This window comes from Lactuca virosa, chromosome 2 (assembly GCF_052849685.1).
Source record: "Lactuca virosa cultivar CGN04683 chromosome 2, Lactuca_virosa_CGN04683_v6, whole genome shotgun sequence".
Classification (NCBI taxonomy): Eukaryota; Viridiplantae; Streptophyta; class Magnoliopsida; order Asterales; family Asteraceae; genus Lactuca; species Lactuca virosa.
This window is the reverse complement of record NC_136427.1, coordinates 2,556,904-2,628,992: the sequence shown is the minus strand read 5'-3', so window position 1 is coordinate 2,628,992 and position 72,089 is coordinate 2,556,904. Positions and strand designations below refer to the sequence as shown.

Sequence of the window (72,089 nt, the reverse complement as noted above, 5' to 3'; positions counted from 1 at the left end):
TGTTTCTTACTTAACCCCTTAAGGACTTAATCCATTAAGGACTTAATCCATTAAGTCCATTATTGTTTTAAGTTAGTTTGCCAATGATTATTAATTATTATTTTAGTTTAATAATTAATCCACGTGCGGGTCCCGATAAATCCCAAAATTAGGGTTTCATGGCATTAGGGTTTTCCAAACCCTAATTACTAGCCCATTAATCAAGTGAGTGGGCTTTTAGGTCCATTAGATCTTCATTGGCCCATTAGGGTTCCATTGGGCCCACTAGGGCTTCTTTGGGCCCATTAGGGTTTCCTTGATTCCACATTGTTCAAACATCCCCAAACAAGTCAAACACAACAAGACAAGCACACCGCCACCCGACATGGCGGCCGGTGGCGACAGCCACCACCATATGGTGGTGGTTTGGGTTCTTCTTTTCATTATTCCTTTTTTGTTACAATTACAATGCTAAACCCCAATTAACCAACACACACAAACACACTAATAAACACATACACACTCACTAATAGCACACACACAAACATAGCCACCTAATGGCGGCATGCGGTTGTTCATGGTGGCAGCCACCACCTCACGGTGGTGGTGGTGGCCCTTCATGTGACTCTGGCCAAGACCACTACACACACACGACACACACTCCTCCGCTGGCGAGATTAGCTCGGCCACCCACCTGGTGGCGCGTGATGATGGCAGCAACAGCCCAAATGGCCACAACCATGACTACCGACGGCGGCGGACGACCACAACGAAACCCAATAGCAGCATCAACGGTTAACGGAAATAGGAGAAGAAAGATGATGACAGGCGGTGTTTCGATGGCAGAATAACGGATGGCGGACGCGGGCTTCCACGGTCGACATAAGCAACCCCTCGCACCTCCGGTCTTCCCGGCTGACTCATGTCGGCAGTATAGCAACGGCAGCAAGCTCCATTGGCAACCATGGAAGGGGCGGCGGCGAAGGCTGAAAGGCAGTCAAACAAGCGAACGGTGGCAGCAACGCCTGCAACTTCATTTCCCCGGTGTGAGGATGGACACGGGGAGGTTGCTCCGGTGGTTTGGGGCTCCAACTGAGGTGGTGTGATTCGACGGAAGAGCAGCAGCGCCGAAAGTTTTGAAAGAGTGATGGTGGCGGCTGGATGCTAAGGTGACGGCCGCTCCTTAGGGTTAGGGTTGGAGAGGCAATGCAACAGTTTGTACCCGTTCCTTTCAAAACTATTATCCATATTGACAAAACTCGCCCCGCCCCCCCCCCCCCCCCCCCTTCTCCTCTTTTCTCAAATTAAGTCCTTAATTTACAATCTAAACCCTCCTTTCTGAAAATCATTACATAACAAGTCCGAATACTTACCATATGGCTCCTCCATCCAAGATCCTTTCAAATTAAGCCGGATATTTATCCTTTAACCCCCGAAACTAACATTCCGATAATTATTATTTGATTTTTTGGGCTACAATAATATAAAATAATAATAATAATATTACTCCTCGGGGTCCCGGGCTTATTATTTAATTATTATATTTAAATGGGATGTTACACTGGACCTATCACAAGGATATGGTTCCAGATCTGGACCTTCATAGGTCCCAATTATCATAAAGTTGCACCTTTTAGTGAGCTCATTCCCTTCCCATGCATGGAAACCTTGTTGAAGGTTAGTTTTGGTGATTATGGCCATGTGAGGCCTTGCATGCACGTAAAGTTTGCAAATTTATGTGTATTCCACACTAGTAGAGTATAGATCTGAAGTTTGGGACCTTGAGTCCCACTGGAAGAGGCCGTAAACATAATGGACTAATAGGGACTCGACGATTCGTGCAAGAGACTCGGCGAGTCGAAAGGGTTCACGACAAAGGGTTCACGGTCAGGGGTGTACGGTTGGCGGTTTACGGCCGTAAACACCAAGGAACTCAACGAGTCCCTCGGGTGACTTGGCGAGTCGATGAGTTAAGCAGGGAACCCGACGAGTGAACGATTGTACTCAACGAGTCAAGGTCAATATGGACTGTCGACCTTGACTATAGACTTTGACTTTGACTAGGGTTGACCCTGGGGGTATTTATGGGATTATGCTGAGTTATTTACTCAATGATTATAAACAGTTTGGGAAGAGCAGCATAGGACATACTTGAATTCAGTTACCGATTCAGCTTTGTGAGGTGAGTCTTCTCACCATACCCATGTGTCTAAGGCACCAAGGTCGGCCCATTATGTGATGTGATATGATCTGTGAGTTGTTATGATATGTGATTGTGTGTTTTGCATTGAAGTGTGACAACTCGAAATTTCTATCTTGTACAACCATTCACTCAATCTAAGTCAGACTTATTTCTGCTAACTTTAACACTGTTTAGATCCTGTTTGAGTGTTCTAAAGCCTAGTACCTTCAAGAGGTAAATATAGGAAGTATACTCTAGAGTTCAATGTGCAACATTTAAGTCCCAAAACTCCAAGAGTTTGGAGTTTACGGCCATAAAATGGAGTTTACGGCCGTAAACTCTAAAGGTATAAATATGACACTTAGTCATTTTAGTCATTTTTACCATTTTCAATCCTAGAAGTCATTCTCTCTCAAGTAGCATCCGATTTTCCTTCTTGATCTTCAACTTTGTAAGTGTTTCTTTCCTTGATTAGTTGATATACAACAACATCTAGTGATTGTACATGATTTCATCAATGAAATCTCTTCATTTTGATAGATCTTCAAGTGTTCTTCATTTCACCAAGAACACACACTAGTGTTCTTGGACTTTAAACACCCTTACAAGCTTCTATATTGTAAGTACCCTTACCTTAGCTTGTTGTGTGCTTGAATCACTTAGTTTACACCTAGAAAACATCAAGAAAACAAGATCATAAGGTGTTTACGGCCAAGGCAATCTCCTTGGGCCGTAAACCCTAATAAAGGGGGCAATATGAGCCCTAGTCCCTTCCAAAGCCTTGGAACCAAGTCTATAATACTTCCAAGAAGAGTATAGGACCATAAACATCATAAGAGCCAAGAACAAATGGTGTTTACGGCCAAGGCAATCACCTTGGGCCGTAAACACTAGTTAATGGTGCATATGTGCCACCATTCCTTCCTAAGGCTTATACTTGAACATAGAACACTTCATTGTGACTTATAAGACCTTATATCACAACTTGGTAGAAATTACCATGAGTTTACGGCCGTAAACGCATGGGGAAATTACCCTTGGCCGTAAACTCATGTGATACACCAATATTGGCCATAAACTCCAATGAGAGGCCATACTCCCCTTAGATGCAACCCTTTGGTACTTCTAGCACTTGATCTAAAGTGTATTCCATGTTCTAGGGTGTCTTTACTTGCTTAATTAGTTGTTAATTGACTAATTAGATACATATATGTGTCATTATATGTTAAATAGGATCCGTGTGTGTGCTCAAGTCTTCACTTGACACTTAGCATCCTATACCATCCGTTCATCCAAACCACTCACTACAGGTGAGTTCATACCACTTAGTCAACCTTTTAAATGATTTTAAATGCTTTTATGGGGGGGATACAAGTTGAACTATTATAGTTATTATATCAATCACATGTGATTAATAACTACCAAACAAGTGGATTTCTTACTTTTCAAACTGTGTTATCAAACAAACTACTTCAAATCGTTTTACAAACTCTTTTACATGCTAAATACTTTTATTAAACTCTTTTAAACTTATATTTTGTCAAAAGTGTATCTGTATAGATATAGTTATATAAGTAGGATTGAAAGGACTTAGGACTGATAGCTCCCCTTACTTCCTGTTCCTTGTTTGGTTGTGGACTTAGGGTATCGGTTGTTTGTCCGAAGGTCGTTTGAATCTTAGTTATATATTAAGTATATGTATATAGATATAAAAGTTCCTTCATTCAGTTCAATATCTTTGGGTAGCAAGGGTATTCAAACAAGATCATTCATACAAACAGCATTACTAGTAAACTATAATAGGTATAGTTTAGGAAGTTACTAATGCTATTACTAGAACAATGAAACATACAAAGAGTCAGTTCATACATGAGTCAATACATACATACATACTATTATGAGAAACTAAGAGAACATGCATACTAGACAGAGAGAACATACAATACAGCTAGTACATACATTACATATACAAGTATATAATAACATAAATGTGAACCATCGTTCGGGGCATGACATCACCTGTCATGGCTCGATTTGTAGCCAGAATCTCCTAGAGGGAGAGCGTGAATTTGTGTATAGATCTATACTGGATTGACTATCCTACACCTTGCTGTTCGCTACAGTGGGACTTGCAAGTCTACGGGTGCCAAATGGCATACCTTCCGACGTCTTTCATCGTCGTGTTATTAGTCGATAGTATGGTACAATCAGGTCACATCATACCTTAAATATCAATTGGTTTAAGGTAGAAAGTACAGCAGTAGTTACTATAATACAACACTACAGTACTTTATTATTTTCCTTTTGCATTCATATTGTGATCTTTTCATGTAAAAGATAATGTAAAACTATATTTTTGATTAATGATAGTCACACTTGGGAAAATATACACTCTTACAAGGAACAAACATACATTTCATTTGATGCCTTGGTAGAAGGCTACGTTTAGTAGAAAATATAGGATTTTCTAGGAGTTACAAACATTTACAAACATTTACAAACATTTACAAACATTCACAAACATTTACAAACTTATACATCAAGAACTTACTAACATTTTCATACAAACAATGACACTAAAATGCTTATGAACTCACCAGCTTTAAAGTTGATAAACTCTTTCAAAATAACTTGTATTCTTAGGTCATCAGTAGACAGGTACCGATGTCAGGATTTTGAGAAGATGGAGCTCGTTCAAGACTCATCTCTTATTTTGATTTACATTTTTGGTGTCTTATAAACTTTACAGAACACACTTGTATGAAATTATATTATTAATGCAATGGATGATGTTGTTGCTTGTTTACTACTATACTTTGTTGTGATACTGTACATGACGTCCTCCACCCCTGAATGTTTCCGTCGTTCCGGTTTTGGGGTGTGACATGAAGACCCCGGGGGAGCCCGTAGCATTGGATATAAGACCATGTGGGGTAGCCCATGACATTCCTAGGTAAAGACCATGTGGGGAGCCCATGACATTGGATGTAAGACCATGTGGGGTAGCCCATGGCAGTCCTAGGTAAAGACCATGTGGGGTAGCCCATGGCATTCTTACAGGTTTAATGTAGGTATGGATTATATGTTACATGCGTAGCTTTGATTAGCTAACAGGATATGTGTATGTGTGTGGTATGCTCTAAGGGAATCACTAAGCATTTGCTTACAGTTTGTGGATTTGTTTCAGGTTCATCTGAGTCCAAGGGCAAGGGCAAAGCTTGATGGCGCGACGTGCACTCTCTCTCAAGTGACCTTATGGGACACTCTGATATTTGAAAAGTAAAGTTGTAATGAATATGGATTTGAAACAATTGTTTTGGAATTTCTTGATTTATGGGAATGTGTTTGGTTAATAAAAAATGAAAATTTTATTTGAAAAAAAACTTAGGTCGTTACAAGTTGGTATCAGAGCCTTGGTTTGAGGGATTCAGGCACACTCTCGGGTGTGTTAGGACTCAAACTAAGGAAATGATAATTGGGTTTCAAAGTAAAAGTTAAAAACTTTGAAGGAATAAAAAGAAGAGAGTGCAACGCGCGCGATCGGCCGAGCCAAGTAAGTATTTCCCAATGTGTTAGCCATGTTATACTGATATTTGAACTTGATAATCGTATGAGACTTGCTATGTGTATGCTTTTAAAATTGTATACGGTTAGGAGCTTATAGCCTCAGAATGATTGATTTGGCCTTATTTCCTGTTCCTTGTTTGGTTGTGGTCCTAGGGTAGAATCTTTTATTCAAAAGACTATTTGATCATTTTCTGTATATAACTTGCATGCATAAGGGCAACCAGTTATGAGTGGTTTGATTGAGAAGGGTAGAGCAAATCTTAGGACAGCCTAGGATTTGGGTTATGCGGTGGTTTGTAGTATATGATTCATTTGGGATGGATTGGAGTGATCAGGTAGAGCCTTGGGGAAAGGTACATGTAGGTGTGGAAGGTAGTATTGGGCCCGTACTACTGGAAGCACAGGACCTGTACCCAAGCCAATGTTAGATCTGACGAATTCAAGGAGGACCGGTGTGGAGAGATCCGTTTTATGAAAATCCTGATCATTATGATTTATGACATTCCAGTTCAGCATGGTAGTGACACGTTTCGGGACGGGAGGATCAGGATCGGGATCTGGATCCGGGAATGGATCGGTGACACTACAGACGACATAGATGAGAGGCTGCATGAGCTTAGTGCAGCCGAGGTTACCAAGGGCATCCTTGAGCCTACCCCAGTCATTTTTAGGACGGTCAAGGAGGGGATAATGGAGATCATGGAGGAGAGACTCAGATCATTCAGGACTGAGATTGTTGCGGGCCAGTTAGGGGCCCGAACTCCCTCGTTTCGAGAATTCAAGGCGTGTGGGGCGCCAGAGTTTTTCGGGGTCAGGGACCCCATTGTCAGCCGACGCTGGGTGGCGGATATCGAAAACGCCCAGCGCACGAGTTCTTGCCCGGATGTGGCAAAGGTTGGGTTTGCTTCTTGCATGCTGAGAGACAGAGCTCGGGATTGGTGGGGCGAGGTTACTAAACAGGTGGGACCAGCCGGGGTGGCTGAGATAACATGGGCTGATTTTGTCTGGCGGTTTGATTTCGAGTTTGCACCACCCATTGAGGTGCAACGACTAGTGCGAGAGTTTCATGCTTTGCAGCAGACCACCGAGACTGTGGCGGAGATCACCGCCAAGTTTCGGGAACGAGATTTGTTGATCCCACAGTATGCTACCGATGAGTAGATGAGACGGACCCGATATCATTCCATATTGAGGGATGATATCCGGGAATTCGTGAGCTTTACGAGGTGCAAAACCCTGAACGAGATGGTTGAGAAGGCCCGTGAGAAGGAGATGGAGTTGGATTCCCGCACTAAGTGGAAGACTGAGCAGGTGCAGGCAGCATGGGCTCAGGCTAAGAAGCATAAGACCTCTGATTCTTCGGGTAGAGGCTAGCAGGGCCAGGGCCGATGTGCCAAGTGCGGGAGGTTTCATAGTGGGGAGTGTCGGACAGTTGGGATATCGGGATGTTACTCTTGTGGTCAGCAGTGCCACGTGAGCAGGGATTGCCCTAAGAAGGGCTTGATATGTTTCCACTGCAATTAGACTGGCCATAAAAAGGCCGATTGTCCGAGATTGCAGGGAGGAGGGGGAGCAGTGGCGGCACCCGCGCCCGCCACAATGAGGATTACCGACGGTCGCCCTACTAAGGCGGAAGCTCTAGCAATAAGGAGCCGTGCATTTCAGCTGACTACCGAGGAGGCACGGGCAGCGCCAGACGTAGTGGCTGGTACGTATTCATTCTTCCCTACTCGATGTAGTTGTCTCGCTTATGTGTACTATATGCTTGTATAGGGACCTTTTTGGTCAATGGTATGTCTGCTCTTGTCTTGTTTGATTCGGGTGCAACCCGATCATTCGTATCTCTTGCGCTTAGAAAGAAGTTCCGGGAAGCACCGGGAACTTTGGATTCCCCGCTCGAGGTGGAGATTGCGGATGACCGCACCGTTAGTGCTACGAGGGTGTATCGGGACTGTGTCCTGAATTTACTTGGTGAGAGATTTCGAGTTGACCTAGTCCCGATACCGTTGCGAGGGCTGAAGGTGATTATCGGAATGGATTGGTTGGGGGCCAATGGGGCCATAATTGACTGCGAGCATCAGTTGGTGAGGGTTCGAACCCCAAGTCGAGGAGAACTGGTGATACATGGTGATAGGTCATCGCAGGGACCAACCCTTTGTTCGGCTGCAAGAGCTAGGAGGTTCCTGCAGCAGGGTTGTACTGGATTTCTGGCATATATCTCGGATACAAGGGTAGAGATCGCGAAGGATGTAGGCAGTGTGCCCGTTGTTCAGGACTTTCAAGATGTTTTCTCCGAAGAGTTACCAGGGGTGCCTCCGGAGAGGCAGGTGAAATTTCGCATAGATTTGGTGCCGGGTGCTGCTCCTATAGCAAAGGCACCATATCTGTTGGCACCACCTGAGATGCAAGAGTTATCTACACAGCTTCAGGAGCTGTTAGACCGAGGGTTCATTCGTCCGAGTAGTTCTCCGTGGGGAGCACCAATTCTTTTCATGAAAAAGAAGGATGAATCCTACAGGACATGTATCGATTATAGAGAGCTAAAGAAGCTAACGATGAAGAACCGTTATCCGTTGCCAAGGATCGATGATTTGTTCGATCACCTGCAGGGTGCGTCTTGGTTTTCCAAGATTAATCTTCGGTCGGGATACCATCAGATGAGGATTCAGGATGAGGATATACCAAAGACGGCTTTCAGGACTCGGTATGGGCATTATGAGTTTGTAGTGATGCCGTTTGGGCTCACCAATGCCCCAACAACGTTCATGGACCTTATGAATAGGGTGTGTAGAATGATGCTGGATCGGTTCGTGATCATTTTCATTGATGATATTTTGGTCTATTCTAAGACCAGGGAGCAACACGAACAACACTTAAGGGAGGTGCTGGAGACCCTAAGGGCGGAGAAGTTGTATGCTAAGTTCTCCAAGTGTGATTTCTGGCTGCGAGAGGTACAATTCTTGGGGCATATCATCAATCAGGAGGGTATTTCGGTTGATCCATCCAAGGTTGAGGCTGTCCTGCGGTGGGAAGTACCGAAGAATGCATCATAGATTCATAGCTTCTTGGGTTTAGCGGGTTATTATCGAAGATTTATTCAGGACTTCTCCAAGATTGATGTGCCATTGACACGGCTAACCAAGAAGAATGTGACGTTCTGGTGGGGTACGGATCATCAGTTAGCCTTCGAGACCTTGAGGTGAAGACTGTGCGAGGCTCCGATCCTTGTTTTACCAGATGGATTAGATTATCTGGTGGTGTACTATGACGCATCGATTTCAGGGTTTGGTGCGGTACTGATGCAAAGAGGGCATGTGATAGCATATGCCTCGCGAAAATTGAAGTCTCATGAGGCAAATTACCCTATTCACGATCTGGAACTGGGGGCAGTGGTGTTTACCCTCAAGATTTGGAGGCATTACTTGTATGGAGTGTGGTGCACCATTTACACCGACCACAAGAGTCTGAAGTATTTAATGGACCAACATAACCTCAACATGCGACATAGAATGTGGTTGGACATGCTAAAGGACTATGATTGCGAGATTCTATACCACCCAGGGAAGGCCAACGTAGTGGCCGACGCTTTGAGCCGTAAGACGACAGGTTCCCCGATTAGGAATGTGTGTTTGAGGATGACGGTAATCTCTCCATTGATGGAGATGATCAAAGAGGCTCAAATTGAGGGAGTAAAGAAAGAGAATTGGAAGGTAGAAAGGATCCGAGGTCAGTATCCTTTATTTGTTAAGGATAGTCGAGGCCTATTGACACAGTGTGGTCGGGTGTGGGTACCGACGACTAGGGGAGTGAGACAAAGGATATTAGAGGAAGCGCATAAGCTGTAACGCCCGGGTTTCGGGGCTAAGCATTTTTAGACGATGTAATAGTCTAGGTCAACTATTTTAACTCTTTTGATGTAATAAAAATGAAATATTTGAGTATTTTGTGAATTTATGTGCTTATTATTTAATTATAAATGTATAATTAATAAAGAATAAAAATAAGCATCAAAATTAAAATATGAGATAAGCCCGATATCTTTACATAAAGTTGTAGTGGTTGAAACAAGGATTTCGGGAATATAAAGAACGTCGAAATCCGATTTATAACGAAGAAGTTATGACCCGCCGAAGTTTTACGGCAAAACCGGCACGACACCGGGAAGCGTAAATAGTGAATTTACGATGGAGCGACTTTTAGCCTTAGTGATCTAAACCAAAGTTGTAGTATATGTTAAACCAAGAAAATCCATAAAAAGAACGCCCAAATCTGACTTCGTATGAGGAAGTTATGATTTTTCAAAGTTTCGGCTTAGCAGTGTACAACCCGAAACTCGAATTTTAGTTCGAGCGATTTTTGGCTTACGCGACCTAAATGAGAGTTGAAGATATCATTAATAAGAACTCAACGGTAAAAAGACAGACGAAAACGAAGTCCGTATGAAGGAGTTACGAATTCTTCGCAGTCATTTAGCAGTCTAATCTCCTCCTAACTGTTAAATTTAAGATCGGCCGAGAATTAGCCGATAGAGTCTAAATGAAAGTAGTGGAGCAGGTAGTGGAGCACTAAGCAATTAGTGGAGCAGGTAGTGGAGCACTAAGCAATTAGTGGAGCAGGTAGTGGAGCACTAAGCAGGTAGTGGAGCACTAGTGGAGCACCCAGAGCACTATAAATTGAGGCTCGGGGCTGCCTCATTCTTCACACCTTCAACCCATACTTTCACTCTCTATACTCTCTCTATCCATTCAAGCTGAAGCTCTGCCCGCAAGAAGCCCGGTTTTAAGAAAAACTCGCTGTTTTATCAAGGGATAATTATTTTTGAGAAAAACCCGCTGTAAGTAAGGTACGCCTACAAAATTTTTAATATAACTTTTAAATAATTATAGTAATGTTATTAGGTCCTTAAAATAATTATTTGGGCTATTATTATTTATATATTGAGTGTTATTTAACGCTTATATAATAATAATAATAGCTAGACTATTAATTAGTCATGGTTAACGTTAAAACTAAACTCTAGTGGTATTAATACTAGGTTTTGGTCAAGGAAAAATTGTTTTGAGATAACGAAGTGCTGTTCAAATACCGAGTCACCACCTAATCAGGTGAGTGCATAGTTACTTTCATCTTACACATAGATATGAAGTATTTTATATTAATTACGTGCTATGTGTGCATATTATCTGAATACTTGCTGCCTATGCTGATGAAAGATTTTTATACATGTTTTAAATAATTTAAACTGTATATGTATTTTATATCTACAAAAATGTTGGGGTAAAACATGGGTAGATGTAATAAGACAATGTGTGATAAAATGATGAGAGGCCTCGATGTTGTTGTTGTTGATTCTGTCATCTAGCGGAGTATGGATGACGACCACAGACTCTTCTAGACAGTCCAGTGGAACGCTAGCAGGCTCGCAACCTGTAGGTGTTTGTGAACGATGTGTTCACCGGTGTACTCCATCCCCCTCATGGTTGCCTTTAGGACATTTATTGCTGAGGAGACCCCTTGGCAGTAGTGTCCATCCCGATATTGATCCTTAGTCTAGGTCCCTTATGATAGGTGTTTTAGGGACGTAATGTGAGGATAATGGGAACGGGTAATCGGGTTATTGTTGATTGATGAAATTAATAAACTTATTTATTGTGGGTTGAAAACCCTATGTGCTCACCAGGCTCCCAAGCCTGACCCACTCAGTTTCTTGTATTACAGGTAGTGGCGCACGAGCATAGATATGATGTTTGGGATGAGAGAATTACGGATATAGGCCTGTAGATATGAATAAATGTAGTAAGGCTTATATTGTACTGTTTATGCTTTTGATCTGTATTGAACATGACATCCCGAGGTTTTTAATGAAATACATTTCTACGGAAATGCTTTGATAAATCTTTATCATATTTTATTTTGGGAACAAATTCCGCAACACTTTTATTTAAAATGTTACTCTGATTTTTAAACAAAGCATAAACAAAATCGGTCTTTTCTGGCCGTGAAAATGGGGATGTCACAGTTGGTATCAGAGCATTAGGTTAAGCGAACTAGGAATTTGTAGGATTTCTAGACTTAAACTTAGAATGCTAAGCGATGATTGTGAGGTGTGAGCACTAGCTTATTTTAGGAATTGTGCCTAAAATGCTTTTATGTGCTAAATGATTTATGCCTTATATGCTGTTATTTGTTCGGATCTATGGTCTGTTGCCGACCGGATCTGGAAACCTTATGTGTTTAGGATTCTAAACGTACGACTACGATATTAGAACTAACATGTAAACGTTTCGGAGAGATAAGGATGATTTAAACGTCTATCCCGAATAAAGATCTAAATTCACCTTATTCGGTGTATAGATCAAAATGGCAAGAACCCGCAGTGGAGCTGGAAACGCAAACGAAAACAGGAATCGACCACCTGTAATTGAGCAAATACCTGTTGTAGCTGCAGCACCTGAGCCAGTAACGATGGCTGGTGTACAATTGATGATTCAGGCGATGTTGGATAATCATATGGAAGAAACTAGACGTCTGCTTCGACAAAATCGTGAAGAACTTTCAATCCAAATTGAAGAGCCCGAAGTGAATGGAGGGCCATCGGAAGGTGGAAACTTCAGTGATACCGTTGGTCAAGACAACCCACAAATTGTTAGACAAGGCAATCGTAATGGAGGAAATGATGGAAGAGGATGTAAATACAAGGATTTTATGGCGTCTAAGCCACCGTGTCTATCTGGAAGCCCGACGCCGGTGCAAATTATGGATTGGATCTCCGAAATGGAGACAATGTTTGAAAGTTGCGAATGCAGCAACATGCAGAAGACCGCTCTTGCGATCCCGTTGTTGAAATCCGGCATGTTGAGTTGGTGGAAGCTGTTAGCTGACTCTATGCCCAAGGGAGAAGCGAGTAAAATGTCTTGGGAAGATTTTGTGGAACAACTGAAACTGCAATACTGCTCAGAGCAGGACCTACTGGAAATCAATAACGAGTTTCAGAATTTGAAGAAGGGAAAGATGAGCGTTGCCGAATACGCTGCAAGTTTCACGGAGAAAATGAAGCTTATCCCATACCTAGTTCCAACAGAACTCTCAAAGGTCAATAAGTTTGCCCTTGGACTACCAGCGGACTATGGTCCAATGGTTAAGCAAGCAACCACGTTGAAAGCCGCCATCTGGGCTGCCAGAAATGTTGAGACCCAGATCAGGGAGAAAGGTCTGGAAAGGTCAGAGGTTGGTGAGAAGAGGAAGTTTGACGGACCCTCGGGGTCCAGCAAAAAGGGTAAATTCTCAAAGTCTAGTTCGAAAGGAGGTGGAGGAGGCGAAGTGAAGTGGTGTGACAAGTGCAAGAAGAAGCACTCTGGGAAGTGTGACGGAGGGGTCACTTGTTTCAAATGTGGGAAGCCTGGGCACTATGCCAATGAATGCACATTCACTAAGAAGGTCTGTTATGAGTGCAACGAGGAGGGGCACATTTCGAGGGACTGCCCGAAGAAGAAGGAAGCAGGAAGACCCAACATTCCACCAAAGCCGAAGGCTAGAGCCTTCCAGATGACACTGGAAGCTGCTAAGGAAGAAGCTGATGTCGCTTCAGGTACCTTTCTCGTAAACAAATTGCCTGCCCAAATTTTATTTGATTCTGGAGCCAACTACTCCTTTATTTCGCATGAATTTGGTAGAAAGCTAGCTTTGCCTGTCGATAGACTAGATAATGCCTTATTAGTCGAAGTTGCTAGTGGCAAGTTTTTACCTGTTAGCCATCGTATGAAAAACATCTTAATTGATTTGAACGGGAATAAGTTTCACGAGGAATTATTGCCTATCGAACTTAACGGTTTCGACATCGTGTTGGGAATGGATTGGCTTAGCACCAATGATGCGGAAATACTGTGCAAAAAGAAGATCGTAAAAGTAAACCCGCCTGGGAAAGAGTCGTTTATGGTGTATGGGGACAAACGCAGGGTAAATTCTGGAATCATTTCTCTAATGAAAGCCAGAAAATGTTTGACCAAGGGATGTACATCATATTTAACATTCGTGATCGATGCTAAGAAGGAAAAGAAGGTGATACAGAGCATTCCTGTCGTGTGTGATTATCCGGAAGTATTTCCCGAATATCTTCCCGGATTACCGCCTGATCGACAAGTAGAATTCCGTATTGACTTGTTACCAGGAACGACACCAATAGCAAAAGCACCTTACCGATTAGCACCGATGGAGATGAAGGAGCTGATGATGCAACTTCAGGAGTTATTGGACAAAGGTTTCATTAGACCTAGTTCATCACCCTGGGGAGCTCCGGTGTTATTCGTGAAAAAGAAAGATGGAAGTATGAGAATGTGTATTGATTACAGAGAGCTGAACAAGGCAACAATAAAGAATAAATATCCGTTGCCAAGGATTGATGACCTGTTCGATCAACTGCAAGGTTCAAGTTATTTCTCAAAGATCGATCTTAGGTCAGGATATCATCAACTGAAGGTGAGAGATCAGGATATTGAGAAGACTGCGTTCAGAACGAGATATGGACACTACGAGTTCTTGGTTATGTCGTTTGGACTAACTAATGCTCCAGCAGCATTCATGGATCAGATGAACAGGGTTTGTAAACCATTCCTCGATAAATCCGTGATAGTGTTCATAGATGACATTCTCATCTACTCGAAAAGCCAAGAAGAGCATGGTAGACACTTGCGGGAAGTGTTAGAAGTCTTGAAGAAGGAGAAGCTGTATGCTAAATTCTCCAAATGTGATTTTTGGATTCGAGAAGTCCAATTCTTGGGTCACGTGGTCAACCAAGAAGGGATAATGGTCGATCCAGCAAAGATTGAAGCGGTAATGAAGTGGGAACAACCAAAAAGTCCCACGGAGATCCGAAGCTTTTTGGGATTAGCCGGATATTACCGAAGGTTTATCCAAGGATTTTCTTCAATCGCTAGTCCATTAACAGCGTTAACCCACAACGGAGCTACCTATGCTTGGAGTGATAAGCATAAAGAAGCATTCGAGAAGCTAAAGAAGAAACTATGCGAGGCACCGATACTTTCTCTACCCAATGGAGTTGAAGACTTCGCCGTTTATAGCGATGCGTCTGGTGTTGGGTTGGGTTGTGTTTTGACCCAAAGAGAAAAGGTGATCGCATATGCGTCTCGACAGTTGAAGGAACATGAAAAGAACTACCCGACTCATGACTTGGAGTTGGCGGCGGTAGTTTTCGCTCTAAAAATATGGAGGCATTACCTCTATGGCACGAAGTGCAAACTTTTCATCGATCATAAGAGTCTCCAATATCTCTTTAATCAGAAAGAATTGAACATGAGGCAACGACGCTGGCTAGAATTACTCAAGGACTATGACTGTGAGATACTTTACCACCCCGGTAAAGCAAACGTTGTCGCTGATGCTCTCAGTCGAAAAGTCAACCTTGAAAGAAAAAGGCCAAGAGCGTTGAGAATAGAAATTGTCTCGACCATTGTGGAAAGTATCAGGGAAGCTCAAGAAGAAGCTTCAGAGAAGAGTGACCGAAAAGAAGAACATTTGGGAAAAACATCAGTGTTCGGTACAAACAGTCAAGGACTAAAGGTATTCCAAGATCGGATTTGGGTACCTAAGACTGGAGGAATAAGAGATCTTCTGATGGAAGAAGCTCACAAGACCATGTACTCGATTCATCCCGGTAGCACTAAAATGTATAGGGACCTAAAACCCTACTACTGGTGGCCGACGATGAAGCTTGACGTTGCGAAGTATGTGGCCGAGTGTGTAATTTGTGCAAGAGTTAAGGCACAACATCAGAAACCATATGGGAGTTTAGAACCCTTGCCTGTACCCATGGGTAAATGGGAAGACATCACCATGGATTTTGTGACTAAACTACCCAGGACGAAGAACGGTCACGACATGATTTGGGTGGTCGTGGATCGTTTCACAAAGAGTGCACACTTCATAGCTGCCAATGAAAGGTGGTCTATGGATAAGCTTGCAAATGCTTACGTGAAGGAAATTGTGAGACTTCACGGTGTTCCTCTAACAATTGTATCGGATCGTGATAGTCGTTTCACGTCAAGGTTTTGGAGAAGTCTACAAGAGGAATTGGGTACGAAGTTATGTCTGAGTACAGCTTACCATCCGCAGACTGATGGTCAGAGTGAAAGAACGATTCAAACGCTTGAAGATATGTTGAGAGCATGTACCCTCGAGTTCCAAGGTAACTGGGATGAGCACTTACCTTTGGTAGAATTTTCCTACAACAACAGTTTCCACTCGAGCATCAAGATGGCACCTTATCAAGCTTTGTATGGACAAAGGTGTCGTACGCCTTCTTGTTGGCTTGAGGCTGGCGAAAAGCAGTTTATGGGCCCCGAGATAGTCCATGAGACTGCTGAGAAGCTGAAGGTGATCAGGGAAAGGATGTTAGCAGCTCAGGATCGTCAGAAGAGCTATGCTGACAAGAAAAGACGACCGATGACCTTCGAAGTTGGGGATTCCGTTTTGCTTAAAGTCTCACCGTGGAAAGGACTTATACGATTCGGGAAACGAGGAAAGCTGAGTCCAAGGTTTATTGGACCGTTCAAAGTTCTTCAGAAGATTGGGAACCAAGCTTACAAGCTGGAATTGCCCGAAGAACTCGATGGTATTCATAACACCTTCCATGTATGTTATCTGAGGAAATTCACGGGAGAAGTTCCCGACATAATTCCGATCTCGGAGTTAAGAATGGATGAGAATAAGAGGCTAATCGAAGAGCCCGAGGCAATTGTTGACCGTAGGATTAAGAAGTTACGACGCAAGATGGTCGACTTAGTGCTAGTCCGATGGAAACATTCGAATGGGCCGAATCTCACTTGGGAAACAGAGGATGACATGATGAGTCGCTATCCGCATCTGTTTGCTGACGCATGATTCCGGGACGGAATCATCCTAAGGGGGAGAGAATTGTAACGCCCGGGTTTCGGGGCTAAGCATTTTAGACGATGTAATAGTCTAGGTCAACTATTGTAACTCTTTTGATGTAATAAAAATGAAATATTTGAGTATTTTGTGAATTTATGTGCTTATTATTTAATTATAAATGTATAATTAATAAAGAATAAAAATAAGCGTCAAAATTAAAATATGAGATAAGCCCGATATCTTTACATAAAGTTGTAGTGGTTGAAACAAGGATTTCGGGAATATAAAGAACGTCGAAATCCGATTTATAACGAAGAAGTTATGACCCGCCGAAGTTTTACGGCAAAACCGGCACGACACCGGGAAGCGTAAATAGTGAATTTACGATGGAGCGACTTTTAGCCTTAGTGATCTAAACCAAAGTTGTAGTATATGTTAAACCAAGAAAATCCATAAAAAGAACGCCCAAATCTGACTTCGTATGAGGAAGTTATGATTTTTCAAAGTTTCGGCTTAACAGTGTACAACCCGAAACTCGAATTTTAGTTCGAGCGATTTTTGGCTTACGCGACCTAAATGAGAGTTGAAGATATCATTAATAAGAACTCAACGGTAAAAAGACAGACGAAAACGGAGTCCGTATGAAGGAGTTACGAATTCTTCGCAGTCATTTAGCAGTCTAATCTCCTCCTAACTGTTAAATTTAAGATCGGCCGAGAATTAGCCGATAGAGTCTAAATGAAAGTAGTGGAGCAGGTAGTGGAGCACTAAGCAATTAGTGGAGCAGGTAGTGGAGCACTAAGCAGGTAGTGGAGCACTAGTGGAGCACCCAGAGCACTATAAATTGAGGCTCGGGGCTGCCTCATTCTTCACACCTTCAACCCATACTTTCACTCTCTATACTCTCTCTATCCATTCAAGCTGAAGCTCTGCCCGCAAGAAGCCCGGTTTTAAGAAAAACTCGCTGTTTTATCAAGGGATAATTTTTTTTGAGAAAAACCCGCTGTAAGTAAGGTACGCCTACAAAATTTTTAATATAACTTTTAAATAATTATAGTAATGTTATTAGGTCCTTAAAATAATTATTTGGGCTATTATTATTTATATATTGAGTGTTATTTAACGCTTATATAATAATAATAATAGCTAGACTATTAATTAGTCACGGTTAACGTTAAAACTAAACTCTAGTGGTATTAATACTAGGTTTTGGTCAAGGAAAAATTGTTTTGAGATAACGAAGTGCTGTTCAAATACCGAGTCACCACCTAATCAGGTGAGTGCATAGTTACTTTCATCTTACACATAGATATGAAGTATTTTATATTAATTACGTGCTATGTGTGCATATTATCTGAATACTTGCTGCCTATGCTGATGAAAGATTTTTATACATGTTTTAAATAATTTAAACTGTATATGTATTTTATATCTACAAAAATGTTGGGGTAAAACATGGGTAGATGTAATAAGACAATGTGTGATAAAATGATGAGAGGCCTCGATGTTGTTGTTGTTGATTCTGTCATCTAGCGGAGTATGGATGACGACCACAGACTCTTCTAGACAGTCCAGTGGAACGCTAGCAGGCTCGCAACCTGTAGGTGTTTGTGAACGATGTGTTCACCGGTGTACTCCATCCCCCTCATGGTTGCCTTTAGGACATTTATTGCTGAGGAGACCCCTTGGCAGTAGTGTCCATCCCGATATTGATCCTTAGTCTAGGTCCCTTATGATAGGTGTTTTAGGGACGTAATGTGAGGATAACGGGAACGGGTAATCGGGTTATTGTTGATTGATGAAATTAATAAACTTATTTATTGTGGGTTGAAAACCCTATGTGCTCACCAGGCTCCCAAGCCTGACCCACTCAGTTTCTTGTATTACAGGTAGTGGCGCACGAGCATAGATATGATGTTTGGGATGAGAGAATTACGGATATAGGCCTGTAGATATGAATAAATGTAGTAAGGCTTATATTGTACTGTTTATGCTTTTGATCTGTATTGAACATGACATCCCGAGGTTTTTAATGAAATACATTTCTACGGAAATGCTTTGATAAATCTTTATCATATTTTATTTTGGGAACAAATTCCGCAACACTTTTATTTAAAATGTTACTCTGATTTTTAAACAAAGCATAAACAAAATCGGTCTTTTCTGGCCGTGAAAATGGGGATGTCACATAAGCCCAGGTTCTCTATACATCCAGGATCTATTGGTGGCCATGCATGAAGCGGGAAATTGCTTGGTTTGTAGAGCGGTGCTTGACCTACAGGAAGGTCAAAGCCGAGCATCAGCGGCCTCATGGTAAGGTCCAACCGCTACCCATTCCCATGTGGAAGTGGGAGGAGATCACGATGGACTTCATTACGAAGTTGCCAAGGACGACGAGGGGTGTGGATGTCATATGGGTGATGGTGGATAGACTGACGAAGAGTGCCCATTTCATTCCGATATCAGAAAGTATATCCGCAGAGAAATTGGCGGATATTTACGTGCGTCAGGCAGTGGCTAGACATGGGGTTCCGGTGTCGATAGTCTCTGATCGTGATGTTTGGTTCACATCTAGGTTCTGGAAGAAATTCCACGAAGAGTTGGGCACTCAAATACATTTTAGCACGGCGTACCACCCCCAGACCGACGGTCAGAGTGAGAGAACGATCCAGACACTGGAGGATATGCTACGGGCATGCGTGTTGGATTTTGGAGGGAGTTGGGATACGTATCTCCCACTGGCAGAGTTTTCATACAATAACAGTTATCATGCCAGTATCGACCGGGCTCCATTCAAGATGTTATATGGTCGGAAGTGCCGGACCCCAGTTTGTTGGGATGAGGTTGGGTACTGGGTCATGGGAAGTACTGAAGTAGTGCTCAAGACTAATAGGTTGATTCAGCTGGTGTGCGACCGGTTGCGGGTCGCGCAGAGCCGTCAGAGAAGCTACGCCGACCGACGGCGATCAGATCTTGAGTTTTAGGTGGGGGATTTCGTGTTGCTGAAAGTGTCGCCCTGGAAATGGATCATCAGGTTTCGGAAGAGAGGCAAGCTGGGGCCTCGGTATATAGGCCATTCAGGATCACGCCCGAGTGGGCAAAGTGGCATATCGCTTGGATCTGCCAGAGGAGCTAAGCCAGATTCACAAAACGTTCCATGTGTCGCAACTTTGGAAGTGTGTCACCGACGAGGCTGCGGTTGTCTCGTTGGGTCATATCCAGGTGGATGAGAGCTTGAACTACATCGAGAAGACCGTTTCCATATTGGATAGGAAGATGAAGCTTCTTCGAAATAAGGAAGTAAGACTGGTGAATGTGCAATGGCATCATCGGAAGGGTTCCGAGTGGACTTAGGAACCGGAAGAGGAGATGCGAGAGCATTACCCCGATTTATTTGGGTCAGCAGACTTCGAGGACGAAGTCTAGTTCAAGTGGGGGAGACTTGTAACACCCGATTCAGGTATTGGCTAGAAGTTGACAATTTGGAGAGGTTCATGCATGGACTCGGCGATTTGGAGGACCAACTCGTCGAGTAGAGTCGGGTATCTGGAACGCGGGACGGAGGTGACTCGGCGATTCGGAAGGGTCGACTCGGCGAGTCCGAGCTGTTAAAATAAAACCCTAATTTTGGGGTTTTCCCCTATATAAACATCATTATCTGCCCCCAGTAGCCTCCCTTAGCACCTTAGAAGAACGTTTACGACCGCACACCCTCTTGTGAGTGAAGTAAGATCAATTGGGAGCTTATCCTTGAGATTTTGGGGGAGGATTCCAAGCTTGAAGAAGAAGTATCAAGGGGAAAACACTAGATCTAGCATCTAGTTCGTCTTGGGCATTGATTTGAGGTATGAATTTGTTACCTTAAGCATAAATTCTATTTGAGAGTTGTGACCAACTTTGAGGAAATGGAAGAAAGCCTAGATCTGGACCTATCATAAGGATATGGTTCCAGATCTGGACCTTCATAGGTCCCAATTATCATAAAGTTGCACCTTTTAGTGAGCTCATTCCCTTCCCATGCATGGAAACCTTGTTGAAGGTTAGTTTTGGTGTTTATGGCGATGTGAGGCCTTGCATGCACGTAAAGTTTTCAAATGTATATGTATTCCACACTAGTAGAGTATATATCTGAAGTTTGGGACCTTGAGTCCCACTGGAAGAGGCCGTAAACATAATGGACTAATAGGGACTCGACGATTCGTGCAAAAGACTTGGCGAGTCGAAAGGGTTCACGACGAAGGGTTCACAGTCAGGGGTGTACGGTTGGCGGTTTACGGCCGTAAACACCAAGGAACTCGACGAGTCCCTCGGGTGACTCGAGGAGTAGATGAGTTAAGCAGGGAACCCGACGAGTGAACGATCTCAACGAGTCAAGGTCAATATGGACTGTCGACCTTGACTATAGACTTTGACTTTGACCAGGGTTGACCCTGGGGGTATTTATGGGATTATGCTGAGTTATTTACTCATTGATTATAAACAGTTTGGGAAAAGCAGCATAGGACATACCTGAATTCAGTTACTGATTTAGCTTTATGAGGTGAGTCGTCTCACCATACCCATGGGTCTAAGGCACCAAGGCCGGCCCATTATGTGATTTGATATGATATATGATTTGTTATGATATGTGATTGTGTGTTTTGCATGGAAGACCCCGGGGGGAGCCCGTGACATTGAATATAAGACCATGTGGGGTAGCCCATGACATTCCTAGGTAAAGACCATGTGGGGGAGCCCATGACATTGGATGTAAGACCATGTGGGGTAGCCCATGGCAGTCCTAGGTAAAGACCATGTAGGGTAGCCCATGGCATTCTTACATATTTTATGTAGGCATGACTTATGTGCTACATGCGTAGCTTTGATTAGCTAACAGGATATATATATGTGTGTGTGTGGTATGCTCTGGGGGACACACTAAGCATTCGCTTATAGTTTGTGGATTTGTTTCGGGTTCTTCTGAGTCCAAGGGCAAGGGCAAAGCTTTATTGCGCGGCGTGCACTCTCTCTCAGGCGACCTTATGGGACATTCTGACATTTGAAAAATAAAGTTGTAATGAATATGGATTTGAAACAATTGTTTTGGAATTTCTTGATTTATGGGAATGTGTTTGGTTAATTAAAAATGAAAAATTTCTTTGAAAAAAAATTGGGTCGTTACACATGGAGTGTTTAAATTCATAAACTTAGGATTTTTATAGCTAATCTTAGCATGATTAAGCCTTTTGAAAAGTCTAAGCAATTGTCTTAAAGGAATAAGGACTTAATAAGTAGTTGGCCACGATGTGGCAGACACGAGGATTGCAACTGATCTATTTTAGACCATGACAAGGCAAGGGTCTTGCTACTATGTGGTGGTCTTCTAAGTTGACTACTAACCGTTGACTTTTAACTACGTTGACCTTATGTCGAATTTTAGGGTTTTACGTCACAAGCTGAGAATTCACCTTAGAATATGTGTTTAGGTTGACGTTGTACCTTCCTTTTTATGTTGTAACATGTAGAGGTTTATGCTTGTTTTTGAGGTGACTTTTCTTAAAATATCTTTGTAAAAATTGGGTCGTTACATTTGATGTGGAATTGTATTTGACATTATGACTTTTCTTGGGATGATTTTTATGAAAACTGTTTTTCTATGGATTTAAAAATGAAAAATTTGGTTTGAAAATTTGGATGTTACACAAGTCGATTTCCATATTAGACCACTAGGTAAAGGAGTGGGAGGATTTTCGTAATTTAATCTAAAAAACTAAAGGGCAGATGCAATAAAAAGCCTTACGTTTGTAAGTTTTTGTCGGTTTTACCAAAATCGTATCTTAGGTCCACTAATGTCACAAATTTGCATTTTTTTTTTCAATTTTACCCTTTTTTACAAATTTATATGGCAAAATTGAAAATTTCTATCAAACCTTTAGTGAACCAAAAAAACAAATTTAAGGGTTTTTATAAAAAAAAAAATAATAATAAAACCAAACATTTCTATTAAACGAAAAGACTTTAATAAACTAAAAAGAAATTATAAATTTAAAACATAAATAAACAAAGTAAAATATAATTTTAGGTAAAAACGGACAAAAAGTTAATGTCATGGCAAAACTTAATGGAAAATATGCGATGTTGAAGTTAAAAAGATTTGGAGGTACGAAAGTCTCGTGTACGATATCAGACCACTAGGGTTGACCAAGAGTCGAGGGGTGGTAAATGAAACTTTTGACTATCAAAATTAAAATGGTATTGCTCCTCATTCTGATATGACCGCCTCCTTTTAGTACTTTTCAATACCTTTCCAACGTTTCTTCCTTCTCTCTACTCTTCGTCGTCTCCCTTTCAACTCATACACTCTAGAAGCCTCTTCTCATTTGTCTCGTCATTCCTCAGTCTCAAAGGTATTTGCCTTTCTTTTCTTTCTTACACATGCTAAGGTTATCGATTCTTGGGTTTCATTGTCTTTTTCTTACTCATATCCTTCAACCGCCTCTGTTTTTGCTGTTCATAAGATATATATGTATATATGTTGTTCCGAATTTAGATTCATCGAATGTCGGTTTTTCTTTATCATAGGAAGAAATCGATTAATTGGGTATGTCGAATCTTTTTTGTTCTGTTTTTCTTTTTTTTTCTTTCTGATTTGGGTTTTTGAAGAAAGGCAGTCTATAGATTGAAACCCCAGCCTCCAAAAACTAGTGGTCCCTTTCTTTCTTTTTCTTTGATGCTAGTACAGTGCATTCGCAGAAAGCACATTCATTATTATTTTTAATTTTTTAATTTTTTTTCTTTCGATCTACTTTGTGACTCCCCCTTTGTTATGAGATCTGATATGATAAGTTATTGGGGTGATTAGGTGGAAAGAATGGAGATTAAAGAATTTGGACCTTCATGGTTGATGCCAATGCTAAGAGCTGACTACTTTGCAACCTGTCGTTTCCATGGAGATTCTAATAAAAGCGAATGCAATCTGTTCTGTTTGGATTGCTGTGGGAATGCCATCTGTCCCTACTGTTTGATTCATCATAAAAATCATCATACTGTTCAGGTAACTAATCAACTTTCAAACATCATTTAAAAATTCAAATCCATGGCATACTCTGAACATAGTGTAACAAATTCTAGGATGTTAAAATTTTGAATAGATAAGGCGTTCTTCTTATAATAACGTGGTGAGGGTGAATGAGATTCAAAGATATTTAGACATATCATGCGTTCAAACATACATTATCAACAGTGCCAAGATCGTGTTCTTGAACGAGCGTCCTCAGGCTAGGCCAGGAAAAGGCGTCACCCACCACTGTGAGATTTGTGGGCGGAGCCTTGTTGATGCTTTCCGATTCTGTTCTATTGGTTGTAAGGTATGATTCTTGACTTATGGTTTCATTTCATTCCACCTTGATTTGGTTCCATGTTGGCTTGATTTTGTTATTTCTTTTTAGCTTGGTGGCTTGAACCGTGGGGATAGCAAGCTGAGCTTCACGTTGAAGATGAACCACATGATCCATGGGTATGAATTTCATGGTGAACTGTTGAGAGGTTCTGTCAGCTCTGGTGAGGAGGAAGGAACCAACAATATGTCTCCGGGGACACCACCGATATTTAATAACCGGAATTCAAGCAGGAGGAAGGGGGTACCGCATCGGGCGCCGTTCTGATGACCACCATGACTGCTAGAGTAAGAGGTAAATATAGATAGGAAAGAAGATAAATGGGTGAAAAGTGGATGATGTGATATATACTTGGTTTTCTTTTATTTCTTTTACTGACATGTTTTGATTAAAATTAAAGGGAAATTTGTACAAGAGGACATATTTTTGATGTATGTATATATATAGACCTAAACATCAGGGAATATTTGTGAAAGTTAGGGTGTATTTCTATCGTTTTGATACGGATTTGGAAGCTATGAAGTAGATCCATGCTAAAACCTAGGTAACATAAACTCAACCAATCCAATATAGAGAAAATTCGAACAATGACAAAAAATAGGAGGTGGTTCCAAGAAAATAACTAAGAAAAAATAGATTTTGGAAAATGACCAAAGGATCCGCAGAGCACCCTATGCGGATCCATTGAAGGCTCTGTGGATCCTCTACAGCTCTGCGGAATATTTGTTTTTTGATTTTTTTATTTTTTTTTTCGTTTTTTCGTTTTTTTCGTTCATTTTCGTTTATTAATATTAATTTATTTTTTTAAATACACTAATACCTTATGTGATTATTATGTAAAAAATTTGACAAAAAAAATTAAATAATGAAATCTTTTATGTAATACGTTTGCTATTGATGTATGTTTTCCATGTATTGTTACTGTTTTGTATTTTATGTTCTATGGAATAAAGGAGAAGCTAACTCACCTGGTTTCAGAAATAACCTACTACAAACCAAATACATATAAATAATGTAATACAAACCGGTGCATATAAATAATCTAATTAAAACTATACAAATATTCCATGTTTTTTATAGGTTACAAAACATACTTGAGAAAACATAAACATACAACATTCATAATAAACATACTATGAAATAAACTTCATTCATTCAAATCGAACCACGGAAACTTTGATTTGTTTTCGTATTCCGTCCATAGGTTTTCTGTTGCTTGTGTCCCTAGGTTTACTGTCGCTTGCGTCCATTGGTTATCTGACTGTTGCTGCCATTGGTACTCGGTGTAACCCTGCCATTGGTTATGTGGCTCTTCCTGTGGTCGGTATTCGTTCTCTTGCGTCCATTGGTTATGTGGCTCCTGCTGCCATTGATGTTCGGTCTGTTGTGTCCATTGGTTGTCTGGCTGCTGCTGCCATTGATGTTCAGTCTGTTGTGCCCATTGGTTGTCTCGCTGCTGTTACCATTGTTGTTCGGTATGTTGCGTCTATTGGTTCTCTGGCTCATGTTGCCATTGGTTTTCGGTCGCTTGCATCGGTTCCTCTTCTTTCGCTTTTGTCCGACTCCCTGACGCCCCAGTACGTTTTTTACTTTTACTTTGGTTATTTGGAACGATTTCCTTACACGTCCTTGCATTATGAGTTGTGTTATGGCATCTACTACACCTTCTTATTTTTGGTTCCTCACCTTGAGAGAGAATACGATTGGTGTTTTTTGGTCTACCGGCTTGACGTATTTCCATCACAGGAGGGTTAACAACCATAAGGTTATCCGGAACCTCCCAATCACTAAGTTCTGAAAGAGGGTATACCGCCTGCTCATACGTTCTTCGATATGTTTCAATTTTATAAGTATCTATAGCCATATGCCTACAGTGATCAATTTTCAAGTGCGCTAAAACCATTATCACATGATCACATGGCAAACCAGTTAGTTGCCAATATCTGCAAGAACAAGTCTTTTCCCTCAAATTCACCATGCCACCACTTTTGCATTCATGCACTTGATATGTTGTATTGTCAACACCGGATACCGACCATCCTTGAATCCCCTCTTTATTTTTTTAACCATATCTTTAGCCCACTTCGTAAGTATTGTTGTATTTTTGTCTGTTAAAACGAACATATATTATTATATATGACATTTATCATATAATTTAAAAATAAACATAATCATACCTGCAGCCATCCGCCGTTTGTAAAACCATTTCTGCATAAGTGCGCGTAAGAACTCAAGAAGTGGTAATATAGGCAACTTCCTTGCTTTATTTGTTACAACATTCATGGACTCCACACTATTTGAGGTCATATAATCATACCTCGTGGTAGGGAAATACGCTCTGGTCCATTTCTCGCGTGGAATTTGACTGAGATATGTCGCTACATTATCTCTTATATTACGAAGTCTCCCTCAATAGAATTCAAACTCAGTGGTTTTGTAAGCTCTTACCAGCTTCCAAAACAAAATTGTTGTTTTTTTGTTTTTTCCAAAGGTGTGGACTATGTTTCCTATTAGATGAAAAGCACACAATCCATGTTGAACATTTAGAAAAACATTTTGAATACTTACAAAAATTGCGGGTGCCCTATCTGTGACCATTGTCAGACCTTCCACATCACCAATGCATTCATGTAGTTTTTCAAGAAACCATGACCGAGAATCCGTAGTCTCTTTTGGGCAAATTCCATACCCAATAGGCAAGATCTGATTTTTACCATCTATGGCCACTGCATGCAAGATGGTGCCTTTGTACTTTCCCTTCAAATAAGCACCATCCATAATAATAACTTTTCTACAACACTCTCTGAAAACACGTATCTGCAACAACAATATAAAAACCATTAATATATCAACAATATAATTTGTTTATAAACATTTAAGAAAATAACAAATATATTTAAAAATATATTACCGCGCATCCAATAGCGAAAAAGCAATACTCAAAACGATCCTCCAAATCAATTTTTATGTACGCCACGGTACTAGGATTATGTTTCTTCAGATTGTGAAAATAAACTGGAAGTTCCGAGAAACTTTCTTCGGGGGTCCCAATCATCAATCCCAAAGCAAATTCTCTAGCATGCCACGCTTGTGAATAACTCATATTTATTTGTAGCAAAACATTCATATTTCTAATTATATCTTTAGGCTTCCAAACTCTCAAACTTCCTTGACCCATAATGTCATGTATTATGGTTTCCACAACTTCGCTATTTGCTTGCCTATGATTTGGGTGTATAAGCAATGAAGAACATGTATGCTCGTCATTAAACGTCTTAATTTCAAACATTTCTGTTCCTTTAATGAGAGATGCGTATAAACACCAATGACAATTTTCTTGCATACAAACAACCTGGTATCGAGATTTTGAAGATTTTTCAACCTTGATCTGAAACTTTTCTCTAACAGCTTTCAATTTAACAGCAAACGCTAGCTCTTTTTTCGGTGTTATAGGTTTGATTGACAATTAATTTATCATTCAGACCTAAACTGTGAAATGGTCCAGGTTCAAGAATAGGTTCTGGACAATCAGGAATAGAAGGAATACAATATCATGGATTAAAAGCAGTTTTCTGTTTCGTGTACTCATCATCCGACCACCCTTCATTTGATTTTTCCTCACATCTTTGATCATCAACTTCAGAAACTCCTCCATACTCGAACAAATTATGACGTTGTAATTCGGTCATGCCCACTTTTGCTTCTTTATCATTATCTGATACAAAAGTATCATTATCAGATACAAACTTATCAGTAACCGAAACTTTTTTTCATAACCCACTGACACTTCATTTCCTCTTCTACTTGAATGGTTTCCATCACATTGGCTTTTTATACGACCTCTATTAGTTTTTGCTGGATTAAAGTGGTTGTTAACCACTGCTTGTTCTTCAGCTTCTTCACCTACCACCGTTAAATACAAATGCACCGTCTTCTTTGATTTAGACATTACATGTCTCAATTGAAATACATCAGTTTCATCTCCAAGCTCCATGACATACCCTAACTCCGGGTGCTTAAAATTCAAACATATATGACTATTTAGCACACCTGCCTTACTTCTAACCATTTGTAATAACATTTCATGGTAAATGTTAGGAGGAAGATTTAAACCATAGTTTTTCACATTATTTCTAACGTAAACCTCATCTCCATTAACTAACTGCCAAGACCCTCCCGTACACAAAATAATAAAACTCATTTTACAAATCACTCTCCATAAACACAATGAAAAAATAACTTCTACTGGTAATTGAAACTCACAAACTCACAAAAACCCACTAAAATACGTCTATAACTTCTATAACTGATTCGCAGAGGTGTACACTGATCCGCAGAGGTGTATATTGATCCACAGAGGTGTACACTCATCCGCAGAGGTGTACACTGATCCGCTGATAACAGTTCCATCGATTCCCAAACAGTTCTATGGATTGATATTAAACATAAGTTCATTATTTTTAACATTTTTTTGTCAATTTTTCTACATAAAACATAAGGTATTAGTATATTAAACAAATATTAATAAACGAAAACAAAAAATAGAAAAAACGAAAAAACAAAAAAATAAAAATTAAAAAACTCAAGATCCACAGAGGTGTTGTAACGCCCCGTTTATTTAAATAAATTAATAAATGTAAGTCCGAGACTAATTTGTGAAGAATTTAGAAGTTGGAGGTTAAAAGTGAAAAATCCGGATTTAATTTATAAGTATTCTGGAAGCCAGGGACTAAATGGTAATTATTGGGACTTCATTGAAGAGATTTTGGAGGCCTAGGGGCTGTTTGGTAAATCAAGTATCAAATTTGAAGGGAATTTCCGAAGCTGGGGTAGAAAAGGTAAATTAGGGCCTTGGTTTGAAAAGAATTTTATGAAGAGGGAATGATCTTGACATTATGGCATTAAATTTGAAGGGCACGGGTATAAAGCCTTAGCATGTGCCGGTTGCCACAAAACGCTAACCCTAGCTAAGGATGCAGCCGTCACCCACCCTTATACCTCCCGTTTACAGCCGCCACCTCTCCATCACTTTATGCCTCCCTCATCGGCGACACCACCACCCCCCATGTTCCGATCAGCGAAGGGCCACCAAGCAAACGCCAAGCCTCCACCATTCTTCTTCTCTTTCTCCTTCTTTAGCCACCGAAGGGAAAGCTATCCAGTCGCCGCTGTGCTACAAAGCCCGCTGCCGTCACTCCGTCACCATCGAACCACCATAACATCGATGTCGGAGACGCCGACGAAGACGAGCAGTTAGCTTCCGATGCTGAATCAGTCGTGAGGAACCGGAAGATCGACGCTTGCTGGGAGCTGTTGTGATTCGAGATTGGATCGCTATTTCCTTTTTCCGTTTCTTGTTGCCGACGCGCCTTCCCGCTGAAGACGAAGACATTCCAAGCCGCCGACAATTTCGTGGAACGTAAGGACCGACCACCGCCACCACCGTAGGGTGGTGGCTGCCATCGCCGAGAGCCACCAGGTGGGTGGCTAAGCCTTTGAACGAATCAAAATCACGTATATGGGTTGTTGATGGTGTTGATGCCGTAAAACGAAATAGATATCCACCATGGCCGCCAGCCATGGTGGCTGCCGCCGTGTACCATCACTAGCCACCACTAGAGTGGTTATGTGTGTGTGTGTGTTTCGTAGTGTGTGTGTTTATTTTTAGGAATTTCATTGTAAAATTTTAATTGGCGATGTAATAATAATAGAAAGCTATAACCACCACCGTGGGGTGGTGGCTGCCGCCACCGACAGCCGTGTCGGGTGGGGGTGTGCCTCGTTGTATGTTGACTCGTTTGTGATGTTTGGACAAGGGACATAAACCCTAATGGGCCCAATGAAGCCCTAATTGACATTAAAGCCCAAACATGTGTCTAATGGGCTTAATGGACCCTAATGGATCTAAGGACTTAGCTAATGGGCCTATTGGGCTAAGATGGGTTGGAAACCCTAATTAGGGCCTAATGCCATGAAACCCTAATTTGGGACTTATCGAGACCGCATCGGAATTATTTAATGAACTTAAAATATTAATTAGTAATCGTTGCAAATTAACCTAAGCCCATGTGGGACTTAATGGATTACGTCCTTAATGGGTTAAGTAGGAAAAACTTAACCCTAATCATCATTTTATGTGGAAACCCTAATTTCACTTGGGCATTGAGTTGGGCCTTTACATTGGGCTTTGGTAATTGGATTATTAATGGGTCATCCAAGAATAATCATATGGACTAGAATAATTTAATGGGCTTTAGGATAAGGCCCATATGTGAGGGTTTGGGCCCAATTTGGAAAATTGGGCCATAGATGGGCCATAATTGGGCCTTCATGATTATGTGATATTGGGCCGTTAGAATGATGAATGTTGGACTAGACTAAATGGTTGGGCCTTATGGCAAGACCTTATAAAGGTTTGGGCCCAATTTGGAAAATTGGGCCATATGTTGGGCTTTGACTCAGTTGATTTTTGGGTCTTTGGATTGGGCGTTGGGCTTGAATAAAGCTAAGCTAGGGGTAAAGTAGGTAAAGTAGTATTTACCCCGAAGTATGTAGTTATGGTTATGTGTTGGAACCCAATTATTAATTGGGTGATGTTTTGATATTGACAGTTCAGGAATCTGTCATCCAGCAGCTGGGGGTTGTGTCTACGGGACTTCAGCAGTGTGAGGTGAGTTACCTTCCAGTAGAAGTGGGTCTAAGGCCACAATGCCGGCCCATTAGTAAGAGTTATAGTAGAGATAATTGTCTTTGTGATAATTATCTGGTATGTTGCTATCTGTTATGATTATGTACTAGTATGCTATGATGTTATGTGTTATGTGATAGGAGGGGGTATGTTAGACCCCAGTATCGGTCGAAAGGACCGAAGGGGTAGTTAGTACCCAGTTATGTTAGATAGTTCATGATATATGTGTTATGTTATTATGTGGTAGTGGTAGGGGGTGAAATAGTCCCCAGTTACCAGTTGAAAGATACCGAAGGGGAGGCCAGCACCCATATATGCTAGGAATTTACCGGTGGAAAGATACCGAAGGGGAGGCCAACACCCATATATGCTACACAGTTACCGGTTGAAAGATACCGAAGGGGAGGCCAGCTCCCAGATATGCTAGGCAGTTACCGGTTGAAATATACCGAAGGGGAGGCCATCACCCATATATGCTAGGCAGTTACCGGTTGAAAGATACCGAAGGGGAGGCCAGCACCCAGATATGCTAGGCATTATGTGTTTATATGGTATGTGGTATGATAGGGGAACTCACTAAGCTTCGTGCTTACGGTTTACCGTTTTGGTTTCAGGTACTCGTTTTTAAAGGAGAGGAGCCAGATTGATCTCAGCGCATCGCACTATGGTTTTCTGCACATGAGATCTTTGGGATTACACTCTGATATTGTTTTATGATAACATATTTTGATTATTTCTACTTTGGTTTTGACATGGCATGATATTATGGATGTTTTATTATACTGTTGGTTTTATAATAACGTATTTAAAAATGAATTTTTTGGCCTGTATTTTTGGGATGTTGCAAGTTGGTATCAGAGCCTTGGTTTGAGGGATTCGGGCACACTCCCGGGTGTGTCTGAACTCAAACTAAGGACTTGGTATGAAAATTTTCAAAAGTAAAATCATTTTTATAAAAAAAAAGTTTGAAAGAGAAAAGATATTTGAAAAGAACAAGGTGTGTGATGCGTGCAATCAGCCAAGGTCAAGTAAGTTTTCCCCAAGATACCCATAGATGTTATGATATGTTATGTCATGATATGATTATGAGAACTGCATGCTAGATTAGGGCTAAGGATCTAGGAAGGATGCCTTGTATGCCTATTTGATGAGATTATTGCGCTATTAGATCGACATATTCAAAACAGATGAACATGAATGAAGTAATCAAAGAACACAAGGATGGATCAAATGATGTCGAATGATTAATATCTTACACCTCAGAAGAGCTCGATGAAGAACTTCGACTGTAGAGGTGTGTTTATGGTTACAATGCAAAAGCTATTAATGAGAACGATTACCTTAAAGCTATACATGCATGCATAATATATAATCTAACCCTAATGCTTAAACCACGGTTGGACAGGCCCAAACCGGGTAATCAAAATATCAACATTAAGCCCATATGACGCAACACTCTAAACCCAACAATCTCCCCCTTTGCGTCAATAGAGGTGAGAGATCAGTTCGGTTGAGAAAGAGCAGACTTCTTCACTGTCTTGAACACCTTCGGTATAATGGCCAAAAGAGTGTGACGAAAATATATATACCACCGAAGCATGTCAGAGAAGTTCTTCTTATCCGAATCACTGTTCTGTTTACACCTGTGAGTTATGTCAAGTACGTGCTCCAAGCAGGAAGTGGAGAACATGTGTTTGTCAACAAGAGCGAAAAGGATTTTTTCACCTTCGCTTCTAGTGAACATAACAGTGTGATGAACTGGATCAATCTTGCCCAATTTCATCTTATTTAGATCACTTGGCTTCCCGATATTCTTCACAATCGGCTTCTTTCTCAAAACGTTTGCAATCTCCTAATCCATCTTAGCAACTTCATAGATGTAGGAAGCCAACATTCTCTTAATGTGATCGAGGATCGGCCCATACTGCTCTTGATTAGTAAGCAAAATATTGAACAACAGAATCCAATCGTGTGGGTTCAGGTTTGGAAGATCAGCTAACGAAATTATATGAACCAAGTTATCAGAACCTCGGGTCACCCTGAACTTCACGTTGATAAATTTCCCAGCAGCATACGGTTTCAATACCTTGACAAAGGTTATTTTCTGAGCACTCCTTGTCAAGTATTGGGGTTGAGCAAATTCAAGATAATAATCGATCAGATCTCGATCATCCTGTGGGTGAGGAGAAGGGACTTCAACCGTTGAATCAAAACAATGGAACACAAATGCCCTACAGGTGATGGACATGTCAAATTGAGAATCCCTCGTGTTTTCGAATTCAAATGAGGTAATAGGTTCCAACCAGTGAGTGCTGGGAGACTCAATCGCTTCTTTGATTAATCTTTCCCGGGTCTAAGTGGGAAAGAGAGCCTGCTTGCAAACCAGATCATCTTGAGCTGCTTTCTGCTTTCGCTCTTTCTCTTCTTTTCTCTCTGGCTATTCTCAAATTTTCATCAGCCTCTTTATCCATTTTCTTTCACTTTAAAGCATCAGTAATAGTTTCTTCTTCTTCATCATCACTATCTTCCACAACCCCCTTCGGTTTTTCCTATCCACCAGAACCCGAAGCTACATTAACCTTCGGTTCAGTTTTGATAATGACTTTGGGTGGAATTGGAGCATTTTGATCAGCTTCTCCCCCTTGTTGCGGAGTGACCACGAGCTCCGTAACACCCTGAATCCGACTCAATATATGAATAGCAGGAAGAATTTTAGCTGTCAAGTGATTCCGGATGGTGAGGGTGAGAACAGGATCATGAGCATTAACAAGATTACTGAGAATCGAGAGAACATTCCCAACACGCTTTTAAGAACTGCCCGCTCAGTCTTGAGTGATGCAATCTCCTTCTGAGCGTGAGCAAGATGAGCAGTTCGGACTTCAAATTGTGTAGTCTTTCGAGCAAGTTCATCCATAATCTTGTTTTCCATGGCTACGTCAGCCTGAAGCTTATCAAGGCGAGAATTGACCGAAGTGAGAAGAGAAGTGTGATCAGACTGGAACACAGTTCGAACAGAATCAAACTTTGCTGTCTCTTCTTGAAGGGACTTTGTGAGAGAATCAACAGAAGCAGTAACCTTCGCAGCATTGGAGTCAGCATGGCCTTTGAACGATTCCAAAAAGATCTTTGAATCATCAACAACCTTTGTAGAGTTGTTGATTGAGGCTGTATATTGCTGAAGAGGAGTGTCAAGAAAAGCTTTGAAAACAACATCAGAATAAGTTTCTGAGGAACCAAGCAACTTGTCAAGCTTATCATGAATATATTTTAAATGTAGCTTTGCCACCGGAGCATCATCATCATCTTCACTTGGAATGCGATAAGGACTATAATAAGTGGAGTCAAAATCAAAGTTTTCACCTCCCAGAATAGGCTTAGAGTCTGTAGAAGGTGATAGTGAGAGAGGTTTAGTGGTAACAGGGGTGTCAATGCCAACGGTATGTGCCCCCGTATCAGATACGTTGACACTCACCGAAGGGCCAGTGGTTGTGGTTGTTGTAGCTTGAGAAAAGATGGGTGGTGGTAGTGGAACAGTAGTAGTAGGTTGAGAAATGACAGGTAGTGGAATAGGAGCAATGGAGATTGGTATAGTGGTTTGTTTTGGAGAAGGAGGAGGAGCAGGAACATGAATATGTGCCTCAGGAGTTGGATATCGGGGAGGAGTGTTTCCCCTTGGTGAGCCTTCGTGTTGAACTTCCTCTTCTTCATCGACTGGTTTCTCCTCTTCATTGGAAGCAGAAGGCGTTGGAGCCTTCGGTCGCTTTGCCATCTTCTTGACCTTTTTCTTTTTGGGAGCCAAAGGTGCAACTGTATCAGACTTACGCTTTTTAGGAGATGAGGGACCTTTGGTTTCGGCTTTCTTAGACTCCGGTTTCTGCCCCCTCTTGGCAGGTTTGTCAGCAGCCTCCAAAGCACTCTGCATCTTAGGGGTGAGTTGGCGTGGACCCGAAGGAGTCAATTTCCTATAATCAGCCATGACTCTACTTTCACTAGAGACACATCGACTCATTGATTCAGGAATAGAACCAATGTATATGAACTTTGTAGGGTCAGTAACAATAATTTTGACCGTGTGAAAAGTAGCAACAGAAGACTTCAGAGCATCCGCCATGACAGGAATCCGAAAAGTCTTAATGGCTCTGCGAGTGACTAATGTCCAGAAACGACCGCATAAAATCTCAGAATATCTGGTTGAGGAGTTGAGGCTCTACACCAGTTGTGACCAGATTAGTGATCCATAATCCAAATTGATTCCCTGGTATAGACCATAAAGAATGGTCATGAAACCTTTACTTGCCCCATTTGACCCTGCAACCCTTTATGCTAGCCCCTTGTAGAGAAGTGTAAGCAGACCATTCCATTGAGGTGGTAAACATGACTTCTTGAATTTCGTCACCGTAGTTAGAACGTCCGTGTATCCCATGTCATAGAACATCGAAAACAACTTACTAGTTGTTATGAAGTCCGGAGAGATGACAGAAGCATCAGCAGCAAGCCCTAGCAGTGAACAAAATCGTACTTTGGATACAGACTGTAACACCCGGATTTCCAGGTATATTATTTTTAATTAATTATTTTGAGAGTCTTTGATCTACTCGACGAGTTGGTGCGATAACTCGTCGAGTAGGAGCGGGGTGGCCACGTGAGTTTCATGAACTACTCGACGAGTCCAAGAGTAGACTCGCCGAGTAGGTGCTGTAAGTGGAAACCCTAAATCCCCATGCCTGCACCCTATTTAAAGGACCTTATGGCCCTTATTTGCGGCTACCTTCGTCCTTGAGAGTACCAGAGCATCTGTGAGTCTTGTGAGTGAGAAAGGAGGCCATTGTTTACCATTTCTTGTGTATTTTAGCAAGAAGAGAAGAGGAAGGTCAAGCTAGGAGAGTTGGGGAGCTTGAATCTACTTCCATTTGATCAAAGGAAGCTGTTGGAGGTATTAATCTGTGCTTATTCTCGTGATTATGATGATTTAGTTGAATCTAGGGTTTCTTTATGCATTAATTAGCTTGAATCTGGAGTGTGAGAGGTCCCAAGGCAAAATGGTTCTTAGATCTGGACCTTAAGAGGTCCAGAGAGTCCATATCACCCTGCTTTATGCCATTCCTTTGGAGTTATGAGCCTTGGTGACCATTTTAGTAGTTATTTCACCAAAAGAAGCCTTGGGTGCGTTGCATGTGAGTCAAGATTCGACCTTTATGTGGTTATTGGTCTTGGGGAAGTCAGATCTATAGGTTATAGAAGCAGATCTGACCTCAGAAGGTCATTTGACAGTTGTTATGGGAGCAACTCGCCGAGTTCATAAGTGGACTCGACGAGTAGAGTCGGGGTTGCCCATAGATTTATAGCCTCGAATGGTTAATATGTGTTATATGTGGTATTTTGGGGAACTCACTAAGCATTTATGCTTACAGTTTTTTGTGTTATGTGTTTCAGGTACCAGTGAGGATCGCAGGAAGGCGCCGGCATGATCAGTACACACTTGTGGAGTTTTTATGTATTGTGGTCTTGGGATGAATTTTTATGGATTTGATATGTGATACATGGAGATTTATAATATTTATGAATGAAATTATATTTTTAAAAGTGAAAAATTGTTTTGGAATTTACGATGTTACAAGTTGGTATCAGAGCCTTGGTTTGAGGGATTCGGATGCACCTTCGGGCGCATTTGAACTCAAACTGAGGATTTGAGAAATTTTTCGAAATAAAACAAAATTTTCCTAAAGGAATAAAAGGTTTTGAAAATAGCTGAGAGAGCAGTGTGTACGATCAGCCAGCGCCTGAACGGTGATTTTCCAAAATACCCTTCTATTATGCGTTATGAGATATGATATGATATGTTATGCATGCTAGAGTAGGCTAGGTATTCCTATTAGGACTAGAGTGGCCTGATTCATGATGCCTTAGCCTAGGGGTTTTGCTGTTGGGAGATGCTTGAGAGTGAGTAGATAGCAGCGAGGAGCTTATGAGAGGTCTGCTAGAGAGTAGGTTATGCATAGTGAGAGTAGAGTACTTGGGATTTGGGATCCTAGGAGGAGGACTTGGAGTGAATACTGATGCGGTGTGGACGGTAGTTGTAACGCCCCGTTTTCATTTATAAATAAATAAATAAAGATAAGTATTTATGTCAAAAATGTTTATAAAATTATCATAAGTTATATATAAATATATAGTAGTAAATTTGGTGTTATAAATAATCAAAAATGTGTATAAAAGATTTAATGGTTATATGGTTTAAAAAGTTATAATTACATTTAAATATGAAAGTAAAAATATATTTATTTTTAGCTAAAGTGATCTAAATGAAAGTTGTAGTACTCGGAAATACCTACGCAGGAAAAAAATATACGTCGAAAACGGAGCTCGTATGAAGAAGTTATGAATTTTTGAAGTTTGAACAAAAATCTCGAAATGATATCCGGCAGCCGACCACCGGCCGGAAAACTGGAGAGTGGCGGCGCGTGGCGGCGAGTGGCGGCGAGTGGCTGGTGCCATTGGAAAGCTGACTCGATTTCCTTCAAGATGGAGTCGGGTCCAATAGTTCTAGGTGCGGTATTGAGTGCCAGAATTAGGCCAAAAGTAAAAGAAATCATAAAAAATAAAAATAATAATAATGGAGAAATTAGGTCATGAATAAAATAATCAACATTTTTACCTATAAATAGAGAGGTAATTTTCCTTCATTTGGGAAAGAACAACAAGTGTAAATTATAGTCTTGATAATCGAGAAGATAAATCCCGAGGGGCTGTTAAGTGAATAAACTCGAGAAAACAAACGTTCGTGTTGCTGTTCTGCGACTAATGTGAGTTTTACTATTCTATATGTGATACTCATGTATGTAGTTATTATAAAACAAGTTCATGTGAAGATATTATGATAAATAATATTTACCATTATTTACCATTATTTACTATTGACGGTAATTATGTGTAAACATGTTATATGTGTAATTTTTACTGTTGACGGTAAAAATGTTATGCTATATATTATATACTAGTAAATTTTATTACTATGATTATTATATGACATACATGATTAACTACTGTAGTTAAACAGTAGATGTTTCAGGATTACTGTAGTAAAATAGTAATATATTATATACTAGTAAATTTTATTACTATATATATATATATATATATATATATATATATATATATATATATATATATAATTTATTATATTATGGTTATAAGAAAGATGGTGGTTACAAGAAATGGAAGTGGAAATGGAAATGGAAATGGAAGTGGAAATGGAAATGAAGATCAACATGAAGATGTCAATGTTAGGGAGCTAGTTGCGTCTGAAATAAGAGTAGCAATTCAAGAATTTATCCCAGAGTTATTCGAGCAAGTAAAGACTGATTTGTTAAAAATCATTGATAATAAGATGGCAGCATCTGGTCAACTCAAGAAATGCAAGTATCAGGATTTTGCAGCTACCAAACCACCATTGTTCCATGGAAAGAAGGACCCTCTGGTCAGCATGCGCTGGATATCAGAGATAGAGAATGCTTTTCGTACTTGTTTTTGTTAGCCAGAAGCAAAAGTTCGATTTGCAGCAAACCAATTACGAGGAACGGCGAATGATTGGTGGGAGTTAACCATGAAGAAGCTTAAGGAAGCTGAAATAGAGAACATGACTTGGGCAGAATTCAAAATACTCTTTCAAGATGAGTATGTTACAGTGGTAGAAATAGATAGAATAACTGAAGAGTTTCTATCTATGGAGCAAACAACGGAATCGGTCAATGAAATCACCGATAAATTTCTGGAAAAATCAATCTTTTGTCAAGAATTTGTGGCCACGGAAAAGATGAAGATGAATCGTTATGTTAAGATACTCAAGCCCAGGATCAGAGAGGTTGTTGTAACCTCTAACTGCAAGACATTCAAAGACATGACAGAAATAGCAAGACTCAAGGAGCTGGATATGGAGACTCAAGACAAGAAGAGAAAGCAGGTACACGTTCAAGAACCAAACAAGAAGTTCAAACAAACCAATAACCAAACTGAAGGCAAGAAGAACCATCCCAAGTGTGATAAATGTAGGAAGAATCATCCAGGAGAATGTCGTATGGGAATGGGAGTATGTTTCAAGTGTGGAAAAAGTGGGCACATGAGTAGGGATTGTCCAGAAAAATTGAAAATATGCTACAATTGCAATCAGTATGGGCATATTAAGCCAAATTGTCCTTTGTTGGCTCAAGGTACGGTTCAAACTCCAGCTCCATCTACTCTGAGGATCACTGATGGGAGAACAGGAACAAGAAATGAAGCCCCAAGAGTTCAAGGTAGATCTTTCCAGCTCACCGTTGAGCAAGCACAAGATGAACCAAACGTAGTTGCAGGTACCTTCCTCATTAATTCAAAACCAGCACTAGTTCTGTTTGATACTGGAGCAAGTCGCTCTTTTGTGTCTTTAGCATATAGCAAGAATATAATTGTTAAACTAGAAAAGTTAGATAGAGAATTAGAAGTAGAGATAGCCGATGATAAGACGATAACAACACATCATGTATATAAAGGTTGTGTATTAGTAATATCCGATGTGAAGTTCAAGATCGACCTCATTCCAATTCCGATGAAAGAAATCAACATCGTTATAGGGATGGACTGGTTAGAAAAGCATCATGTATGGAAGTAACTGTGGTTACATCACTGATAGATATGATCAGGCAAGCTCAAGTTGAAGCAATAAAGGAAGAAAATCAAGGGAAAGAACGAATTAAAGGACAAATTGCAAATCTTATCGAAAACAGTCAAGGATTGTTGACTCGATACAACCGTGTATGGATTCCATAAATCGGTGGAAATAGACAAGTTCTTTTAGAAGAAGCGCACAAGTCAAAGTTTTCTATTCACCCAGGTGCTAACAAGATGTACAAAGATCTTAAGGAAGGATACTGGTGGCCATCAATGAAAAGACATGTAGCAAATTATGTAGAAAAATGCTTGACATGTTTAAAAGTAAAGGCCGAGCATCAGAAACCGCATGGTAAGCTTCAGCCTTTGGAGATACCAGTTTGGAAATGGGAGCACATCACCATGGATTTTATCACTAAATTGCCCAAAACCCCGAGATGTGTTGATACTATCTGGGTTATTGTTGATAGGTTAACAAAGAGCGCTCACTTTGTTGCAATCAAAGAAAGTTCCTCTTCGGAACAATTAGCTGACATTTATGTCAATGAAGTGGTGTCAAGACACGGAGTACCAGTATCGGTAATTTCAGATAGAGACACCAGATTTACGTCACGTTTTTGGAAGAAGTTTCATGAAGATTTGGGTACTAGATTAAAGTTTAGTACAACTTACCATCCTCAAACAGATGGGCAAAGTGAACGAACCATTCAGACACTCGAAGACATGCTGAGAGCTTGTGTGATTGACTTTGGAGGTAGTTGGGATACTTATCTTCCATTAGCAGAATTCTCATATAACAACAGTTATCATGCAAGCATTGGCATGCCTCCTTATGAAATGTTATATGGAAGAAAGTGTAGGACACCTATTTGTTGGGGTGAAGTGGGACAAAGAGTACTCGGTAGTACTGAGATAGTTCAAAAGACAACAGAGAATATTCAGATGGTCAGGGAAAGACTGAAGACAGCTCAAAGCCGCCAAAAGAGTTATGCAGATAAGAGACGATCCGACTTAGAATTTCAAGTTGGAGATTTTGTATTACTAAAAGTGTCACCATGGAAGGGAATCATCCGATTCAGGAAAAGAGGAAAATTGGGACCTAGATTCATTGGTCCATATAAAGTTATTGCACGAGTTGGGAAGGTAGCATATCGCTTAGAGCTACCAGAACAATTAAATCAGATACACAACACATTTCATGTGTCGTAATTAAGAAAGTGTATGGCAGAAGAAACCTATATTGTGCCACTTGACGATATTCAGGTAGATAACAGACTTAACTACATTGAAAAGCCTGTTGCCATTATAGATCGAAAAATAAAGACATTACGCAACAAGGAAATAGTAATTGTTAAAGTACAATGGCAGCACCGACGTGGAACAGAATGGACTTGGGAACCAGAAGATGAAATGAAAAAGAATTATCCCGAGTTCTTTTTATAAGGATTTCGAGGACGGAATCATTCCAAGTAGGGGAGAATTGTAACGCCCCGTTTTCGTTTATAAATAAATAAATAAAGATAAGTATTTATGTCAAAAATGTTTATAAAATTATCATAAGTTATATATAAATATATAGTAGTAAATTTGGTGTTACAAATAATAAAAAATGTGTATAAAAGATTTAATGGTTATATGGTTTAAAAAGTTATAATTACATTTAAATATGAAAGTAAAAATATATTTATTTTTAGCTAAAGTGATCTAAATGAAAGTTGTAGTACTCGGAAATACCTACGCATGAAAAACAATACGTCGAAAACGGAGCTCGTATGAAGAAGTTATGAATTTTTGAAGTTTGAACAAAAAATCTCGAAATGAAATCCGGCAGCCGACCACCGGGCGGAAAAGTGGCGAGTGGCGGTGCGTGGCGGCGAGTGGCGGCGAGTGGCTGGTGCCATTGGAAAGCTGACTAGATTTCCTTCAAGATGGAGTCGGGTCAAATAGTTATAGGTGCGGTATTGAGTGCCAGAATTAGGCCAAAAGTAAAAGAAATCATAAAAAATAAAAATAATAATAATGGAGAAATTAGGTCATGAATAAAATAATCAACATTTTTACCTATAAATAGAGAGGTAATTTTCCTTCATTTGGGAAAGAACAACAAGTGTAAATTATAGTCTTGATAATCGAGAAGATAAATCCCGAGAGGCTGTTAAGTGAATAAACTCGAGAAAACAAACGTTCGTGTTGCTGTTCTGCGACTAAGGTGAGTTTTACTATTCTATATGTGATACTCATGTATGTAGTTATTATAAAACAAGTTCATGTGAAGATATTATGATAAATAATATTTACCATTATTTACCATTATTTACTATTGACGGTAATTATGTGTAAACATGTTATATGTGTAATTTTTATTGTTGACGGTAAAAATGTTATGCTATATATTATATACTAGTAAATTTTATTACTATGATTATTATATGACATACATGATTAACTACTGTAGTTAAACAGTAGATGTTTCAGGATTACTGTAGTAAAATAGTAAATATTTCAGAATTGCTGTAGTAAAACAGTAAATATTTTTATAATGATTATATGCATGTGGTAAAATGTATAGATTGTGAACTCACTAAGCGTTGGCTTATCAGATACTATTAACATTTTTACAGGACCCTCTGGGGTAAACAAGGGGAAGAATCCAGCTTGACTATCGTGGCAACCGCATTACTCTTGAAAATTATGGATAAAAGTCTTCCGCTGTTTATTTCAATAAATCATGTTTTATGTAATAAAGTTTAAACCTGGATTTATTTGTGTTTATTTAAAACTCTTTAAATGTCATTATATTATAAATGAAGTTTTATTAATATTCAAATGGGGACCAAATCAGATATTTTATTACTGTAGTAAATATTTATTTACCGCAGGAAAAAAAAAGGGTGTTACAGTAGTATTGGGCCCGTACTACTGAAGACATCGGATTAGTGCGCAGTCCAAGTAAGAATCCTTAGGGTACTAAGGAACAAGTAGGGTTGAGTTGCCGAGTGTGAGTATGCTCGAGCAAGTCTCTAATATTTCTTATGTTGTATTTCAGAGACATCATGGTTGGGACACGCCACAGACTAGAGACCAGCGGTGTGAGAGACGAGGAGCTTCGTCAGATGATCCACGAGGAAGTGGCTGCGACTATCCGCGCAAAGATTCCGGAGATGTTTGGGTCTATTAAGACCACATTGATTGAGACCTTTGATGAGAGATATGCAACGGTTACTGAGGCTGCAGCCGCTGCAGCTACCGCGGCTGTTGCTGCTACTAGACCTCAGGGTGGAGATGCGTTGCTGTTCTGGGAATTCAGCAACACGAAGCCACCAGAGTTTGATGGGACGCAGGATCCGATTGCTGCGATGAGATGGGTTTCTGACATCGAGGGGTGCTTCTATACGTGTTCTTGTCCGGAGCATCTGAGGGTTTGGTTCGCGATGAACCAGATTCGCTTGGGAGCGAAGAACTGGTGGAAGTTTGTGACAACGCACTATTCTTCTGCAGAGCTTGCCGCAGTGACCTGGGAGAGGTTCACCACTATGTTTCGTGATGAGTACGTTCCCCCGGTGGAAAGGGAACGGTTGGCCCAGGAGTTTTTGACCCTCAAGCAGGGTACTGAGTCTGTTACGGTGATCACCAGGATGTTTCATGAGAGGGCGATGTTCTGCCCTGAGCACGTGTCTTCCGAGCAGGCACGCATGAGTTCGTATTTGAGAATTTTGAGGAGAGACATCCGCGAGTTTGTGGCGAACTCGTCGTACCGGACATTTTCCAAGCTTCAGGCGAATGCTCGGAAGAGGGAGATAGAGCTTGAGACTCAGGTTAGGGAGGAGGCGAAGTCTCAAGGGAGGGATCGGCGACCGTTACAGTCCCAGCCGGTAGCCAAGCGGGCCAAGCCCGCCGATTCGAGATCAGGGAACCAGAAGGGCCGCACTTGTGGCAAGTGCGGCAAGGGTCATGAGGGGATTTGTAGAGCGGGGTCTTGCTACAAGTGTGGCAAGGAGGGGCACATTGCCAAGGATTGCTCCAAGGGGTTTGTAGTCTGTTTCCACTGCAACCAGACCGGACACCGGAAGGCCGAGTGTCCGCAGCTGCGGGGGTCAGCACAGGGAGCATCGCAGGGATCTGCCCCTGCTACTGTACGAGCTACCGAGAGTCAGTGGGTGAAGGCCGAAGCACCGAAGGCACGAGGGAGAGCCTTCCAGTTGACAGCGGAGGAGGTCCGCGCAGCGGCCGATGTCGTGGCTGGTATGTATTCTTTCATATATTTATTTTGAGTTGAGATATCGTGCTTATATTATGATATGCGTAGGTACTTTTCTTGTGAGTTCTGTACATGCCTTGGTGTTATTTAACTCGGGTGCGAGTCGATCTTTTGTATCTTCAGCCTTTAGTCAGCACATCAGTATCCGCCGAGAGGCGTTGAGTCGACCTCTGTGGGTTTCCATAGCTGACGAGAGAGCGGTGTATGCCACTGATGTGATTCGAGGATGTGTACTCAAGATCTTCGGCGTTGAGTTTCCGATTGATTTGGTCCCGATTGCGATGGGAGATGTCTGTATCATTGTGGGCATGGACTGGTTGAGTAGGTTTGGAGCGGTTATCGACTGCGAGTGACAGCTGGTGACCATACAAGACCCTAGTGGGGGAGTTGTTATGGTTTATGGCGAGGGTACCCGTTCTGGGTCAGCATTTTGTTCGGCCGCTAGAGCGAGGCAGAGCATACAGCAGGGCTGTAGTGGGTTTGTGACTTATGTGGTGGATACGAGGGTAGATGCAGAGAGGCCGAGATCGGTCGATGAGGTTCCGATAGTGCGTGAGTTCCCGGACGTTTTCCCCGAGGAGTTGCGGGGAGTGCCTCCCGAGAGGCAGGTAGAGTTCCATATCGATTTGGTTCCGGGGGCAGCGCCTATCGCCAAGGCGCCCTATTGCCTTGCGCCACCAGAGATGCAGGAGTTATCCTCTCAGCTGCAGGAGCTGCTGGGGAAGGGGTTTATTCGGCCGAGTAGATCTCCGTGGGGAGCGCCGATCCTTTTTGTCAAGAAAAAGGATGGTTCACACCGGATGTGCATCGATTACCAGGAGTTGAACAAGTTAACGGTCAAGAACCGTTACCCCTTACCGAGGATCGATGATTTGTTCGATCAGTTGCAAGGAGCGTCTTGGTTCTCCAAGATTGATCTGAGGTCTGGATATCTTCAGATGAGAGTGCGTGATGAGGATATCCAGAAGACGGCATTCATGACTCATTATGGGCATTACGAGTTCGTGGTGATGCCTTTCGGGCTCACCAATGCACCGACAGCGTTCATGGATCTCATGAACAGGGTGTGCAAACCGATGTTGGATCGTTCGGTGATAGTGTTCATTGATGATATATTGGTATATTCGAGATCCAGGGAGCAACATGAGGAGCATTTGAGGGAGATCCTTGGAGTTTTGAGATCGGAGAGGCTTTACGCCAAATTCTCCAAGTGTGATTTCTGGTTACGAGAGGTCCAGTTCCTGGGACATCTCGTCAACCAGAATGGGATATTGGTCGATCCGGCCAAGATTGAGGCGGTGATGAGTTGGGAGGTGCCGAGATCCCCCACCGAGATCAGAAGTTTTCTGGGGTTTGCTGGCTATTATAGGAGATTTATTAAAGATTTCTCCAAGATTGTTGTTCCTCTTACCAGGTTGACCCGCAAGGGCGTGGCTTTTAGTTGGGGCCCAGAGCAGTAGGCCCCAACTAAATAATGTTTTGAGTGTAACACCCCGATTCCCGAGTATCAATTTGTGGTTATAATTTCTCATGATTTCAAGGTCTACTCGACGAGTTGGTTGCTTGACTCACAGAATAACAGCGGGTTGGTCCATATGTTTAAGTGACCTACTCGCCGAGTCCACGAAGGGACTCGACGAGTTGGAGCTAGAGGGTGAAACCCTAATTTCCGGGGGGTTTTGCACCCTATTTAAGGAAGCATTAGCCTCCCTTAGTCCCTTACAGCCTCTAGAGAGTCCAGCAAACCCTATTTCGTGTGAGAGCCTCATTTGAGTGTTTTTTTGAGCTTTGGAATGTGGAACTTGTGAAGGGAGCTTGATGGTCAAGTAGCTAGCAGCAAGGGACTCGTGTGGATATGCAAAAATGTATCTCAATTAGCTCCATTTGAGGTATCAATTCATGATCTTGGCCTCATTCCTTTCTAGATCTCTTTGGATTAAGTTTAGGGCTTTTTGGCTTGGTTATGAAGCTATTGTTGGGTATGGGTTGGATCTGAAGTTGCAACTTCATATCTGAACCCTCCTTGGGATCTAGGTTCATAAAGTTTCTAGCCTTGTCATGTATGAAACCTTCCATTTGAGTTAGACCCCATTTCAAGTGTGGATTTGGCATTATGAGTCATTAGAGCCTTGCATGCACGTAAAGTTTGCAACTTTACGTGATAAGCATGCCTTGGGAAGTTGCATCTGCAGTATAGTGCCTTGGCATGGCCTAAAAAGCATCTGTATGGATGAAGGACCAAAGGGAATCGACGAGTCAGTAGAGTGACTCGGCGAGTCCGATGAAGATTGCATTGGGCTCGGCGTGTCACTCTAGTGACTCGGCGAGTCGGCTAGGGTTTTCCCCAACCTTTGGTCATGTATGAACTAGGCGAGTTGCAAGGGAGACTCAACGATTCGGCCAAGGAGTTTACGACAGCAAACATTAGGAACTCGACGAGTCACTCTAGTGACTCGGCGAGTTGGCGAGCTATGCAAGGAATTCGGCGAGTAGCTAAGGGTACTCGACGAGTTGAGGTCAACATGGACTGTTGACGTTGACCGTTAACTTTGACTTTGACCAAGGGTTGGCCAGTTTGACTTTTAAGGATAATTGGAAAGCGGGTATTTATGAATTGGATCATTAATGGTTATAGGTGTTGGAGTTTGGGGCATTGTTTCGAGAGCGTCGTTTCGTGGTCCAGTCCGGCATTGCAAGGTGAGTTATCCTCACTATATCAACAGGGTCTAAGGCACCAAGGTCGGCCCTTTATCGGATTTGTATCCGGATATTTGCTTGATATGTTTAGTGATCTGTTAGATCTGCATCCTGGTAGATAGGATGGTATTATATTAGTGGCCTGGTTTAGGTTGGTATCCTGGTATATAGGTTGGTATTATATTAGTGGCCTGGTTTTGCTCGGTATCCTGGTATATAGGATGATGTTATGTTAGTGACCGGTTAGGTCGGTATCCTGGTTATATGATGGTTGTTGTGTTAGCGATCTGTTAGATCGATATGATTATCTGTTATATACATGCTAGTGTATGATATTTATGTGCACATGATTGTTTGATTAGTATGGGGGTTGGGTTGAGGGGGGTCCTGCTTCGTGCTGTAGGCCAACATACCCAGGGCGGACCGGATAGTCTGCAGGACCAGGAGGGCACCTAGTCAGGCCGAAGGCCCGGCGAGCGGTCCGGATAGGCTGAAGGCCCCGAGAGGGCGGTCCAGACGTGCCGAGGCTCGGAGAGTGGGCCAGATAGACTGAAGGCCTGGTACGGGCGGTGCAGTCATACTGTAGACTCAGAGAGTGGACCAGGTGGACTGAAGGCCCGGTGCGGGCAGACCAGTCACACTGTAGACTCGTGATGCAAGGTTGTTCTATTAATTATATGTTATATGATATGGTTATCTGTATGGCGTTGGTATTTTGGGGGCAACTCACTAAGCTTTCGGGCTTACAGTTTTAGTTTATTGTTTCATGTTCAGCGGATGGCCACGGGAAGGCGAAGGCGTGACTGTACACTTCCTCGATTGATGATTATGATTTCTGGGAACTCTGATGTTTAAACTATTTTGAAAACAAATTGTAATCATTGAATGGTTTTAAATGATTTAAAAAGTTTTAAATTGGTTCAAATTTTATGGATGTTACAAGTTGGTATCAGAGCCTTGGTTTGAGTGAATTGGAGGAACACTCGTGTGAATCCAGTCTCAAATCAAGGAAATATTTTAAAAATGATTTTAAATGGTTTTCAAAATAAGTAAAAGAGGATGCGAAGTGGACGATCAGCCAGAGCCAGTAAGCAGACCCCAAAATACCATACTTGTAACGCCCGTAGATCAGGGCTAGTAAATTAAGAGACGATAAGCGTCAAAAATGACTTTTTGATAGAATATTATTTAGGATGAATAATCTTAACTAAGTTTTAGTATATGTTACAAGGATTCCGTACATATAAAGAACGCCGAAATCCGAGTTATAATGAAGAAGTTATGACCTGTCGAAGTTTCGCGGCAGATCCGGCACGACGCTGAATGACGTAAAAAGTGAATTTACGTTAGAGCGATATTTAGCCTTAGTAATCTAAACCAAAGTCGTAGAGTATGAACGCCCAAATCTGACTTCGTATGAGGAAGTTATGATTTTTCAAAGTTTTGGCTTAGCAGTGTACAACCCGAAACTCGAATTTTAGTTCGAGCGGTTTTTGGCTTACGCGACCTAAATGAGAGTTGAAGATCTCATTAATAGGAACTCAACGGTAAAAAGACAGACGAAAACGGAGTCTGTATGAAGGAGTTACGAATTATTCGCATTCATTTAGCAGTCTAATCTCCTCCTACTGTTAAATTTAAGATCGGTCGAGAATTAGCCGACAGAGTCTAAATGAAAGTTAGTGGAGCATCAAGCAGGTAGTGGAGCACTAAGCAATTAGTGGAGCAGGTAGTGGAGCACTAAGCAATTAGTGGAGCAGGTAGTGGAACACTAAGCAGGTAGTGGAGCACTAGTGGAGCACCCAGAGCACTATAAATTGAGGCTCGGGGCTGCCTCATTCTTCACACCCTCAACCCATTCTTTCACTCTCTATACTCTCTCTATCCATTCAAGCCGAAGCTCTGCCCGCGAGAAGCCCGATTTTTGTGAAGATCTTCCAGATCTACCAAAGAATACTACTTTTACAAGTCGTAGTGCTGTCCGATCATCTTCTAATCAGGTGAGTGTATAGTCACTTTCTTCTAACACATAAATATTAAGTATTCGCTATGAAATACGTGCTATGTGTATAATATATTGTTGTTTATTTGAGATGATTGTGGAATGGATGAATTATATAAGTTTTAATGAGTTAAACTATATTTGTATTTTGTATCTAAAAATATGTTGGGTAGAACATGGGTAGATGAGGTTGTTGGTAGGTGATAAAAGATGGGTTGGACCATGCGATAAAAGTATAAAGAGATAAACTCGTTTTAGATCTGAATGTATGGATCAGATCAGGAGGTTAGTTTTAGATCCGAGAGTATGGATCAGATCAAGATGTTAGTTTTAGATCCGAGAATATGGATTAGGTAATGAGGCAAATTTAAGATCCGGGAATACGGATTATGTATTTTTGAACTACGTGTTCATTCGATAAGGTAGCATGTGTATAGTACCTTTTAGGTGATTAAAGTCTGAAATATACATACGTATGTGAAGTATTTGTTATTGTCCAAAATACGTGTTAGATATATTTGATAATATACAACGTGCGAATCAGATATGGTTCAATATGTGTTAAGATGTGTATATATGATATTATTACTTAAAACCTTGTGTTAAGTATACACTAGTTGGCGTTGCCTATACGGAAATAGTATCAAAAATTGATTATAGGGATTGTAGGCTTGCCTAGTGATGGGTTAAGACTTAAATAGGGATGTTTTAGTTCAATTAAGATTGGACTTTGGGTAGTCTCTTATTAAGAGTACGTGTGGGGTGAGATTGATGATCGGTGGAGTACGTCCTACATACAGAAGTACATTTTTATGTACGAAGTCCTTTTCAAAGCTCTGTGTCTTGGGTGCTGCTTGTGCCAGGGTACTATTATGTTCTTGGGTACGAGACTTTCCCATACCAGAGTACTATAATGTGCCAGAAGTACTATCATGTACAAAGTATTTTTGACAATGTTATGTGTCGGTTACGGGAGCGTACGGGAGTACTCTAGTAGTATTTCCCTATACTTTTATTTTGAGAGAGCTTTGGAGTCAGCGTTTCTTTTATGAAGTGATCAACCGAGCTTCATATGTCAGCGTTTTCTTTCATGAAGTAATTAAGGGAACTTCGTAGACTACCTAATAAAGTGTATCGGTAATAGACCACTGCTAGGTATGTCTGGTGTTATATTGCTGGATAGGGTGCGTCTGGGGGTGAAATACCTCATGTATTCAGGCCACTGCTAGGCAAAGTTCGATGTTGGATAGGGAGAGTCTGGAGGTATAATACCTCATGATAGTCGGACCACGCCTAGGCATTGTTATCTAGATAACTACCCCTGACTTAATTGTCTTGTGGTTCTTTCTTTTACGAACAAAGGTTCGTGGTGAAACTTATTCCATTCCCCTCATTTGATGTCTTTATTGATCCTCGTTTGCTGCCAGGGAATTTCCGAAGCACCTTCGTCAGTTGTTGTTCATATCGATTCCTTAGGCTAGATCTCGTAAGATCATTGTATAGGGTCAGTGTGTGGGGATCGACGGGATGGGATAGATTGTTTTAGAAATATGATTTATATGTAATATTAGTGGTTTTGCAGGATCGAGATATACATTATTATCACGTGGTTTGAACTAAGAGCTTTCGTACTCTGTGTTCCTTAGGTGATTGAGTTCACCATGGATATTTGAACTAAGTGTTCACTAGATGTTTTGAACTATGTGTTCGCCAGAGATATTTGAACTAAGTGTTCATTAGGTGTTTTTGAGCTAAGTGTTCATTAGGTGTTTTTGAACTAGGTGTTCATTAGGTATTATTGAACGGAGTGTGTTCAATGGGTGTTCTTGAACTGGGTGTTCATTAATTATTTGAACTGCGTGTTCACCAGAGGTAATCTAAGGACCATGGCAACACTAGACTTTGTGCCAATTCCTTAGGGCAATTCTTAGGAATGAATGGGAGAAGGGTAATCGGTTCTTAGGGTAAAACTTTATGAAATAAAGGAATATAATGGGGGTGGGTAAATTGGATTGATTGTTTGATAATTAAATAATTGTATTATTGTGGGTTGAAAACCTTATATGCTCACCAGGCTCCCAAGCCTGACCCACTCAGTTTTCTTTGCATTACAGGTAACGGCACAAGAGTATAAGTTGGTGGACTTGACGAGAGATTTTGGATTATAGGCCAGTAGTTATGAATAACTGTTGTAAGGTCTATTTTGTTCTGTTTATGCTCTTGGTCTGTATTGAACATGACATCCCGAGATTTTGTTATAAAATGAAAATACATTTCTTTAAAGAAATGCTTTGATAATTTTTATCATATTTTGTTTTGGGAACGAATTCCGCAATTGATTTCTTTAAAAGATTACTCTGATTTTCAAAACAAAGCATAAACAAATCGGTCTTTTCTGGCCGTGAAATTGGGGATGTCACAGTTGGTATCAGAGCATTAGTTTAAGCGAACTAGGAATTTGTAGGAAATTTCTAGACTTAAACTTAGAATGCTAAGTAATGATATGTTAGGTAGTACACCTAAATTGACACAAGCACTAGTTTATTTTAGGAATGATGCCTAAAATGCTTTTATGTGCTAAATGTTTTGTGTGATAGCTATATTGATGCTATTATTTGTTCGGATCTATGGTCTGTTGCCGACCGGATCTCGAAACCTTATGTGTGTAGGATTCTAAGTGTATGACTACGATATTAGAACTAGCATGTAAACGTTTCGGGGTGATAAGGAGATTTATATGTTTATCGTAATTAAAGCTTTCTTATCTTAAAATTCTCGCTTGGTACACCAAATGTCTGCTTGGGTGTACAAAGGGTCATGGTGAAGACTCGTAGAGAAGTTGAGTAAATGGAGGAAATGAAAAAGGCTTATGATAGTGGATGACACCTATCAGAAGATATCGTAAGAGTGGTATCTTGCCTTTAGAGTATGTCTTATGAAATAACAGTACGTTTAGAGGAGTACGGTACGTCTGAAGTACACCTTCAATTGGCAGGATGATGGAGAGATTGGTGTAATTCTTGAGGTTGTCTCATCACCCGGTATTTCCATCACCAATCGAGTTGAAGTAGAATCGATGATTGAAGATATGCAATGAAGAATTCCTAGTAGAGTCTAGGGGAAATTCTTTTTGATTATTTGGACACATTCGTATGTGTTAAATTGTTTCGTGATTTTCTTGTATGGTGACTTGGTCGACTGCGGGACAATACTTGGGACGGGTATGAGTAGGTGTGAAAGGTAGTAGATGCATATACTACCGGAAGCACAGGACTCGCACTTGGATCAGGGAAAGTCACAAGGTTACCAGGAAGCTAGTGATTGATTCCGTTTTATTCTGGTATGTCATTACCATTGTTTCGGTAATGACTAGTGAGATGGGTGTTGTTCCGACCCTAGTGGTCGTATCCAAATTGAGTCCGACTACGATGAGTATGTTAATTGGTCTAGAGGACCAAGTTAGATGTAACATCTGACTTAAGTCAGAACGTTGAAATTAATGCGATCGGTAGTATCGCGCTCGTTGTTGAAAGAGATTGCGGGTAGAAATGCTACATGCTGAAATGTGATTATATCACATTAGAATATGAAGGAAGTTATATTCCATTCTGGAATTTAACTTTAAAAAGACCGAGTCTAAGCTCGCATCGTGCGATGAGAGGTCAATAGAGCACGACCCATCGGACTGTTACAATAGATAAAGGAAATTATTTATCCTAAGAAGAAGAAGGAGTCCACAATAAGGACTTATTTGGTAACTCGAAGGTTACGATTGAAAGTACAACATAGTACGATAAGCAGATGCAAGATTGGGCATCGTCTGCGGTCAAGAAAGCCATAGAGTTAAATACTCTTTCGAGGAAACATAGAAGTTACGGTTATTACCTAGGATGAAGAGATAGCGTATGGAATCATTATACAAGTCCTATTTTCGTTGATGATTCCGGGACGTAATCATCCTAAGGGGGAGATAATTGTAACGCCCGTAGATCAGGGCTAGTAAATTAAGAGACGATAAGCGTCAAAAATGACTTTTTGATAGAATATTATTTAGGATGAATAATCTTAACTAAGTTTTAGTATATGTTACAAGGATTCCGTACATATAAAGAACGCCGAAATCCGAGTTATAACGAAGAAGTTATGACCTGTCGAAGTTTCGCGGCAGAACCGGCACGACGCTGAATGACGTAAAAAGTGAATTTACGTTAGAGCGATATTTAGCCTTAGTAATCTAAACCAAAGTCGTAGAGTATGAACGCCCAAATCTGACTTCGTATGAGGAAGTTATGATTTTTCAAAGTTTTGGCTTAGCAGTGTACAACCCGAAACTCGAATTTTAGTTCGAGCGGTTTTTGGCTTACGCGACCTAAATGAGAGTTGAAGATCTCATTAATAGGAACTCAACGGTAAAAAGACAGACGAAAACGGAGTCCGTATGAAGGAGTTACGAATTATTCGCATTCATTTAGCAGTCTAATCTCCTCCTACTGTTAAATTTAAGATCGGTCGAGAATTAGCCGACAGAGTCTAAATGAAAGTTAGTGGAGCATCAAGCAGGTAGTGGAGCACTAAGCAATTAGTGGAGCAGGTAGTGGAGCACTAAGCAATTAGTGGAGCAGGTAGTGGAACACTAAGCAGGTAGTGGAGCACTAGTGGAGCACCCAGAGCACTATAAATTGAGGCTCGGGGCTGCCTCATTCTTCACACCCTCAACCCATTCTTTCACTCTCTATACTCTCTCTATCCATTCAAGCCGAATCTCTGCCCGCGAGAAGCCCGATTTTTGTGAAGATATTCCAGATCTACCAAAGAATACTACTTTTACAAGTCGTAGTGCTGTCCGATCATCTTCTAATCAGGTGAGTGTATAGTCACTTTCTTCTAACACATAAATATTAAGTATTCGCTATGAAATACGTGCTATGTGTATAATATATTGTTGTTTATTTGAGATGATTGTGGAATGGATGAATTATATAAGTTTTAATGAGTTAAACTATATTTGTATTTTGTATCTAAAAATATGTTGGGTAGAACATGGGTAGATGAGGTTGTTGGTAGGTGATAAAAGATGGGTTGGACCATGCGATAAAAGTATAAAGAGATAAACTCGTTTTAGATCTGAATGTATGGATCAGATCAGGAGGTTAGTTTTAGATCCGAGAGTATGGATCAGATCAAGATGTTAGTTTTAGATCCGAGAATATGGATTAGGTAATGAGGCAAATTTAAGATCCGGGAGTACGGATTATGTATTTTTGAACTACGTGTTCATTCGATAAGGTAGCATGTGTATAGTACCTTTTAGGAACGTGATTTTAATAAGAGTATTGATTAAAGTCTGAAATATACATACGTATGTGAAGTATTTGTTATTGTCCAAAATACGTGTTAGATATATTTGATAATATACAACGTGCGAATCAGATATGGTTCAATATGTGTTAAGATGTGTATATATGATATTATTACTTAAAACCTTGTGTTAAGTATACACTAGTTGGCGTTGCCTATACGGAAATAGTATCAAAAATTGATTATAGGCATTGTAGGCTTGCCTAGTGATGGGTTAAGACTTAAATAGGGATGTTTTAGTTCAATTAAGATTGGACTTTGGGTAGTCTCTTATTAAGAGTACGTGTGGGGTGAGATTGATGATCGGTGGAGTACGTCCTACATACAGAAGTACATTTTTATGTACGAAGTCCTTTTCAAAGCTCTGTGTCTTGGGTGCTGCTTGTGCCAGGGTACTATTATGTTCTTGGGTACGAGACTTTCGCATACCAGAGTACTATAATGTGCCAGAAGTACTATCATGTACAAAGTCTTTTTGACAATGTTGTGTGTCGGTTACGGGAGCGTACGGGAGTACTCTAGTAGTATTTCCCTATACTTTTATTTTGAGAGAGCTTTGGAGTCAGCGTTTCTTTTATGAAGTGATCAACCGAGCTTCATATGTCAGCGTTTTCTTTCATGAAGTAATTAAGGGAACTTCGTAGACTACCTAATAAAGTGTATCGGTAATAGACCACTGCTAGGTATGTCTGGTGTTATATTGCTGGATAGGGTGCGTCTGGGGGTGAAATACCTCATGTATTCAGGCCACTGCTAGGCAAAGTTCGATGTTGGATAGGGAGAGTCTGGAGGTATAATACCTCATGATAGTCGGACCACGCCTAGGCATTGTTATCTAGATAACTACCCCTGACTTAATTGTCTTGTGGTTCTTTCTTTTACGAACAAAGGTTCGTGGTGAAACTTATTCCATTCCCCTCATTTGATGTCTTTATTGATCCTCGTTTGCTGCCAGGGAATTTCCGAAGCACCTTCGTCAGTTGTTGTTCATATCGATTCCTTAGGCTAGATCTCGTAAGATCATTGTATAGGGTCAGTGTGTGGGGATCGACGGGATGGGATAGATTGTTTTAGAAATATGATTTATATGTAATATTAGTGGTTTTGCAGGATCGAGATATACATTATTATCACGTGGTTTGAACTAAGAGCTTTCGTACTCTGTGTTCCTTAGGTGATTGAGTTCACCAGGGATATTTGAACTAAGTGTTCACTAGATGTTTTGAACTATGTGTTCGCCAGAGATATTTGAACTAAGTGTTCATTAGGTGTTTTTGAGCTAAGTGTTCATTAGGTGTTTTTGAACTAGGTGTTCATTAGGTATTATTGAACGGAGTGTGTTCAATGGGTGTTCTTGAACTGGGTGTTCATTAATTATTTGAACTGCGTGTTCACCAGAGGTAATCTAAGGACCATGGCAACACTAGACTTTGTGCCAATTCCTTAGGGCAATTCTTAGGAATGAATGGGAGAAGGGTAATCGGTTCTTAGGGTAAAACTTTATGAAATAAAGGAATATAATGGGGGTGGGTAAATTGGATTGATTGTTTGATAATTAAATAATTGTATTATTGTGGGTTGAAAACCTTATATGCTCACCAGGCTCCCAAGCCTGACCCACTCAGTTTTCTTTGCATTACAGGTAACGGCACAAGAGTATAAGTTGGTGGACTTGACGAGAGATTTTGGATTATAGGCCAGTAGTTATGAATAACTGTTGTAAGGTCTATTTTGTTATGTTTATGCTTTTGGTCTGTATTGAACATGACATCCCGAGATTTTGTTATAAAATGAAAATACATTTCTTTAAAGAAATGCTTTGATAATTTTTATCATATTTTGTTTTGGGAACGAATTCCGCAATTGATTTCTTTAAAAGATTACTCTGATTTTCAAAACAAAGCATAAACAAATCGGTCTTTTCTGGCCGTGAAATTGGGGATGTCACAGTTGGTATCAGAGCATTAGTTTAAGCGAACTAGGAATTTGTAGGAAATTTCTAGACTTAAACTTAGAATGCTAAGTAATGATATGTTAGGTAGTACACCTAAATTGACACAAGCACTAGTTTATTTTAGGAATGATGCCTAAAATGCTTTTATGTGCTAAATGTTTTGTGTGATAGCTATATTGATGCTATTATTTGTTCGGATCTATGGTCTGTTGCCGACCGGATCTCGAAACCTTATGTGTGTAGGATTCTAAGTGTATGACTACGATATTAGAACTAGCATGTAAACGTTTCGGGGTGATAAGGAGATTTATATGTTTATCGTAATTAAAGCTTTCTTATCTTAAAATTCTCGCTTGGTACACCAAATGTCTGCTTGGGTGTACAAAGGGTCATGGTGAAGACTCGTAGAGAAGTTGAGTAAATGGAGGAAATGAAAAAGGCTTATGATAGTGGATGACACCTATCAGAAGATATCGTAAGAGTGGTATCTTGCCTTTAGAGTATGTCTTATGAAATAACAGTACGTTTAGAGGAGTACGGTACGTCTGAAGTACACCTTCAATTGGCAGGATGATGGAGAGATTGGTGTAATTCTTGAGGTTGTCTCATCACCCGGTATTTCCATCACCAATCGAGTTGAAGTAGAATCGATGATTGAAGATATGCAATGAAGAATTCCTAGTAGAGTCTAGGGGAAATTCTTTTTGATTATTTGGACACATTCGTATGTGTTAAATTGTTTCGTGATTTTCTTGTATGGTGACTTGGTCGACTGCGGGACAATACTTGGGACGGGTATGAGTAGGTGTGAAAGGTAGTAGATGCATATACTACCGGAAGCACAGGACTCGCACTTGGATCAGGGAAAGTCACAAGGTTACCAGGAAGCTAGTGATTGATTCCGTTTTATTCTGGTATGTCATTACCATTGTTTCGGTAATGACTAGTGAGATGGGTGTTGTTCCGACCCTAGTGGTCGTATCCAAATTGAGTCCGACTACGATGAGTATGTTAATTGGTCTAGAGGACCAAGTTAGATGTAACATCTGACTTAAGTCAGAACGTTGAAATTAATGCGATCGGTAGTATCGCGCTCGTTGTTGAAAGAGATTGCGGGTAGAAATGCTACATGCTGAAATGTGATTATATCACATTAGAATATGAAGGAAGTTATATTCCATTCTGGAATTTAACTTTAAAAAGACCGAGTCTAAGCTCGCATCGTGCGATGAGAGGTCAATAGAGCACGACCCATCGGACTGTTACAATAGATAAAGGAAATTATTTATCCTAAGAAGAAGAAGGAGTCCACAATAAGGACTTATTTGGTAACTCGAAGGTTACGATTGAAAGTACAACATAGTACGATAAGCAGATGCAAGATTGGGCATCGTCTGCGGTCAAGAAAGCCATAGAGTTAAATACTCTTTCGAGGAAACATAGAAGTTACGGTTATTACCTAGGATGAAGAGATAGCGTATGGAATCATTATACAAGTCCTATTTTCGTTGATGATTCCGGGACGTAATCATCCTAAGGGGGAGATAATTGTAACGCCCGTAGATCAGGGCTAGTAAATTAAGAGACGATAAGCGTCAAAAATGACTTTTTGATAGAATATTATTTAGGATGAATAATCTTAACTAAGTTTTAGTATATGTTACAAGGATTCCGTACATATAAAGAACGCCGAAATCCGAGTTATAACGAAGAAGTTATGACCTGTCGAAGTTTCGCGGCAGAACCGGCACGACGCTGAATGACGTAAAAAGTGAATTTACGTTAGAGCGATATTTAGCCTTAGTAATCTAAACCAAAGTCGTAGAGTATGAACGCCCAAATCTGACTTCGTATGAGGAAGTTATGATTTTTCAAAGTTTTGGCTTAGCAGTGTACAACCCGAAACTCGAATTTTAGTTCGAGCGGTTTTTGGCTTACGCGACCTAAATGAGAGTTGAAGATCTCATTAATAGGAACTCAACGGTAAAAAGACAGACGAAAACGGAGTCCGTATGAAGGAGTTACGAATTATTCGCATTCATTTAGCAGTCTAATCTCCTCCTACTGTTAAATTTAAGATCGGTCGAGAATTAGCCGATAGAGTCTAAATGAAAGTTAGTGGAGCATCAAGCAGGTAGTGGAGCACTAAGCAATTAGTGGAGCAGGTAGTGGAGCACTAAGAAATTAGTGGAGCAGGTAGTGGAACACTAAGCAGGTAGTGGAGCACTAGTGGAGCACCCAGAGCACTATAAATTGAGGCTCGGGGCTGCCTCATTCTTCACACCCTCAACCCATTCTTTCACTCTCTATACTCTCTCTATCCATTCAAGCCGAAGCTCTGCCCGCGAGAAGCCCGATTTTTGTGAAGATATTCCAGATCTACCAAAGAATACTACTTTTACAAGTCGTAGTGCTGTCCGATCATCTTCTAATCAGGTGAGTGTATAGTCACTTTCTTCTAACACATAAATATTAAGTATTCGCTATGAAATACGTGCTATGTGTATAATATATTGTTGTTTATTTGAGATGATTGTGGAATGGATGAATTATATAAGTTTTAATGAGTTAAACTATATTTGTATTTTGTATCTAAAAATATGTTGGGTAGAACATGGGTAGATGAGGTTGTTGGTAGGTGATAAAAGATGGGTTGGACCATGCGATAAAAGTATAAAGAGATAAACTCGTTTTAGATCTGAATGTATGGATCAGATCAGGAGGTTAGTTTTAGATCCGAGAGTATGGATCAGATCAAGATGTTAGTTTTAGATCCGAGAATATGGATTAGGTAATGAGGCAAATTTAAGATCCGGGAGTACGGATTATGTATTTTTGAACTACGTGTTCATTCGATAAGGTAGCATGTGTATAGTACCTTTTAGGAACGTGATTTTAATAAGAGTATTGATTAAAGTCTGAAATATACATACGTATGTGAAGTATTTGTTATTGTCCAAAATACGTGTTAGATATATTTGAGAATATACAACGTGCGAATCAGATATGGTTCAATATGTGTTAAGATGTGTATATATGATATTATTACTTAAAACCTTGTGTTAAGTATACACTAGTTGGCGTTGCCTATACGGAAATAGTATCAAAAATTGATTATAGGCATTGTAGGCTTGCCTAGTGATGGGTTAAGACTTAAATAGGGATGTTTTAGTTCAATTAAGATTGGACTTTGGGTAGTCTCTTATTAAGAGTACGTGTGGGGTGAGATTGATGATCGGTGGAGTACGTCCTACATACAGAAGTACATTTTTATGTACGAAGTCCTTTTCAAAGCTCTGTGTCTTGGGTGCTGCTTGTGCCAGGGTACTATTATGTTCTTGGGTACGAGACTTTCGCATACCAGAGTACTATAATGTGCCAGAAGTACTATCATGTACAAAGTCTTTTTGACAATGTTGTGTGTCGGTTACGGGAGCGTACGGGAGTACTCTAGTAGTATTTCCCTATACTTTTATTTTGAGAGAGCTTTGGAGTCAGCGTTTCTTTTATGAAGTGATCAACCGAGCTTCATATGTCAGCGTTTTCTTTCATGAAGTAATTAAGGGAACTTCGTAGACTACCTAATAAAGTGTATCGGTAATAGACCACTGCTAGGTATGTCTGGTGTTATATTGCTGGATAGGGTGCGTCTGGGGGTGAAATACCTCATGTATTCAGGCCACTGCTAGGCAAAGTTCGATGTTGGATAGGGAGAGTGTTGAGGTATAATACCTCATGATAGTCGGACCACGCCTAGGCATTGTTATCTAGATAACTACCCCTGACTTAATTGTCTTGTGGTTCTTTCTTTTACGAACAAAGGTTCGTGGTGAAACTTATTCCATTCCCCTCATTTGATGTCTTTATTGATCCTCGTTTGCTGCCAGGGAATTTCCGAAGCACCTTCGTCAGTTGTTGTTCATATCGATTCCTTAGGCTAGATCTCGTAAGATCATTGTATAGGGTCAGTGTGTGGGGATCGACGGGATGGGATAGATTGTTTTAGAAATATGATTTATATGTAATATTAGTGGTTTTGCAGGATCGAGATATACATTATTATCACGTGGTTTGAACTAAGAGCTTTCGTACTCTGTGTTCCTTAGGTGATTGAGTTCACCAGGGATATTTGAACTAAGTGTTCACTAGATGTTTTGAACTATGTGTTCGCCAGAGATATTTGAACTAAGTGTTCATTAGGTGTTTTTGAGCTAAGTGTTCATTAGGTGTTTTTGAACTAGGTGTTCATTAGGTATTATTGAACGGAGTGTGTTCAATGGGTGTTCTTGAACTGGGTGTTCATTAATTATTTGAACTGCGTGTTCACCAGAGGTAATCTAAGGACCATGGCAACACTAGACTTTGTGCCAATTCCTTAGGGCAATTCTTAGGAATGAATGGGAGAAGGGTAATCGGTTCTTAGGGTAAAACTTTATGAAATAAAGGAATATAATGGGGGTGGGTAAATTAGATTGATTGTTTGATAATTAAATAATTGTATTATTGTGGGTTGAAAACCTTATATGCTCACCAGGCTCCCAAGCCTGACCCACTCAGTTTTCTTTGCATTACAGGTAACGGCACAAGAGTATAAGTTGGTGGACTTGACGAGAGATTTTGGATTATAGGCCAGTAGTTATGAATAACTGTTGTAAGGTCTATTTTGTTATGTTTATGCTTTTGGTCTGTATTGAACATGACATCCCGAGATTTTGTTATAAAATGAAAATACATTTCTTTAAAGAAATGCTTTGATAATTTTTATCATATTTTGTTTTGGGAACGAATTCCGCAATTGATTTCTTTAAAAGATTACTCTGATTTTCAAAACAAAGCATAAACAAATCGGTCTTTTCTGGCCGTGAAATTGGGGATGTCACAATACTGTTATTTGATTATGTCATATGTTAGAACAACATGCTAATGATAAGATAGGGATCTGCAGGAACCGTATGATAGAATTGCATGATCATTGATGCCTTATCTTATGTAGAGTACCTCATTGATTGTTGTATGACTCTTTCGTGTGTGAAATAACTATTCGGTGAATACTCCAAGTCACATGCTACATGGGTTAAACGATCTTAGGGTAAGGGATTTGGTCCTGCTGAGCAGCTCTCGTCTGAGTCCAACCGTTGTGGGATTAAATCTTTTAGTCTAAGATTGTTTAATCCATGCGAGATGTGATTGTATTCATACAACAGTTAACTGGAACCAATGGAGGGTCGTGTGGCAGTTGGTGGATGGGTGGGTTGTGAGAGGCGGGAGGCCAGTTATGAGATATTTAGCATTCCTCTAGGAGTGAAGATTGAGCGCTCGCTATGATTATGTATATTGTTAGGGTGTTGTGATGATACTTGCGACAAATATGGGTAGGTGTGGAAGGTAGTATGGGCCCGTACTACTGAAAGCACAGGACCCATACACGTAGCAAGGAAGTCACAACCCCTGGGGTTTAGTTGGAAGTTGGTCCCATGCTTACGGTATGGATTATTCGAGACATTTTGTGACCGGATCCGGATCAGGATTGAGAGCTGGCAGACATGATAGGCCAGTATTGTCAGAGGATCGTGTCGGGGGGGGGGGGGGATCATCCAGGAGTAGGTAATCGATATCGATCGGGGACAGATTCCGGAGATGATTGGTTCTTTTAAGACCGTCATGGTTGAGTATTTTGTCGAGCGCTATGCAGCCTTGCAGAGACGGCTGCCGCAGCAGCTGTAACGATGGCAGGGGGAGGATCTGGTCTAGCTTTCCAGTATCGGGACTCGTCGTTGGGACATATTCTGATGAGCAGAGGACTGTGATTACTTGAGATCAGGGAGATATTCGGTACTCGTTGCATTCCGCAGTTTGAGCGGGAGTGGCTGGAACATGAGTTTCTAGATTTAAGGTTCAGAGGTTTGCTCGGGGTTGTAATGTGAGTCGTGGGGACTCCAGAAAGTGGTGATGATTATGTTCAGCTGAGGTTTTGTAGTTGGAAGTGGAATGGTTAATTGATGGATTGGATTGTCATTTTATAGGGCAAGGATTGTGCCCTTTCAGTTTTTCGAGCTCGAAGGAGTGAGCATGCTTGTGACCCCAGGAGCAGGTTGTATTCTAGTTCGGGGTCAGTTGGTTGTAGGGATGGGCAACATTATCTCGGTGCTGGTGAGCGCAAGGGGGGGGGTCGATATGGCATAGGTATTTTGTGAGGATCGGTTTGACTTGGATCTCTTTTATCAGGCGGTAAGGATTGATTGTGCGACCCATTGCACTTTCGAGATTGTAGACTAGGTCTTGGGAAGTAGTTTGTAGCTCGGGTTAGGACAGAGGTTGCTTCAGCTGCTGCAGTTCAGCTATGGACTTTTGAGCGGGTAAGTGGGTCGGGGTGCGAACCCTAGATAGAATGATTCTAGAGCCCGAGAGCGGGAACTTGTTTGGAGCACCTTTGGGAAATGGGGTATTATGTGGTAGGTCTGCGGATAGGGTCCCACAGAAGGGTTATCCATCATTATCAAGATTCAGTGGTTTCAGCAACCGTTAGTGATTGACGGATGAAGCGCCAAGGGAAGTGATTCATCGCCGAGGTATTAGTTGGATCGTTTATATTTTCGTCTTCAGGACATGAGTGTGGGGTCATTCAAGCATTAGTGACTGTCGGTTTCACTGGGATTCAGGAAGTGTTCATCTGGTTATTAGAAGTGTGTGATCAATTGGGAAAGAGTTGGTTGTCATCGGATCGATCGTTGGAAAGTGAGAAGGGTTGGGAATTCTCCAATTTCCATGTATTATGAAGACCTAGTCGAATCAAAGTGGGGGATAATCGTATCAGGATACAGAAGCATGAGCGGTGTTGAAAATGGGGTAGGTCTCGCATCGTTCTCGGGAAGGAAGACAACCCAAGTGGCTGTTTGGTTTGAGTATTGTGTGAGTTGGGAGTTCGGTAGAACTCCCCAGCATGTGTATTACGTCTTCTCAGTGGTTGATAAAAGAAATTGGGGAATTAGGTTGGAGTTCTGGTCATGATTTGAGTTCAGTTCGAGTTTCTGTCGAGGGAGTGCTCGATTCTGAGGGTTTTTGGATTGATAGATTGAAGGGTTTGTTAGCTGACAGGGCTCGGCAGCACTTTCAGCACGTGTGTGCGGGTTATTTAGCGTATGTGATAGATACGCTGGTCAGGGAACAGACCATGGAATTCTGAGGGGGTGGGCGATCGACATGAGGCCTAGGGTTAGGCCGGGGTTAGAGTCCACATAATGGATCAGGAGTTCGGAACCCCAAGTGGGTAAGAACAGTATACATGGAAGGATCACCGGGAGGGGTGGTCCAGGGAGATGCTCAACAATTTAGATAGGTCCGGATAGACTAAAGGCCGGTGGGGCGTACCAGTCAGGCCGAAGGCGCGGAGAACGGTCCAGACAGTCTGAAGGCCCAGAGAGGCGGTCCAGACATGCTGAAGGTTCTGAGAGTGGTCCAGATAGACTAAAGGCCTGGTAAGGCGGTCCAGTCATGCTTAAGACTCTGTTTGTGTTTGTAGATCTATGTGCGGGTATTGAGCATGCTGTTATGCTATATCAATCAGTAGGTCTGACCCCAAGTACTGAACATGTTGATGGAGTAGGTTGAAGACTCCGATGTATTTTGGTCTGATCGGAAGTTGTTGTTAGAGGTCGGATAGAGTACAGAGGATCTTGGTGATCTCATCAGTTCGGAGTGTCTCATAGGATTGATCTTATTGAATCAGGTAAAATTCTAGTTGGGGATTGGAAGTAGATCCGAATGGTCATTCGTTAGCTTTAGGAAGACTTGGGGATTAGAATGTTCTGTCGTTCAGGTTCTGGTAACCGGGTTAGATCTTTCTCATGATCGTCTATGGCATTTGGATAGGGTTGAGGCGGTCCTGCTTTATGCCGTAGGCCAAGATACCCGGTGCAGGCCGACTGAAAGTCGTAGGCACGGAGGCTCAAAGGGAGCAGTGGGGTTGAGGCGGTAGGCCAACAAACCCTGATAATTCCAACTCGATAGTTGAATTGATTTGACATGATGGTATTCCAATCTAGGGTATTCCATCCCGAGGATGACCAGACCTTATGATCAATTGGACTTGGCATATTGGTATTTCCCGCCCGAAGGGTGGTATCGGCTAGATATGAGTGGCGTACTGGTGGGCCAGTAGTGGTAGGTATGTTGATGATGGTTCGAGTTATTGTGGTGTGTCGTGGGTTGATTTCATCTGTGGGAGAGCCATAGTGTGTCTTAAGTGAGGAGGAGATGGGTCACTAGAGATCAGGTAGGAGGTGAGGCTGTCGTAGGTCATGTAGTGTTCATTGTGATAGCAGAGACTGATAGCAGGGCATGGAAGCAAGTCCAGCCAGCCAGTTTTCTTTCCAGGATACGCGTGAGACTGCCGTTTGTGTGGGTCTTTTGGTTCAGAAATCGGTGAGGCGTCTGGTGTTGCAGGTAGTGGACAGACAAGTGGGACAAGGGAGGTTTCGACTTCATATGGGAAGCATCATATGGTAGCAGGAAGAGTTGAAGTAGGTGTATGACTTGGGATTCGTATGTAGGATGCAGGGGTATTCCATCCTAGGGATGATTGGACTCGTCGTAGGCATGCCTGGTATTACAGCCCGAGGCTGATTGGGCCAGGCATGAGTGTTCTTGTTTCAGTGGATTTATTTTTGTATGATGTTGTGGGACAAATGTCCTGTCAGCACGAAGGGTTTGCCTCAAGAAGAGGGAAAGTTAGGTTTCCAATACGTTAGATCATTAGGATTTTGTCAGTTAGCAAAGTGGCTTATAGGATAGACCTTTTTAAAAGGTTTGGTTAGGTTTCACATCATCTTTCACGTTTCGCAGTTGCGAAAGTGCATCATGGATCAGGAGGCAGTAGTATCGTTGGATGAAATTCAGGTCGGTGAGCGTCTTTATTATGTTGAGAGGCCTGTGGCCATTCTGGAGAGCAGGGTGAAGGTTCTACGGAACAAGGAGGTACCTTTGGAAAAGGTATAGTGGGAGCCCCAAAGAGGGTCCGAGTGGATGTGGGAGCCGGAGGCAGAGTTGCGGGAGCACTATCCAAGGTTGTTCACCGCAGCAGACTTCGAGGACGAAGTCTAGTTCAAGTGGGGGAGAATTGTAACGCCTCGATTCCCGAGTATCAATTTTTGGTTTTAGTTTCTCATGATTTTAAGGTCTACTCGACGAGTTGGTTGCCTGACTTGCCGAGTAGCAGCAGGTTGGTCCACATGTTTAAGTGACCTACTCACCGAGTCCAAAAAGAGACTCGACGAGTTGGACCTGGAGGGTGAAACCCTAATTTCCGGGGGTTTTGCACCCTATTTAAGGAACCATTAGCCTCCCTTAGTCCCTTACAGCCTCTAGAGAGTCCAACAAACCCTATTTCGTCTGAGAGCTTCATTTGAGTGTGTTTTTGAGCTTTGGAAGGTGGAACTTGTGAAGGGAGCTTGAAGGTCAAGTAGCTAGCAGCAAGGGACTTATGTGGATCTGCAAAAATATATCTCAGTTAGCTCCATTTGATGTATCAATTCATGATCTTGGCCTCATTCCCTTCTAGATCTCTTTGGATTAAGTTTAGGGCTTTTTGGCTTGGTTATGAAGCTATTGTTGGGTATGGGTTGGATCTGAAGTTGCAACTTCATATATGAACCCTCCTTGGGATCTAGGTTCATAAAGTTTCTAGCCTTGTCATGTATGAAACCTTCCATTTGAGTTAGACCCCATTTCAAGTGTGGATTTGGCATTATGAGCCATTATAGCCTTGCATGCACGTAAAGTTTGCAACTTTACGTGATAAGCATGCCTTGGGAAGTTGGATCTTCAGTATGGTGCCTTGGCATGGCTTAAAAAGCATCTGTATGGATGAAGGACCAAAGGGACTTGACGAGTCAGTAGAGTGACTCGACGAGTCCGATGAAGATTGCATTGGGCTCGGTGTGTCACTCTAGTGACTCGGCGAGTCGGCTATGGTTTTCCCCAACCTTTGGACATGTATGAACTAGGCGAGTTGCAAGGGAGACTCGACGATTCGGCCAAGGAGTTTACGGCCGCAAACCTTAGGAACTCGACGAGTCACTCTAGTGACTCGGCGAGTTGGCGAGCTATGCAAGGAACTCGACGAGTAGCTAAGGGTACTCGACGAGTTGAGGTCAACATGGACTATTGACCTTGACCGTTAACTTTGATTTTGACCAAGGGTTGACCAATTTGACTTTTGAGGATTATTGGTAAGCGGGTATTTATGAATTGGATCATTGATGGTTATAGGTGTTGAAGTTTGGGGCAGTGTTTTGGGAGCGTGATTTTGTGGTTCAGTCCGGCATTGCAAGGTGAGATATCCTCACTATATCAACAGGGTCTAAGGCACCAAGGCCGGCCGTTTATCGGATTTGTATCCGATTATTTGTTTGATATGTTTAGTGATCTGTTAGATCTGCATCCTGGTAGATAGGATGGTATTATATTAGTGGCCTGGTTTAGGTCGGTATCCTGGTATATAGGATGGTATTATATTAGTGGCTTGGTTTAGGTCGGTATCGTGGTATATAGGATGGTGTTATGTTAGTGACTGGTTAGGTCGATATCCTGGTTATATGATGGTTGCTGTGTTAGCGATTTGTTAGATCGGTATGATTATCTGTTATATACATGCTAGCGTATAATATTTATGTGCACATGATTGTATGATTAGTATGGGGGTTTGGTTGAGGCGGGTCCTGCTTCGTGCTGTAGGCCAACATACCCAGGGCGGACCGGATAGACTGCAGGCCCAGGAGGGCACCTAGTCAGGCCGAAGGCCCGGCGAGCGGCCCGAATAAGCTGAAGGCCCCAAGAGGACGGTCCAGACGTGCCGAGGCTCAGAGAGTGGGCCAGATAGAGTGAAGGTCCGGCGCAGGCGGTCCAATCATACTGTAGACTCAGAGAGTGGACCAGGTGGACTGAATGCCCGGTGCGGGCGGATCAGTCACACTGTAGACTCGTGATGCATGGATGTTCTGTTAAATACATGTTATATGATGTGGTTATCTGTATGGCGTTGGTATTTTGGGGTAACTCACTAAGCTTTCGGGCGTACAGTTTTAGTTTATTGTTTCAGGTTCAGCGGAGGGCCGCGGGAAGGCGAAGGCGTGACCGTACACTTCCTCGATTGTTGATTATGATTTATGGGAACTCTGATGTTTAAACTATTTTGAAAACAAATTGTAATAATTGAATGGGTTTAGATGATTTAAAAAGTTTGAAATTGGTTCGAATTTTATGGATGTTACATTGAGAAAATTAATTTTACTTGTTTAATCTTGTTTTTTTCTCACTTGGCTCATTTGGTGCAAAAAAATGTTTGATTTGAAATTTGTTGAAACTCACAACATTGCTAGATATCTGTCTAATCCACCACCGAGCCATCAAGATTTTAAGTCCATGGTTCATGGATTAAACAACTGCATGATCATTCATGTAGTTCAAGCAAATCTTGTCATTTACAAAAATCTAGTGGGGTGAATTCTGGAATAAAGCTTCTTTCAATAACGCAGGAGCAGACGGAGCAGGCACGGTAGAATCAACTGTCAAGGAGGAGAAAATTATCGTGTCTGAACAAACCATTAGGGAAGTTCTTCAACTTGGAGATCAGCCAGGTTCCTCTAATTGAAATTTCTGCTGCTCAGATTAGGGAGGTTCTCAAAAGAATGGGATATGAAGGAACCTTTCCTCCAACCTTGAAGAAGTTGCTCCCCCTTACTGGCGCTTCCGTGTTCACACTTATGTGATATATATTTTAGGTAGGAAAGGGGGAGCAAATGAGATCTCCCAATCATCTACCGGTGCCATTGTTGCTCTCATCATGGATTTGGACTTCAATTTTTCAAGACTTGTGTTCAATTAAATGAAGAGCAACCTCCAGTGGAAAAAGAAGGATATATTCTTGATGTACCCAAGGTTTCTGCAAATGATCTTTGATGATCAATATCCGGATTTGGAAAGGAAAGGTGAAACTTTGGATACGAAATTCTGGGGTCCAAACACTTTTGGTTTGATGAAACAGAATCTCAAGGGCTCAAAGGTTATGTTCCGGGGAACAAGCCCTTTAGTAAAATTTGGAAGATTTGCTAAGATCGAAGAAGCCCCTGTACTTCAAGATATTCCTGCTCATGAGCCTGAAGTTGTTCCTTATGTCACTTCCCCTGTGGCAATTGTGGAAGAGGAACATGTGCTTATTCATAATGTTGATGTTGATGATGATGATGATGTTATTGATGATAATGATGATGAAGGAGAAGGGATTGATGAAGAGAGTGATGTACTAGGTTTTAATGATGAAGATTTCTGGTTTTATTTTGAAGTAAATGATGATGACTTTCGTTCATTTTTTTATGATGATTAAGTCAATGACTTTCTGAGTTCTCCAACTGAGACTAAAGGAGATACTAACATTCTCAAGCTGCCAATTCAAACGCCCGCTCAGATGGCAGAGATTATAGCTCCATTGGATTCAACTGCAAGGATTCCTCCCTGAGCAGTTGCTACTCCATACATTGCTCCATCTGAATCTGATCTTGATGAGTCTCAAGCCTCCCAGCCGCCACTGAAACGAAAGTGTCTTGATCCCATGACATGAGTGCTTGTTAGGGAACAAACTCAACCTCCTCAACAGCCAAACGCAACCACTGCACCAGTCCAACCAGTTCAAGTCGAGAGCCTAATTCTGGATGAGGGGCCTAGTTTTGCATCTTTTGAACCAGGTAGCTCTTCAGCTCCTGGTAGTTCTTCATCCCCTCAACCCGCACATGATGCAGCCTCGGAAAGGCTTGCCAGGTTCCTTGCTCAAGAAAGTGTTAATCCCGCACCCAAACGAAAAGGCATATCAATTGGTGCAGGGAGCGCCGATCATGAAGATCCAACAATTTTTGAGCTCAAGGAAGAAATCGAGATCTTGAATCAGAAGCTTATTGAGAAAGATGTCTTGATTGGAACTCTGGATGTTAGAGTTTCCTAGCTTAAAAGAGAAAATGCTCAAAAGTCAAAGCAGATTTCTGATCTGCAGCTAAATCTTGGTGCTCTTTCTGCTGGATACTTTGATTTGAATAATAAGCTAATCAGTAAATCTGGTGACAAGTTCAAGACATCTATCAATGACCCTGTTGAATTTAATGCATCCCCAAGTATATTTGCCCCAGTACCACAAGATATTCCTCGTTAGGCCAGTGTAACTCGTATTGTTGACCGATTTGATAAAGAACCTGCTCATGCTGATCCCAGAATAATCTTGAAGCGAGCTCAGAGGCAACCCAAAACTTAAGGAAAATGTCAATTGCTTTTCATGAAAAATTCAGATCAAAATGTTCGTGGAGATCGACCTTGAGTTAGTGTCATTGAGCTCGGTAAAAGGAGATTCTCAACTAAGTACGGCGATAGGTTGGGGAATAAAGGTGTGGGGATTTCACGACAAGAAGAATATATGGGCGGTCAAAAGAAATAGTGGCAAAGTGGAGTACTACGAGCATCAAAATTACTTTAGTTCTTGGACTAAGATTGATCTTACAGAAGTAGCTAGTGCTCCCTTACACAACCATCGAATGATCCTTGTGAAATTGAATTCAAGCTCTTCTTGGAGAATCAAGTAAAGAGAAAGTTCGATGGGATGAAGACTGCAGATTCTTTCGTGAAGAAAGTCAAAGGTGTATTTGATCTCAACACCAACTGAACCCTGAAAATTGTGATGTGGCCTCCCACCAAGCAGATGAAGCAAATTCTTATTATTCAGCAGTCACCTGACGGTTCTCTGCATAATATGGAATATTCGGTTTTTGTTGAGGCCACGACCACCTCCGTCATGAAGCTTTCGAATGGTACTATTCGTCTTCTAGAAGCGAAGGATCTCTTACAGTTCAATGAGCGTGTTATCCATAGTCTGGCAGAGTATCAGATCGTGGTCAATGATGATATTTTAGAGGTTGGTGCCAAAGAATTCACTTGTATGGTTGTTGAAATCATAAACAAGAGGATGCGGGCAGGTGATATGGGAAGCTGAGATGTGCTGATCGTTGACAAGCCTTGAGATCAAGCTAGCATCAAACCAATGGGGAGATTGTTAGGACCTATTTTGTTGGTTTGTGCTAGGCGTATATATTTTGTAGGCTTTGTTATTGTTTATTAGTGCTTATTTTTTGTTTTCGGTTGGTTGGACCAAAATCAGCCTTGATTTCGGTCCCTTGGTGTTTTCGGTTTTGGGTTGGCTTGTTCATTTGTGTTCAATATAAAAGGAGACTCACATGACCGGTTAGAGGGTTAGTAGTTTTCGGTCATAGTGTTGTAAAGCCATTGTACCAAACGATTATTGAATACAATCGTGTGCAATTAGATTGAATTAATTTCGCTTATTCTTCTTCTTGCTTTGATTCATCATTTGCTATTTGATTTCGATTGATCACTAGTTGGTTCCTTGTTTGGGACTTTCAGTTGCACCAAGGGCATTCCTTCTTGCACCATTATGCTCCCTCTTGTGCAGTGAGGGAAGCCTCTTCCGCCATAGGGTACTCCTGCTACGCCATGGAGTATGCTCTTGCGCCATGCATGGCCTTTTTGTGCCATTTATGTTCCTGTTGTGCGAAGGAGGTGTTGTTTCTCCAATCTTGATGTTCTTGTGTGTTGAGAGAAAAACTTTGAGACACACTTGAACAAACGTTGGAATAAGTATATTGTGGAATAGTTAATCTCGAAGGATCTAAAAGCTCAACAATAATATTAATAAGTTAGAGTTAGATGGTTAGAGAGTTAGTTGCGGAAAAGTAAAGAAATGGAAATGACAACAATTGTTATATCAAGTATACACATAAGTTGATTCATAATGAGGAATGCATTCAAGCCAAGTTAATAAGTGAGATCAAGCTTAGTGATTAAGTCACAAGAGACTTGCTTCGAAGAGAGATTGTAATCAGTTATATTCTAGTATGATTTGAGAGTAAGAAGTGATGCGTAGATAGAGAGATAGAAAAGATAGCTTCAGAGATGTGTATTCAGATTGTTAGATATAGAAACAATGAGAATGAGCTCTATTTATAGGGACTCAAGGAGTTACATTAGATTCACTCTCTAAGAGTAGCTATGCAAGGCATACTGGACAATAGAGAGTATTACAGAAAGACAAATAAACTAAGTAAAGTAAGAATGACTGTGGTTGACTAGATGACTTCGGATGCGGTTGCTGAAGAGGGAGCTTGACTGCGGTAGCTTGTTGGCTGCGATAGCTGAAGTTTAAGAGGGTCACTTTTCTTGATTCAACAATTTCCCCTAAGTGACCTCTTTAACTTTACTTCAGCTATCAAGTTTAATAAACTTGATCAGGATCCACCAAAACTTCCTGATGTTTTCCAACCAAATGATCCTCCTTAAAATCTCGAACTTGACTTCGGCGGTTGTATGCTTTGATCTTTCGACTGCGGTTCGACAGATTTCAAGTTGCTTCCTGGTGAGGCGATTCATAGCAGTCATAGGAATAAAGTATTTGACTTTATCGGTCTTCCTTTTGAAAATGACTCCGAGCTCAGGGAAGTTGGTTGCACCTAAGGATCTTTCTTGATAGCCTTCGGTAGGCATTGGTGCAGGATCGAGTGGTGGTAGATTGATCTTCTTGGCAATGGTGGGGTAGATGTCTGCGTTGATTTTAGCAAAATCACAGACAGTCTCCTTCATAAACGTACTAGCCCTTTCAAGATCTATCTTCATCTTCGAGTGCTTCTCCGACTTGTTCTGGAACACCTTAGCTGTGAGAAAGACTTCTTCAGGATTCATGCAGGGGAAGTCGGCTTGGGTGCGGACATAGTCATATTCCCTTCTAGTGAGAGTGTATTGGATGAAATCAGCCTTCATGAACTTCTGGGGCTTGTAGTTTTTGACTACGGATGGTCTGTCGTTAGACCAGATTTTCTCAATGGGAGAGGAATGCTTAGCATAAAGTCGGTTAAGTCTCTCGAATTCCATTGGCAGTCTTTTGTGGTCTGGAAGGCTGCGGTCAAACTGCTCAAACACTGTGAAGTATTTGGCATTTGGGGAGATTGGAACATCCCAGTAGCCATCCGAGGGGGGTTCAACATATGTGAGGTATGGCTTGTAGTCGTCATCCAGCAGTCTGCGGTGGGGATTGATCCAAGAGTTTATCAAGGATTCATCCATGACAGTGTCAAAACCACATTCTCTCCATATAAGCTCAGCAAGTTTAGCTGCTTTCCAGTCTTTTTTCCTTTGAGTGGTAGCAGGGGAGTCATTTGAGCTTGGAGAGGACATGTGGTCCACTAGATTTTTGAAGTGAGGGGGAGTCTCTGGTTTCTCAGGAGTGATCTCCTTTTGTGGTGGAGTATGAAAAGATGGTTGTGGTGTAGGAATTCTTTCTGTAATGATGGGGGGGACTTTGATATTGGGAGATGCTTTTGGAGTGATTGGAGTGATGGACTTCTTCTTCACTTCCCCCTCTTTAGGAATGCAACGCAGGAGCTTCCTCAAGCCA

At 41.2% G+C, this 72,089-nt stretch overlaps 3 protein-coding genes and 1 long non-coding RNA gene across 5 annotated transcripts; all 4 read left to right on the top strand.

The window, feature by feature from the left end:
- Window positions 1–22,880: 22,880 nt before the first annotated feature.
- Window positions 22,881–24,466, top strand: LOC145156223 (protein RGF1 INDUCIBLE TRANSCRIPTION FACTOR 1-like). Of its 2 annotated transcripts, none has more exons than XM_079075685.1 (4): window positions 22,881–23,001; window positions 23,457–23,648; window positions 23,746–23,961; window positions 24,043–24,466. In XM_079075685.1, exons 2-4 carry the CDS (start codon window positions 23,466–23,468, stop codon window positions 24,256–24,258), a joined length of 615 nt encoding a protein of 204 aa, XP_078931811.1. In that variant the 5' UTR covers window positions 22,881–23,001; window positions 23,457–23,465; the 3' UTR covers window positions 24,259–24,466. The 2 variants fall into 2 exon arrangements, with proteins under 2 accessions (XP_078931811.1, XP_078931810.1); XM_079075684.1 differs by lacking the exon at window positions 22,881–23,001 and adding an exon at window positions 23,038–23,195.
- A 13,411-nt stretch (window positions 24,467–37,877) lies between these two features.
- Window positions 37,878–39,481, top strand: LOC145156199 (uncharacterized). The gene is made up of 3 exons (XM_079075672.1): window positions 37,878–38,156; window positions 38,214–39,295; window positions 39,355–39,481. Exons 1-3 carry the CDS (start codon window positions 37,878–37,880, stop codon window positions 39,479–39,481), a joined length of 1,488 nt encoding a protein of 495 aa, XP_078931798.1.
- Window positions 39,482–39,556: 75 nt separating this feature from the next.
- On the top strand, window positions 39,557–40,765 carry LOC145156198 (uncharacterized). Its single transcript, XM_079075671.1, has 3 exons — window positions 39,557–39,978; window positions 40,126–40,465; window positions 40,586–40,765. Exons 1-3 carry the CDS (start codon window positions 39,557–39,559, stop codon window positions 40,763–40,765), a joined length of 942 nt encoding a protein of 313 aa, XP_078931797.1.
- Window positions 40,766–41,427: 662 nt separating this feature from the next.
- LOC145156222 (uncharacterized) lies at window positions 41,428–42,101 on the top strand. The gene is made up of 2 exons (XR_013736548.1): window positions 41,428–41,531; window positions 41,944–42,101. It is a non-coding gene; the product is annotated as an uncharacterized LOC145156222 (long non-coding RNA).
- The last annotated feature ends 29,988 nt before the right edge of the window (window positions 42,102–72,089 follow it).

Excerpts from the sequence above, each read along its gene's own strand:
- LOC145156223 (XM_079075684.1), top strand. The coding sequence starts at position 23,154 with ATGTCGGTTTTTCTTTATCATAGGAAGAAATCGATTAATTGG. Across the intron at positions 23,649-23,745 it reads AAAATCATCATACTGTTCAG|ATAAGGCGTTCTTCTTATAA; the intron begins GTAACTAATCAA and ends AATTTTGAATAG. Across the intron at positions 23,962-24,042 it reads TCTGTTCTATTGGTTGTAAG|CTTGGTGGCTTGAACCGTGG; the intron begins GTATGATTCTTG and ends ATTTCTTTTTAG.
- LOC145156199 (XM_079075672.1), top strand. The coding sequence starts at position 37,878 with ATGGTGGTTACAAGAAATGGAAGTGGAAATGGAAATGGAAATGGAAGT. Across the intron at positions 38,157-38,213 it reads ATGGAAAGAAGGACCCTCTG|CCAGAAGCAAAAGTTCGATT; the intron begins GTCAGCATGCGC and ends TGTTTTTGTTAG. Across the intron at positions 39,296-39,354 it reads ATCGTTATAGGGATGGACTG|GCAAGCTCAAGTTGAAGCAA; the intron begins GTTAGAAAAGCA and ends AGATATGATCAG.
- LOC145156198 (XM_079075671.1), top strand. The coding sequence starts at position 39,557 with ATGTACAAAGATCTTAAGGAAGGATACTGGTGGCCATCAATGAAAAGA. Across the intron at positions 39,979-40,125 it reads GATTTGGGTACTAGATTAAA|TTATCATGCAAGCATTGGCA; the intron begins GTTTAGTACAAC and ends ATATAACAACAG. Across the intron at positions 40,466-40,585 it reads TTATTGCACGAGTTGGGAAG|GTAGATAACAGACTTAACTA; the intron begins GTAGCATATCGC and ends GACGATATTCAG.